We start from the raw sequence: 52,681 nt of genomic DNA on the forward strand, positions 1-52,681 counted from the left end.
CGTACCTATTTATTTTATTCCTTTACTTTTACTTTTCTTATCAGGGGTATTTTAGGTTCTGGAATTTTGTATTTTCATGTAATTTCAATGTCAGGACAGATAACAATACTTACAGTAAGGCTGCATTAAAACTGTATTTAGATAAATATTACTTTTGCTCAATGACATGATTTTGGCATCCATAATAAAAATCCTGGTGTTTTACTTAACAAAGTTAATGTCTAATCTGCTATTTATTATTGCTGCTGGGTCTTTCTTCCACACAACTTTCTAGGTGTTTTTTTCTGTTTATATTTTGGTGACTTGTGGAAATACTCTAGCTATTCTCATCTTGTTTTATTCTCTAGTTTTCGTGTCCATAGGTGCTCAAAACACCATAATGTGGTTATTATCTTCCTCTGTCTAAGCTTTGTGGTATTCTCTTTCTCTCAGTGAAGACTCACTGTAGAGCTACTACCAGAGCACGTCTAAAGGAAAAGCTGGAAAGCTTATTTTTGCTGCAGCACTTATTTATGACTGTACACAGAAAGACTGCATTTCATTAATTTGGCTGTTGTTTTACACTGGAAGACTTACCTCTGGAATAGAAACTTTTAAAATAAACTAAAATGCAGTTCTTCATATAACAAATTAGTGCAAAACCCCAAATGACCCTCCTGGAAAAGGTGTATGAGAACATAGTATGGAATAGGTAAGCAAACCCAAATTTAGAAAGTACAAACAAACCCGGTGCTAATGGCTTAACTGCCACTTAAATTGTGGTTTTGTCTACAGAAAATGATGAATCATCCAAGACGGCTCTGCACAGGCCAAAGCCAATGCAGGAGAAAGTAATATCACTGACTAAAGCAGGTGAGAGGATCCTTCGGTGTTCGGGTTTTTCCTCTATCCCAATATACACCACCATTACCATCAAGTAAGGTATTGTAAGGATGTAAGGACATCGTGTATTTACTCCTCCTTGAAAAATTCAGTTTACTCACAGAACCGCGGCGGCTTACTACTTTTAACTGAAATTTATTCTCAAAAGAACAGACAAATACTTATTTTTCAAGGCAACAACCGACCAAAACAGCTCGGTTGTGTTACCCAAACGTCGGTCAACACCGGCCTGACGCTGGCTGGGGACGAAGGGAAGGAAACGTGGCGGTGCTCCCGCCTTTGAGGGCCCTCCCCCGCTCGCTGCGCCTCTCGTTCCGTCCCGGCTGCGGGCCCGCTCCGTCTCCCACCCCCAGACACAGGCGCAGCCCCGGCAACGCTCGGCAGCCCCCGGCCATCGACCCCGGCAGCCCCCCACGCCAGGCAGGCGGCGGGCAGGGCCCTTAAGTAGCCATCGCCATTGCCTGAAGGCGCCGCGCGGAGCCCGGCGAGGCTGAGGGGCGGCGCAGGATTCAGGCGCTGCCCGGGGCAGCCCCGTCTGACCGTTGTGCGGCTGGGGCCTGATTTCGAACGGCAGAGCGGCCCAATCAGGGGCGCGGGCGGGGAAGGGCGCTGGGTTTGAGCCAGGCGGTAACCGGCGGCGGGGTAGCGCGGCAGGGCCTGGTCCGGTGGCGGGAGGTGACGATGTCGCCGGGCAGAGTCTGAGAGGCGGCGGGGGGCTAGGGAGAGAGGTGGGGGTAGGCGGCGGGCGGCTAGGGAGAGAGGTGGGGGTAGGCGGCGGGCGCTGGGATGGCGGAGCAGAGGCGGCGGCTGGTGCGGCTGGCGGTGCTGGAGGAGCTCCGGGCCTCCTACGGGATTAAGGTGAAGAGCGGGAGCTGCCTAGCGCCGGCGGCCAAGCAGCCCGGAGCGGCGGCCGCGGAGGTAAGGGGTTGGGGGGGCGGTAACGCTGCGGTGCTCACGGAGGGCAGCCGGGTTCCGTCGGGCCGGGGTAGCGCGGCGGCGGCCGCTGCGGGAGCAAGGGTTGCACAGGCCCCGGGAGCTGCTCTTCCACCCCCGGCCAGGCCGGGTGGCCACCGGCTCCGGCAGCAGTGCCGTTACCGCAACGCTGTTCCCCTGCCAGCCCCTGGGGGAAACGTCTTAATCCCCACAATGGGGAAAGTCGGTGTTTTTCCCCCTTTTTCCTCAGAAAGCGAATGGTGCAGGCGGCCGTCAGGACAGCCGTGTTGTGATTTAGTGAGATAATGGTTCAGTGATGCTGCCTTTCCCCCCCGCCCGTTTAGGACCTGAATGTTGCCAGCCAGAGCAGATGGTGAAGGAGGCGTCTTCCTCTTTTTGTTAGTGTAGTTGATACTCTCTCTAACGCGTACCTCTGGTCTATGTGAGAGCTTTTTACGCTTTACTGTGCTTAATGTCACTCTCTATGGAATTTAAGTCTTAGTCATTGTATTATTTCTTGGAATGTGTAGCTAGCTTGTAGTTTCTAAAAGCTTTATGTCTTTTATTTTACTTGATTCCTTAGACTTTTGGTTTGAAGAGCATTATTTACGTGCTTTCTTAGTGTAAGACATGACTATGGGTATTTTGGTACAGATAGATCTGGCCTTGATTTGCCTGTGCTATGAGGAATTAAATCTGTACTGTTATCTTAAATACCTACTGTGCATTTACTGAAGGAAAAGTGCGTTTTCTGTCCCAGGACTTTAAATTAAAACTAAAGTATCATAATAGATGCTAGTTTATACATCACTGAAATCTATTTCTGGACACTGATCTTCTGGTAGACTCTAATATATAAAGCATGGAACACTTTCAAGTCCTAAACAAGATCCCTGTGCAACTGATACGGCACAGAACTGAGCATTCTCAGAATGAGCTTTCTGTAAGGCTGAGAATATATTACAAAATGCTGCAGTAACCCTTGGTCAATATAAGCCAAAGAAGTTTTGAAAACTCATGCTTGAGTTGGGTTGTTTGCAAAGGGAGGGAACAAAAGTAAAGTCAGAATTAGTTTCTTCCCCCTTGTCAATATCAAGCATCTTGTTCTAGACTTTTTTTTTTTTCCATTTGAAGGGAAAGTAATAAGAACTGTGAATAATAGATGTATGTCATAATAAAAGATGTTTATATAGCTGTCTAGTGCTTAAATTTTATACAAGGGAGAAAACGTGTATTTAATTAACAACTGAGCAAGGTAGGAAAAGGTATAGAATAACATTATTTTTTTTATGCTGGGGGAATTCTGTTTCTATTTTAAGGGACCAGACATAACTTTATTTTAAGAACTTAAATCACGACTTCTGATATTTCAAACAAAACCTAGTTAAGCGAGGATATTGGTTATGAATTTTAAATGTTGAATTGCAAGCCACTGGAATTCTCTATTACATAATCTTGTAAATACAGAAAAATATTATATCTTGGTGTTAATTTTCTTTTTGTACTTTTAGTAGCACCTGGAATACAATGACAAATATGTGTTGCTTCTCTTTTCTTATCATGTTATGCTTGTTTTCTGTAGGACAGATAGGCCGAAGGTGGCCAAATGGCTTAGTTATTGATTAACTATTTTATCAACATGGTCAGCACTTTGAATTTCAGGTATAAATGACCAAGAGTTTGCATTCGCCTCTGATAACAAGCCAGTCCCTCCCCCAGTCCTCTTGTGATTGGGGGAGGGCCTGGCTTGCATGTTCTGTAAATATAAATAGAAAAGCGGTGGAGCAAAGAAATGAAAGTGCAAGTTGTTACATGGAAATAGGGGCTTTTATAACTGAAACAACTGTGCAGTAACCTCAGATAAACAATTTAGAAAAAACGCTGTTGGTGAGCATCAGTAGTAATGACTGAAGAAATTGCTTGTTTTCTAATATGTAACAGATGCTCTGATGCCTTGCTATAAGGCAATGGATTTATAACAGTTTCCTAGATAGAAATGCTAAATATGAGAGTTCAGAACAGTTTTCCAGACTATTCTGTTGAGTCTAATCCTCCCTGAAACAGCAATCTTGAGTGCCTCAGATGAAGAAAACACTTTAAAAAAGCAAACAAACAAAAAAAACCAACCCAAAAGTTACTTCACGTATGTTGTGTTGATTTTAAGAAAAACTTAAGGGTGACTTAGTCAATTTGAAAAGGTAAGATGAGATTCCAGAGCAGTGTGTTTAATATCCTTACTGATTTGGTGGCCTTACGGGAAAGCTGACTCCTTGTAAAATAGGTGCAAAAACATAGTGCAGAAAATTCTATTCTTTAACAGTAATCTAGGGTGTTACCTGTAACTAGAATCAGCAGAGGCTCAGATATCTAGAGTTGATAATGCTTTTCCTGGCAATACCTCTTATCTGAAAGACTTTGTTTTTTGTCTTAACTACCCTTCTGTTTGTGCTTTGTGGACTACGTGCTTTTCTGTAATATGTAGTTGGTAATCCTATCAACTTTTGTATAATATTAACTGAATTTTGTATTTTAGGGTAAAATCTTTGGAGTATCTTTTCACGCATTGCCACAATCACTTGTGCCAGAATATGGTTATATTCCAAGGTAAATTACACTGTATATTTAGTTTTACTCTTACTTTGTTCTTTTTATAGTATTAAACTCTTGTCAGAAGAGGGAACGTAATATTTGTTCCAGGTCTGCTAAAGCTTCTGGAGGATATAAGAATAGTTTCAGTTGGGGAAGGAGGTATGCAGAAGTGAGATGGGGAATTCAGAGCCACAGCTATCGTTCAGTTGTATTTCTTTATACTACTTGTAATCTTGGAGAACTATCCTATATATTATCTATTTATAATGAAATAGTTTTTCTGGAAAAAACGAGCTTTATTCTGAATGTCAGAATTATGTTGCTGTTCTTTCCTCAGCTTTCTTGTTGATACTTGTGAATATTTGGAAGAACATGTTCATACAGAGGGACTCTTCAGAAAGTCTGGATCTCTTGTTCGTTTAAAAGCCTTAAAGGTATTCTCTAAACCCCCTTTTTTTTTTTTAATGAGCTGCATTTCACTTGATCATCTGCACGTTTTAGGTTTTGGACTCTTTTCAGTCATATTTGAGTTCCAATATTGGACATAGACTGGTAACGTTACCTACTGTAGAAATGAGAGGAGATCTAGTCCAGAAACTGGCCTTGTGGTGGTGGTGGTGTTTTGGTTTTGTCTTTTTTTTTTTCTAGGAAATTTTTCAGCTTTCCAGATGGTGAGAATACACTTGTGACTGAACAAACTTGTTAGCAGTTATGCACACTGGATACTGTGAGGACTTTTGTTTAGCAGTGTTTTCCCAGAAGGATGTGTACCTGGGAAACATGTAGATCAACACGTGGCCTGACAACATCGCCTGTGTCTTTTTGTGTATACTGTAGTTACGTAAAACATGACAAGGCTGAAACTAAAAATGGGGAAGATATGACTGTCTTTTCTGATACAGGCCAGAGGATTAATGCCTAAACTTAGAAATCCGATGGCATGTTGAAGACTTCAGATCATGTTTCTTATCAACAGAGTAAACTGGATCAAGGTGAAAACTGCCTCTCAACTGCACTGCCGTGTGATGTTGCAGGGCTGCTTAAACAGTTCTTTAGAGAGCTGCCAGAGCCCATCCTTCCACTCCACCTGCAGGAAGGCCTTCTCAAAGCTCAGCAGCTAGGAAATGAGAAGAAAACTGCAACTGTGTTGCTGTCGTGTTTGATGGCCGACAGAACAATTGAAGCTTTGAGATACTTTTTCAACTTTCTGAGAACTGTGTCCCTAAGGTCAGTGTAAAGAGAGTGCTTGTGAACAGCTCCCAATTCCTTAACAACTTCTCTTTCCAGGCAACTGCTGTAACTTTCTGTGAGTGGCTTGTGACTTTCTTATCTGCAGTTGTTCACTAGAATTCAGTCACAGTCTTTTTTTTCACGAATTCGAAGTGTTTTCTTTATGAAACCTTATTTTGCTGGAGACTTGACTGTGTTCCATTCTTTCATAGCTGTATTCCTTGTTCTTCTTTTTTGGAAAGCAAAAGGAGTGACTGGTAAAATAATCTAACTGATACCTTGCATTCCCCAAAACTGTACAGGGTCTATAACCTCTTGATTTCAATAACGTAGTTGTGAGGTTATCTAGCCTGGGGTGCATGTCTACATATTAATCTCGCTGTGTGAGCACTCAAGTGAATGACTGTGTTTTATTTTTTTTCCAACTGCATTTGTCTTATTCGGTCTTTTCTCTCTCCACTGTTTATGTCCTGATATTTTGCGTAAAAAACCAACAAATAAACCCCTTTCTTGTTAAGATCCAATGAAAACAGAATGGATAGCAGTAATCTGGCAGTGATTTTTGCTCCCAACCTCTTGCACTCGAGTGAAAATGAAAAGATGTCAGCCAGTACAGAAAAAAAAATTCGCTTGCAAGCCGCTGTTGTGCAAACACTTATTGATCAAGCAGCAGAAATCGGTAAGGTGATAAATGTTTATCAAAATGCCTTGTTGTACATATTTGTCTATAGCTTTTCTTTTCAACTTTTTAAGTAACTAAAAAAAAAAAATATTTCTCAACTAATTCAGGACAAGTACCAGCATTTATCTTGGAAAAGATTCCTGCAATGTTAGGTGTTGATACCTTTCAATCTACTCCCTCACTGTGGGGCCACGAAGACAGTGAAAATGAGTCTCCCAGTGAATGTAAGAAGAGGAGGCACCGAAGTGTTGGGGGTAGGTATGTTGTGTGAAAGTTTCAGTAACTAAAATAGAATTATTTTGAGACTTCAGATATGCTGATCCTAAGCACTTTTTTCTTCCACAAGCAGAATAGATGCCTTTGAAATTTGTTGTGTTGATTTGCGAAATCTATATAAGATTTCAGCGATCACATCACTTTGTTGTGTATTACTCTGAGTTTATTCTAATGTGTCTCTTGTCTGCTGAAGAAGCTATTTTGCTCATGTTCGGATTTGTGAAGCCAGATTAATGTTCCAGCTTTTTGTTGAGTCAACTTCAGATCACTGATAAAGTAAAGATTTATATTTTTTTTGCTAGTTTTGAAATTGTACTTGGACCCTCAAAGATATCGTATACTTTGACAGGTCAGATCACGAGAACGCAAGGATATAAATGGCATGTGTGTTTTGAATTAGAGTAACTAATTTGTATGTTAAAGTGTAACTCTGAATTGGATATTATTGGATAACATGTGCTCTGATCATGGATCTGTTTGGGTTAGGTTTTTTCAGTTCCTATTCAATAGGGTGGTTTGGGGTTTTTTTGCCAAATGTGGGCAATCAAATGGTATATTCTCTGTTCTTCTGCATTGTCTTTGAGGAAATACTATGGAATACGTATACTTGACTTGATTCAAATCCACTATAACATTCAGATTGTATGCATTGCTATAAAAGTATGAGTATGTATTTAGCTCATGGACTCGGCATGTTAAACCTAACACAACTGAATTTAAGGCTTTATTATTGCATATGTTTAGCTAAGGCATGGGGCTTTTTTGTGTAATATACTTTTTCACTCTGAAGAAGGGAGATCATCCTGGAATTGCAAAGTGATAAATGTTTATGAAAGTTAAAATTTTGAGGAGAAACAGTTAGAATTTGTTAATTCTGTGAAATAGGTTCTAGTAGTAGGCAGCTTCTACTCTTTCTCCAGATAGAGTAAAATATAGTATTACTACACTTTATCTATTTTCAAAGATGAGTTTTTAAAAACTACCTGATACCTACCAGACACCATAAAAGAAGTACCATAGGCTTGTAGTTTGCTAAGCTTTGTTATCAACACATGGAAATACAACTGTAGGTTGCAATAGCACTTAAAAATACTTCCATTTTACACCTTCAAAAGTAAGAAAACGAGTAAAACTTCATGCATATACTCTGCTGGGTTTAATTTTGACTTTTAAAAAAAACACAAACCAAAACACCACCCCAAAACAAAAGCACATAGTTAACAGAAAAGTTGTACGTTATTTCTTTGTAAGACCAAAATTTCATACTTCTATTCAGGCCTAACTTCAAAGCTCTAAGAGCTTTTTCAGCTTCAAGACGACTGTCCAGCAAAGTGAGAATGTCTGTGAGACTTTCTGTGAGAAAGACTTCAATGGATCCCTTGTAGGTTTGCCTACAAGAAACCAGAAGGCATTTAATTTTATAATGACCAGTAGAATTTTCTACAAGAAACTTCTGTTGTCTGTGCATGGATTTTTTTATTATTTTTTTTGGTAAGGAAAATAGAATTTTTCAGTTGTTTTGGAAGCAACAAAAACTATGTTGGTGAGAAGATCTGCACTATAGTTTTCTTCACATAAAGCATATCAGTTTAAATGGTTTATTTCTCTCTGAAAGAATACAAATTAAACTTGAATTGAAAAAGGAGCAAGACAAACTTCATATTTAAACTTGATTGCTCGGTGTGTCTTGCATTTCAGATATTGTTAGTGGAGCATTGAATAAATTTAAATCTAACAGAACACCCTCCACTACACCTCAACAAGACAGAAGCGGTAGGTATTGGTGTATTTGTACTAAATAAAGCCCATGCAGTATCTTCTGGATTTGTGAACTATATTCCACGTTTTTTTTAACTGAAGAAAAAAACTTAGTTGAAGATAAGTCATTATGCTGAAGTTGTTTAAAATTTTGAATATAGATACATATTTATTGAGGATACTGCATTTACTGTAGTTCTTGGAGCAGCTACAGTCACCGCAGCCATGGGCTGTGCGATTCTAGGATTGCACAACTGAACTTGCGCTTTTTATCTAATGCACACTAAGGCTTCCGTGCAGTAGTGCAGCGTTTTATCTTGGGAATGAATTTGCCAGGACTGAAATTCTATCACTCTTACTCTGTCCCTTAAACTTACAGGAGATTACTATACTTTTTTGTTTCCTCCTAATGCCTATATTTTATTTATGTGTGGTTTGGGATTTTACTTTCTGTTACTCTAACTTGTAAAAAAACCCCAGCAAAATAGAAAAACAAACCCTACGCTATACTGACTGCTTTGCCTGTTCAAAGTGCATGTACTTTTGCTAAGCTTTTACAACAACTTTCTTTCAGAGTTTAAAAAACAAAACTGTTTATTTTAGTAAAACTCTCAACTTTTTAAGCTGTTACTGCAAATTTGGTTTTCTTAATTTCAGTCCTTTCATCAGTGACTCCAGTGGTTCTTACTCCAACCACCAAGCGTAAACTTCCAATTGATTGCTCTCAGGGCTTGTCCAGCAAGAAGAGAAGATCTTTTAAGCATAGTTTTGCTTTTGAATTGTTACCTAGTAGTATTTTTAATAGCAGCTCGACACCAGCATCAGGTACAGTGCCTTCATTTTTTCCTTGCTACTTGAAGCGGTTTGTTTATGGCTTTTAATTTAAATGTACAGACTTTTGTTTATGTTAGGCAGTCATTGATAATCTTCACTTAACAGTGTTCCTTGCACTGCTTTCCTGTTTTGATAAATCCTGTTTATGTTCATCAGTGACTGTCATGTTACATGGACTGAGCAAGAGTAAAATTCTGTTTCTTGTTTTCTGTTACATTAATCTCTCAAATCTGCAATCCTGATGTCTCTCTTATGTTTTTCAGTCCCTCTGTATCACCTAGGTTATGCTCACATTTCTGTTTTAGCATGCAAATCCATGAAGACTGCCTATACTTCCAACCTCTTAAAACTTGTAGCTGCCTTCTGTCTCCTAAATACATAAATAGCTGGTCTTAGCTCTATGTAAAATGTAATTGTTGCTGTTATAAAGGTTCTTTCTTGAATCCAATCACCTCTTGTTTTCTCTAGATGCTAATTAATCTCAAAATTCTATATAAAAAGTTTTATTTTTGTTTGACAATGTTTTAATACTACTTCATTCCACTAAAGTGCTTCCAACTGTCAGGCTCTTCTACAAATCCTAGTTTATTTTTGTTTGGTTCCTTAATGTGCTGCCAACTGAAGTTAGCCAATTTAGAAATTTCTTTTTACTCTATATCTGTTTTGCCTGAAGATGATTTCTGCCCCCCCCTCCCCCCCTCAGTCGAGTGGTATAAAACTTCTTGCTTTTGTTTATTAAATCACAGAATGGTTTGGGTTGGAAGGGACCTTAAAGATCAGCTAGTTCCAACCCCCCTGCCATGGGCAGGGACACCTCCCCATGAAATTCTTGTTTGTATGGATAAGCAAACCAAAGCCGTGACATTTTCTAAAGACAGTAGTAATGCATCTGTTTCATAAAAAATTTTAGTAGTAGAATAACAACTCTTTCATTTATTGCTGCTTTAACTGTTCTGGCTAGGTATATAAAAAAGCACACTGCAAATAAATTAGATTCAGTCTTAATATTTTCTTACTAAGCTCTTAAATTTGAGGAACTGATCTGATGATAGCAATGGGAAAAATTAATTGAGGTAGTAATATAAGTAGCATGCAATTGATTACAATCCAGACACTTCTATGGATGCTACAAGCAACAGCTTAATGTTAAATGAAAGTGGAAGTCAAAGTAACTTCAAGCCAGCACTCCACAAAATATACAAACAAATCTGTGCTGTTTAAAAGCCTATTCTTGATTGTATTAACTGTTAAGTCTTTATCTGAAAAAATTTGACTGTTTTAAGATTGTGTAAACATCATTTTGTTCCTGTAGTTCAGTTTGAAGCAAGCCCTTGTGTGTCTCTTGAGTCATCGCAAACCTCACTGTCTCCTTCAACTGGTGGTGAAAATCATCTGTCTAGTACAGGGAACAGAAGAAGTAAAAGACATGCAAGCAAAAAATTATACAGGTAATCTGCCTTACCTCTCAAAAACTAATTTGAAAAGGTCGGTCTAGACCCCTTAATGAATGACGTGTAAAATCTCAACCTGTCTTTAAAATGATCTTTTTTGCTGTTCAAAATATACCAAAATTTTATAGTAACCTTAAAATCATCGGATCTTCCAATGTGGCAAGATGGAGCTCAAAACAAAATTAGATCTGGTGTAGTGGTCTCCTGTGCCTATTAAAAAAGCTTGGCAAGAAGGCAATAGAAGAAGTAAAAGTACAGGAAATAACTATAAATAAATGTCAGGATGCTTTCATTGCCCTCCTAAAGAGTTTTTTATGTGTCACTTCTTCCCTTCTGTCCTCCCAGGGCTGAATCAGGAAAGACAGGCTGTTTTTCTCCAAAGATTAGCCGAAAAGAAATGGTTCGTCGGTCATTACGTTTGAAATTTGGTTTGGGGAAAAGCAACAGAGAAATGGTAAGTATTCTGCCTCTAAACCAGTCTTCTTGTTACCGTGCAAACTTTAATCCTAAATTTTGTGTGTTGCCTTTCAGTGGCAGGAAAGACTTGGTATATAGTGGAGGGATCACAGCGTAACTGGAACTGCTATCAAGTACAAGAAGCCCTAGGTTTATTTTCATAGCAGTAACTGATCAGTTTGTACTGGGTTCGCCTGGGATGGGGCAAGAGGCTGGGGAAGGGGACAGCTGACCTGAATTGACCAAGGAACTATTCCATGCAATATAATGTCATGCTCATCAATAAAACTGGGATGAGGGGAGTTTTTGCAAAGTAGCCACTGCTCAGGGGCTGGCTGGGCATCCATCTGTTTGCTGTGACTACGCATCGCTTTTGCATCCCTTGTGAGTTAGAGTTGTGTGTTTGTGGGTTTGCTTGTTGTGGTGTGTTCCCCCCGCCCCCCCCCCCTCCTTTTGCCTCTTCAGTTCTCTCTTATCCTGCTGGGGAGTGAGTAAGCATCTGGACAGGAGCTTACCTGCCAGCTGGGGTCAAAACACCACACTTGTGATCAGTAGGTCTCACAGTTCCTGAAATTCAGATATGATAGAGCCTATGCGCAGAATCACTATGTTCAGAACGTGGTTAAGCCCACCTTACTGCAGGTGGGTTTTTTCCCTACCTAGGTCTACAGAGAATTGAGAGTAGTGGCTGATTTGCATAGCCTTTTCCTGCAGGTTCCTCTGTGAATAAGATTCCAGATTAAAAGTTTATATGAAAGCAATTAACACCTTTTGTTTGTTCAAGAATATTGTATCAGGATGTGCGGCTGGCAATAGATCTGCAAATATTGGAAGGCGTCTTGCGAGTCAACAAGGTTTGGAAAGCAGAACTGAATGTGTGAAGAGAGATGTACTCTTCAGCCCATGTGTCAATGAAAAATTCCCTAAGAAAGGTAAGTATCTAACAACATAATAGATGGGGAAAACTTTTGCTTTTGTAAAGCAAAAGTAACTTTATGGATAAAGGTATAAAAGCAATTGGATTAAAAGTGCTTCTAGATAGTATGAGTAAAGTTACTTGAAAGTTAATGGCTCCTGGGGAAAAAGAATTGGTTTAGGAGAGGCTTGTTGTGTTTCTAGCATATTTTAGTAGTTCTCTTTTGTTAGTTAAACAACATGAGATGCGTGATTTCAGTTCCTAATATTATGACTTTTCACATCTCTGAAACTTAAGGGAGTAACGGCATCTTTAAATTCAGTGCTGCTTTGATAATTAGGGGGGGGTTAGCAAGAATTTTGCCTATAATGATCACTAAAATTCGCAAGATATTATTCTTAAACACTGTGATGTTTATTTTAAGGTTCAAAGAACGTGAGCAAGTCAGAAGAAAACTTGCTAACTCCAAAATGTCAGGATAAAGTAGTACACCGAATGTCATGGTATAGTCCTACTGTTACACATTCTCAGGCGATCAGCAGGAATGAGGGAATTCTGCCAGGACACCCTGAAACAGGAATCGGTTCTTCAGAATCTGTTTTGATATTTGGAAAGCCACCTGTTGTTCCGGATGAATTCAAATCCACAACTGTAAGCAAACAGGACAAGAGTTTAGAACTTTTGCTTTGCGAAGAGGGAAATAATTCAACTGCAGAAACATTACTGAGAGTTAAGCAAGCCTTCTCTGCATCTGGAAGTAATCTTCACAATTTGATAGGTGATACAAAATCTTCCTTCTCAGATGTAGCAGGCGAAACATTAAATGAAACTCTGTGTCTCAAAGGGCTAAGCCCAGAGAAAGAATTGTCAGCTGAAGAAGTTTCTGAAAATCTAGCAAATACAAAATCCGGAGAGCCGCACCAATTTAGTCAATCTTACGCTATTGATAAACAGCAATCAAAAAAAGATGAAATTAAAATTGTGGAGAAAAAAAACTTCAAAACTTCTATTAAGATTGAACTTCAGGTCCCAAAACCAGATATAAAAAATGTAACAGAACTTCCTGTGCCTCAAGTACTGCCCAGGGAAGACAAGTTGAGTGTTCAGAACAGTTCATCAAAAGATGACTTATACAAATCGGATTCCTTCGGAAGAAAAGAGGAAATAGAATTAACACACTCGAAACCAGCTGAAAACTGCACGGTACAATGCTGTAATTTGGAAGAAGATACCGTTAAACTTTCTGCGGCAGGACAGCTTCCTACTTTGCAGTTGCCTAAATCACAAAATGAAGTAGGCAACCAATACTTGCAAGCTGAAAATTCTGATAAAACTTTATCTACAACATCAACTGTTTCTGAACATGGGAAGGTTTCTGACCACATACAATGGTTCAACAAGCTTTCATTAAATGATCCAAGTTCTGCAAGCAAAACTAAACTACCTCTTAAGTTTCAACGTACTCCTGTTAGACAGTCTGTAAGAAGAATTAATTCCTTGTTGGAGGCTAACAGACGATCTGTAAGCTCTCAGCTCCTTAAAGCAAGTGATGTTGGTTCACCACTTGTTAAATCTTCGAGCTACGATTCTGCACTATTCTCCTGCACAGAAAAGCCCTCAAAGAATTCCATGGCTTTGCCACTCAGGAGTGAAAGTGCATGTGACCAAGTTTCTATATCTCGCAAGCAGCTAGAATTAACATCCAAATCATGTTGCAGGCCGTTAAATCCACCAGAGAAGCCTGATGTTTCTGTCAGAACTGCTGGAATCCATGAACAGAAAGCAACTGTTCCTCCATCAAAGTCTGTTCTAGAAGATCTAACCAATCATGAAACACTGAAATCCGGCGTAAAAGTTAATGCACATATAAATATCCCAGGTGCTGCCCCAGAAAAATCTTCAATCACAAGAAGTGCTTCAGGAAAAGAAAGAATTCGTTATAGAGGCTCTCCAAAGAATCCAATAGCTACAGTGAAACTGCTACGAACTGCAAAACCAGTAGACTTATAAGATCAAATATGATGGCTAAATGGGCTTATTGTAACTTGGTTAACCTTCGGAAAATCTAAATTCGTATTTTTTTTTAGCTCTAATTATTTTTGTGTTTTGATTTATTTTTTTTAGCTGTATGAGACATGGACTTGTACAAATAACAATTTATGTTGAGGTTTTCTTCATTTACCGAAACTTTTGTAAATGCTAGTCAGTTCATCCAAATTAATTTGACTTCTAAAACAAAAATAACCCGTTTTTAGAAATGTTTGTGTTAGATCTCATATTTGATTATCTCAGCTTCTAAAAACACGCTGTGTTCTCCCAAAACAGTTTTTGCAGTATTTAGACTAAGTACCAAGGGTTTTTTTTAAATAATAAAAATCTCAGACATTTAGAAGTAACAGCCATTTGAAAGAAAATATCTTGATGCTGAGTATTGATAGTTAAATTTATTTACTACTTAGTTTTAAGTGTATTTTAGCACTACTTTGATATTTAAGTTGGACCTTACACCAGCTGTACTTCTTTTGAGACTATGGTTTTTATTTCTATTGGAGTAAATTGGGAGCGTATTTTCCTTGTTGAGTAGGTAAATTAATTAGATTTTGACATGTACGCACACGCTGGACAGCTATTAGAACACATAGAAGGCAAATGTGCAGTTTATTCAAGAAGTGAAAAGTCTTAAAACTTAGTCCAGTGATGTGTTCTGTAATAGGTACCAAGTATTTTAAGTTGTAAGCAGTAAAATGTTTTATCTTAATATGAAAGGATGGGTTTAACTTATTTTTAGAGCAATAGTATAGCGTTAACTAGATGGTGCGGAAGCAGGTTTTAGATGCTGATAATGTTGCAAGAGATGAATGTGAGAAGCCATAGTTTGTTAAAAGTTGATTTGCACAAGCAAATGTTTACAGCTTTTGGAATTAAAACTGTTTGTCTGTCATCAGTTGTAAAACTATTTAAGAGTAAACACTTGAAACTCTTCATTAGCTTTCTGTATGTGCGAATTGCTTATTGGCAAAATGTAAGACCTGAAAGCACTGGTTACTTTTGGTTTTAATAAAACCATTGGTTTTGTCCCCTTTCTGAGCCCATTCTTCTATACTGACTTAGAAATTTAGATTATGTTGTCATATGCAAACTGTGGACATCAAAAATGAGTAAGTCTGAAGCCGGAAGTGATTCTCTTCTAGTTCTCCCTTTTGTTCATCTTAGATACATGTTGGTGATTCTTACGAGTAGCAAAAGGTGTGGTGCAACATAATTTAGCAGCAGTAGAATTCTAAAGCTCTTGAGTGATATGTTACTGAAAGGAATAGCTCTGCTTGCTTTCTGGTGGAGGCCTCCTGCCCTCATCAGCCCAGCTCAGCTGCCTCGCTCTTGCTATGTTATTGTTAAGATCTAACATTAGGGAAACAGCCTGGAGAGGATCTTAACAGCAAGCAATCCTTTGGTGTTGTGGTTAAGTATTGGAAGCTTCAGTTTCATGAAATAAGGGAACCAACATAACAGTTCACCACCATCCAAAGAGGAGGCTGCTTCTCCTCTCAGCTACGTGCTGCTGCCATAGGCTGAACGTGGGCACCAGAGCACCACGTTTTGTATCATTTCACCGAGGGTAAGTATGGCTCAGCAAAGCAACTGCCAGCTGTCATAGCTGATGCAAGGAGGTGGGAGATGGAAATAGGACAGAAGGAGGAAAAAGGGAATGTCACAAGGAAGAAAATGGGATGACTCCTGTAACAGTGAGCTGTCACATCAATTCGTGTTTGAAAGAGCAACACTTAAGACTTTTTTTCTGCTAACATGTACAAAATATTTTGAATGCTAAGGTAGCTTTGACAATGTGTCATGGCTGGAGCAGTAAACTATTTTTGATCATCAATGCAAGCTGGTCTTGAACCAGCAGACTCAAGTGTTGGAAAAAGATAGTTTGGTAGGGGCCTGACAAACCAACCCCTGAACACCAGGAAAGATTGTCAAAGTTGTAGGCTCAGTTTTTAGAGGTTTTACAGAACAATTTAAGCATGCATCCGTTTATGTGAAATTGGTGATGTTTTGGAGAAGGATTAGAAACACTAGGTGCCAACAGAGGTCCTTACTGGTTACTCCTGCAAGACCAGCAAAAGGACAGTAATCTACATTTGAAAGCATAGTTCATGGATCTGTGGTTTATGGGGCATAATCTCAGGGCTTTTCTGTAGACAGCTATCCTAAAACGGAACATCTCACGTTCACGTCAGTAGCAGTGAAGATGTTACAAAAAACAGCTTTCAGAAATGACCGTTTGGCCAAGTGCTATTAAATCACGGAATCACGGAATCTTCAGAGTTGGAAGGGACCTCTAGAGATCATCTAGTCCAACTCCCCTGCTAGAGCAGGATTGCCTAAAGCACATCCCTCAGGGCTGCATCCAGGCGGGTCTTGAAAATCTCCAGAGAAGGGGACTCCACAACCTCCCTGGGCAGCCTGTTCCAGTGCTCTGTCACCCTCACTGTAAAGAAGTTTTTCCGTGTATTTGAACGGAACTTCCTATGTTCTAGCTTGTGCCCAAATGACAGGCTTCGTTTAGCAGGATCCTTCCATAGCTGTCTTTTTGTTAACATCTGCTACAGATGATGTCCACAGATTTGCTTAACCTGGAGCCCTTTGCCTGCAAGAGCCTGGAGACAGTTGCCACGTTGTTACCTTGCAACCCCGCAGCTGGCTGATACTGTCGCTCCCTAAGTAAACCGCTGATCGTATTCCGGGGAGAGAAATTGCAGCGGGAAAACGGACGGAATCTCATTTCTGTCACCGCTAATCCGTCAGCAACCTTCAGTTCATTTTTAGACCGTTGTGTTTAGCTGAAAAGCCAAATATCGAATATCCTTCCCCCCACCGAGCTTCGTGTCATCGCAACGGGACAAACCCGCGCAGGAAGCGCAGGGCCGCGGCAGGCACCTGCGAGAAGCTGCGGTGGGGGGGGGGGGGCGAAGGGCCGCGGCTGCGCACGGAGGATGCGCGGCCGCGGAGCCGCCGCAGCCGGGAGCGGGAGGTGAGCGCTGGGGGGCGGGGTGGGGTGTCTCGGTGGGGCGGTGGAACTGCCCTGGCCGCCGGGGGAAGGGACGGGGGGGTCACGGTCCAGCTTTGCGGGGATGCGGGCGGCGGGCCCCGCTCGTCTGCAGGTTAACGGGGAGTATTTTGTAGAAAGCGGGTTCTTTTTTTGGGTTTTTTTTTTTTGTTGTTTTGTTTTGTTTTGTGGTTTTTTTTTTTCGTTTTTCCCCTCTTAAACGGGAAAAATGTGGCTGGCGTCATGCGCAGCTCTCTCCTGAGGAGGCTGATGGAGCGGAGGTGGGGGTGGGGGGCGGCGGAGCCGGGGGCGGGGAATGTTTCCGGCATTGGGGGGGGTTGGGGGGCGGATTTCAGCCATTTTTGCCTCAAAGCCGTTCTCAGGTGCCTTGCGCGGGGCGGCTGCAGCATCTTTAAACGCCTGGCGTGGAGGAATCGGGCAGCTGCCTGTGTTTTAAGGAAGACAAGGGGGATTTGAGGGTTTTTTATTTATTTATCCAAGGGATCGGAAGGTATTTTAGTTATTCTGTGATGTGAGGGGGGAAGAAGCTTTCAGAAACGAGCGTTCTGGTTAAAATTCAGCATCTTAAAGAGGACAGTAAGTGGTGTTTGTTGGGGTTTTTTTGGTTTGTTTGTTGGTTTTTTTTCTTCTTTTTCCTAATTAAACTGCCCCGTGCAGCCGTTTAGCGGAAGGTATTCAAGGAAGCAAATGAAACCTCTTTGCTTCAGGTGGGGAAGATGATGCGTGTAGAATAGGAAGCCTCTTGTCTTAAGCTACATATAAAATACGCAGGTTGTTCGGCAGTTCCTAATGATTCATTTTTCAGGCAGTGGCAAGAACAGAGCTTGGAAATACAGTTCTTGGCTAAATAATGCTTTGCTGTTATCCCAGAGCTTTATAAATTAGCATCATAAATGTACGGGGGGAGGGGAAACATATTCTCATTAATTTAAGCAGTGGGGCCATTTTGTTTGCAGTGACTGTGAATGGATGTTATGGACAAATGCAAATCAGAAAATTGATTTCTGCAGTTTGCTACTTTTTTTTTTATTTTTTTTTAAGAGAACAGTCTATCCACCCTATTTCCCCTGCTTCCCCTCCCTCCCTCCCTCCCCCCCCCCCCCAAATTCTCAGCTGCCCCCAGAAGCTGTGGTAGTAACCTGTGATATGCAGTAGTAAGAGCAGAGATTATTTCTAGCATGCGTGCTGGACTTTTTTTCCCCACTCTCATTTATAATCAAATTCTTTTCTTTTTTCACAGGATACAAGCAGCTGCCAGAATGATGACGACTTTGCTTTATAACATGCTATTTCTGCTGGCGTTTGGATTGGCTTCAGCTTTTAGCCACAGCCCTAGGACCCCTGACAGGGTTTCTGAAGCAGATATTCAGAGGCTCCTCCATGGGGTTATGGAGCAATTGGGCATTGCCAGACCCCGGGTAGAATATCCAGCGCACCAGGCTATGAATCTAGTTGGTCCACAGAGCATTGAAGGTAGCTAATCTCTACTTTGGGTTATGATGAATTTATTAGTACCCTTTGGTAATAATTATTGTTCTGCATATACGTGCAGAATATCCTGAGCTTAAAATCGTGGACTTCTTCACCATGTTGTTACCTGATTTTTGTTTTAAAATCATCATCCATCTCATACCTTCCATAACGTAATTATTTTGACTTAAGTAGCGTTTTGTTTTGTTTTTTTTAATGTACAGGCTTTGTAGAAAAAGTCATGTTGTCTTAGAAGTGTCTGGTCTCTAGTACCTCAAAACAACGGGTTTACTAAATTCTCCCCAATAGTGTGCATAAATATATCGCATATATTTTTCACATGAGACAAATGTGAGCTATAGAGCCCAAATCTCATGGGTTTTTTGAAACGTTTGTGGACCAGAAGAGATCAAACGTTTGCAGTGTCATGTGAGATAAAGAGAGAAGCGTTATTTAGGGGGTTCTTCCTGCGTGCTGCAGCCCCCCGTGCAGCCCTCGCTGGGGCAGGATCAGTGCTGGGCGCGCAGGGGTGGAAGGGACATGGGTGCTCCTCTACCCCCATCCACAAGTAGCACCTCAGCACTGGGCCGCTGTGATGAATGATCTGGGCTCAGGTTCAGTTTTTTGGCCAGTACTTCTGGTGTCGCTCTGTGTGAGATTTTTGCTTGGAATCAGTCTTTCATAACTGTGCAAACAACCCGAAAAATCTGGCTCAAATGGATGATGTTGCAATGTATTGCTATTTGAATTGTAATAAACTAACTTTTATTTTGGGGCTACAGCAAAAGGTTGAAGGACTGCAACTCCAAATATTATAGTTTATGTGCAAACATCGAAACGGGGCACAAACTCTCAAACCTCTCAGAATTAAACCAACTTGACACAGCGTAGCAAGTCTTCCCAGTTCATAAGTCTGTGCCCTTTATTTTGCCCCCATTTGGATCTACAGGCTGTCTTGGCCAGAGAAATACAATTGCCTCAATGGAGGATAAGGAGAGGTTTAAAGCTGAACAGGCATTTCTACCAGGTAACTGCAGACCTAAGTTTATATATTTGCTAAAGAAACTTTGATGGACATATACTTTTCTGCAAACTTAAATGTCAGAGATTGGGCTTAAGGAGTAAAACTTTGTGTGTGTCCTTTCCTCCTCCTTTATTGGTCTTTTTATGTAGAGAAACTGTGACAGACTGGTAGAAGCGAGTAAGTTTACTCTCCATCTCCCTCTTTTCCCCGGAATATAGTTCTTTTAAACCTTAGAAAAGATAAGCAAATCTGGATCTATGACAAATATTTCTTCTCAGCTGTTTGCCATTAGATTCTAATTACAATGTTAGCAAAACCAGATTAAGAATCTCTTCTTTTAAGTGACTTTTTTTGGTGTGTTTTGGGTTTTTTTTGGGGAGAGAGTGGGGCCGGGATCTTACACCCATATTTTATGAAATTCCATCATGGGATGTAGAAACAGAATTTCCTCAGAGGAGGAAGCTCCAACCTCTGCTCTGCTAAACAGACCCGCAGGACTTTCTGGAAGAAGAAATGTTTCTGATGGTGGTGAGCTCTTACAGCTCGCTTGTGTCTCAGATACTTCTCGGCCAGCGTGCAAGGAGGTGAATTGAGCGGCGCAAGAAATGGTGTCGCAGGGTGTCATATTTAAGCAAAAAAAACCCCTGTGCCTGTAGCACAGGTGTCAGCTGACAGGAGTATTGAGGAGGATGGAGAGAGGACTGGTGATTGATGTCCCTGGTGGTATCCACATGAACAATAGGTAATTTATGGTTGAGCTATAGGAAAAATAACTGCATGTAGTTTTAGAGTGCATCCATACAAGGTTTCAGATTCTGAAGGATTCACCTATGGGCTTTCCACAACATAGTTACCCTGTTATCACTTGCCAGTGATTCTGTGTGCAAGTGCTCAAAAAAAATCCCGCAAGGTAATAGAGGGGAAAACTAAGGGGGAAGGGAAGAAAGAGGTTTAACAATAATTGGAATATGTCACAGAAAAATAGGGTTTTCATCCTAAATACCGTCATGGAAAAGTGGTAATTGACTAATTACTCTCCTGAGGCACTCTCTTCATTGGGATTTTTTGCCTGAAAGTAGTGGAGAGCAGAATTGAGTATGAAACTCTTATTATTTATGAGAAAATCTGAACTGCCAGGAGTGTGGACTTCCAGCCATTTTTCAGAGCGTAGGTTGCAGTGACCGGTGTAGACAGTATAAAACCTGGGTCATCCTATGCCACCATCCTCATCATCAACGCACTGACTGTTCTGGAGTGCATCTCTTTCTCATTTTGACCAAATAACGCATCTCAGCATAAAAAAAAACCCAACAAACAAACAAAAAAAAACCCCAAAAAACCCCTTTATCAAAAAGAGCTTAATAAATTTAGTATGTTCCTACAGAAAATTGTTTTACTTCACAAAATGTTTTTGTCAGAAATTGCCCCAGCAGCATAGACCTGCAGCAGTGTCGGTAGCTGTGGATGCCATCACCTTCACCCGAGCCAGGATTTCAGAAGTACCACTGATTTTCAAAAGGCCAGATTTCACCCATTACATGTGTACACTTGCAAATGAGGTGCTGTCAGGAAAAATTAATTTCTGTGGCTTTGGAATTTGGAAACGAATTTAGGCTGCCATAATATAGACAAGTTTATACTAGCAGCCTGATTATGATGAAATGTTTGCGAATTTGAGTGATTATTATAATAACTTTTTCCAGCTGAATAAGATCTTAATAATTTTATATGTAACAAAAATACTATTGCTGTTAGTTCGTAAGCAGATTTCCTAATTATGCCCATTTTCCATCTCAGCTATCTACATTTTTTCCAGTGTTAATCATCATATTTTGACTTTAAAATGCTAGAAACCAGAGGGAGGATGTGTTGCAAGGAGCTATACATGGTCTTTCTCCCCTGGTCCTTTCTTAAACAAAGCTTAAGGCTGCCTTGGCTGGGGTAAGCGAAGTCACAAACTTGTCCACTAAAAGATGGACACTTTTCAGAAAATACATTCACCAGCGTGTGTTCTCTTTCCTGAGTGACCAGATAGTTTTCTTGTTGATGGATAGGAAAAAAAAAAAAAAAAAGTGCAGCTTGTTAATTGAAAGTTACTGCCTTTTCTTATGTTGAAATCTATAAATACGTGGGGTTTGTTTTCCTTCGTCCCTTTGCGTTTATGAATTTACCTGTTACCTCAGGTCAAGCTGCTAAAACAGGAGCAGAGTCTAGAAAACGCCTGACAGAGAGTTTAACGTACCAAGAGATTACTGTGAAGATGGAGCTGTGTGTAATCCAAGGAGAGCTGGGAGGTCCAGGGGCCTGGGATCGTGGTGGGAGCCTCCTGGGGAGGGTGGCTTCTCCTCCGCCCCGACCCGCAGGGAGGTGGGGAGGCGGCGTCAGCTCTGCTCCTTTGCTAGGGCTCTGCTAGCTGAGTGGGAGCCGTTCACAAGATAAATAATGTCCCAAAAAAATGGAAGCGCGTTGGCTGATCCCCTGTACTTGTGTAGCGCGGATGGTGCGTGGCGTGTCAGCAGCCAAACGGGTCCCGCGTCATGAGTGTCAAGTGAAGACGTTTTTAACACCTGAGGTGGTACCTCAGGAGCAGCTGGTTTTTGCTGACCGCTGAATAGGTTTTCTTTCTGCACACCCCGCAATTCCTACAAGTAATAAACCCATATTGACTGCTTTAATGTCTCTAACAATATTCACTCTCCTTCATAATTTTTCTTTTCAGAAAGCTCTATTGGAGTCACTTAGCAGTATCTATAAAAAGAGGGGAAAAAACACAGAAAAGCAAAATAGGAGTTTTTAATAAGTAGCTGTGTTTCTGTAGTTACTGTTCAGGTTTCTCACTAGAATACTGTACAGGCACTGACGGGCTATATTCAAGTTTTCTATAGACAAGAAGGGGGCTTTATCTACATTAATAGAGGACAAAAGAGTAACATAAAGAAATGCCTTCAGCATTTCCAAAACATGAAGTTATTTTTTCTGCCGGTCAGGGAGTTTATGAAGTAAGAGACCACATGCTTTTTTTTTTTTTTTTTCCCTTTCCTTGCATGCTTACAAGTTTGTGCCAATATTTAAGGGTTTTTTTTGGGGGGGCGAGGGGAAGGCAATGTGTATAATGCAGATTTTAGGACTGTTATACCATACATAGGAGAGAGTAAAATCTCACTGAAACACACGGGGGCACCAGTAGCCCAGCTCGGGCAGTTTATAGCACTTAACTTCGTCATGGGAAATGTGAAGTCCTGTTTTCATTTTGCAAATATCATCTCCTTGCATTTTCATTGCCGCCTGTACAATTCAGTACAACAAAAATTCTGTTTGTTGGGGTTGTTTGTGGTTTGTTTGTTTGTGTTTGATTCTGCTGGTTTGGTTTTTTTCCTTAAAAACACTTCAAACAAGATGATGGTTGATAAAGGTGCTGGCATGACAGCCCAGTCTGAAGCTTTCAATCTGCAAAAGAGGCATCATGCTGTCAACCTCAGTGACAACATTAAGTGATGTCTCTTAAATCCCAGTTGTTTGTAGGAATAAGAAAATAGGATGTCTCTTTGGGAGGCTTTTGAGTCTTCTGCAGAGACTGCGTACAGCTACTGAGAAAAGGCTGGGGTTTATTTGTTTATTTTGAAAGGAAATAAATACTTGTTTATTGTTTTAGAAAAAGGTAGTTGCTGTTTGCCTGATTGAGATGGTAAAACTCAAGTCTGGAGCACTATGCTAATATTTCTACTAAAAACTGGTAGTTAATGACTTGTTAGCAGAGACTCTGTACAAATAGCACTTTGCATGAGATCTACTGTCTGCAAAATTGTGCAGATTACTCATGCATGTTAATAATATCTATTTTGTTTACATTTTCCTAATAAGAAAACTAAGACAGACCGTGCTGGATTACCTTGCTGTCTGGCCTGTAACATATCTGCAAGACCACTACTTATTTCCTGCAAGGACAGTAAAATCTTCTCATTAGTAAGTTGCCAAAACTTTTGCTTAGGAATGCGCCCAGTGAAACCAGCGCAGAAACGACCTTCGCACTGGTTTGCTTTTAGGCTAGTGTGTGCTTATACCCAAATATATTTGGACTTCCTTGGGCGACTAGAAGCGATAACCGTTGACACAGAGGAGTATGATATCTGGGGATCAGCAAACATGGCAATGCGATGGCCGCGTCCTCTTTGCTCCAGTTGACATCCCCTGGGCCAGCATCTGGTGGTAGCAGTGCAGGCGTCCCTGGGCTGGCAGCGTGCCACTGGGCCGGCCACAGCCAATTCTGCTTCGGGGCCACTTTGTAGTGTGAATTTAGTGCAAAGAGACCACACAATCATTTGGGATTTGGATTATTGTATCTGCTGCATAGAGAAAGTCCTGCTGCAGTTGAGACATCATAAAGTTACACTCACATTGGAACTGCTTTTGCTTGAAGCACACATGACTTTAATCAAACGCTGCGTTATGGGCCTGACATTTAACAAACAAATCAAATCCCAACATCACTCTGCTAGTCTCTGCTTTCAGGGTGGGTTTTTTTTGGTTTGTTGTTTTTTTTTTTTTTAAATTGCTGAAATAGCCCAGGAAATATGATTTTAAAATTTAATACGGACATCTCAAATTTGTAACATAAAATGAAAATAGTAAAGCTACACTTTTTTATACATTAATATGCTAGACATCTGGATTTGTATAGATCTGACTAAAAATACCTATAATTTTCTTTGTATTTTATTCCCCAAATTGTAATGTCAAACGTAACCAGAATTTGAGTATCAGGCAGTGGTGCATGTCATAAGAGAGGCGATTTAGAATGCTAATTCCTGAATTTAAAAGCTAATGACAGTGCCAAGTGACACTGCCAAATAACAGCAGTAGTTTACAGTGGATTTTCTTTAAGTGATATGGCACAGCTCGGTGAAGAAATAGGAGGTAAAACAATTATACATGTAACTCCACAAACAAGAAAATAATGAGGTGGTATGACTTTATTTGTTCTTTAATAAAGACCAACGTTTGAATATTTGGCCCATAATATCCTTGCTTCTGTATAGATTTATAAGCCATGTCAACCAGTGAATAATACAACAGCAAAGTTGTGTTTGTATTGCTACGTGGAGGTGGTATTGAGGTATTTGAGGGTGGTGAGGCACTGGCACAGGTTGCCCAGGGAAGCTGTGAATGCCCCATCCCTGGAAGTGTTCAAGGCCAGGCTGGATGGGGCTTTGAGCAACCTGGTCTAGTGGGAGGTGTCCCTGCCCAGGGCAGGGGGGTTGGAACTAGATGATCTTTAAGGTCACTTCCAACCCAAACCATTCTGTGATTGTGTTACCTCAATGTGTTTGACAACTTTCCCCCTTGAGGAGCAAGGGCAGGATCTGGCGAAGGCTGTGGGTCTTACCACTGTGGGCTCTGCCACTTTGGAGTTTCGGGACCTGCCCTTCCTTGCCCCCTGTGCCGCAGGAGGTGTGCAGGCACTGCTCCTGTCTACTTGCTGAGTCTGGGGAGAGGCAGGGAAAATTCTCAGAACTAGTCCATTCAGCAGAGAAGTCAGCCAATGGGGAGCACAAGGAGAAAAGTGTGTTAATCCCTGTTTCTCTCTAGATCTTTGTTATTTGCCTGTGGGTCAGACTACGGGACCTGTTTAGATTTGAGGCTTTGAACCTTTTATTGAAACAATGTGCATACAGCAGTCCTCTTCTCATGGCTGCAGGAGGGAGTGCAGGTGTCACATCCCTCTTCTGAGCAACAAAGAGGATAACGTGACTCTATCTCTTAAAACCTCCCACTAACCACTGTTACGTGGCATAGACTACTGCTGCTGTTCCTAAAGTCATCTTTAAAAGATGCCACCAAAGGACAAAGCAGTTTGAGATGGGACTCTTTCAGGGAAGAAAGGTGGCAAGTCTGTAAGGATTTAGAATTATGAAGATTGTCACATACCTAGAGGCAATTAATCAATTAGAATGGGATTTGTACCCACAATTATTTTTTCGTACATGGTACTAGAGGGAAGTAATCCAAAAAGAGAGGTAAGAAACCTGAGGAGGAGAGGGAATATGATAGTTTCTGTGTTGTCTGATGCTTTATAGTACTTCTGTTTTCTAATGTTGGCAGATGGTTTATAGAAATTTAATATGAAACTGTAAAATTTTATCTAGCAATGGAATATGGTCCATTAGTATTTAAAAATCTGCCAGTGAAGATTGACCAAATTTTGGTGAGCTCTTGTTTTCAAAGATTTTTTTCCCTGCTTGTCTTTCACATGTATAAAATAAATCCTTGGGCACATTAATTTGGATTTATACCTTTTTGTAATTGTTCTCAAAATCGTGTTTCCCCTGCTCCCATCTGAATTTTAAATTAACTTGCAGTAAGAAAAGCTTTTTAAATTTATTTGATTCTATGAAAAGATATTTTAGAAGTCTAGACAAAGAGGAGATTCTTGCTTTTCTTGATCGTGGTGTCATGTGCAGGAGATAGGATCTCTGGCACGCTCTGAAGGTTTCCAGAGCTATTCTCTGAGCTATACTCTGTGCTTCCCATGGTGCGTGCTTTCAGCAGTGCTCTCACAGCTGCTGCAGGCATGAATGAGAAGAGGAATGTTCTCAGCTGCTGAACAGGAGGGAGGAAGAAGCTGGTTTCTCCCCTTGGGGTCCTTCAGTACCTCAGGTTACCTGGCCTGAGTCCCTCTTGCAGCACCAAAGAGCAGTGTTGGGCCTGGCCTTGCCTGGCAGGGCTCTTCATCTCACCGCTCTATTGCATCTTCATCATGTGCCAACACTTTTATTCAAGTGCAAAAGAAACCTCATCTTGACTCAGGCCGTGTTGGCAGAAGAATAGGAAGGCCTCTGCTTTTGGAGCTGTGAGGCTACACCGCCTCACCAAAGCAGAGACCTGGGAGCCTTGTCGCCCCACACGGGTATTGTCCACAATGAGGTCGCCTGGGGGACTTAGAAAATCTACCCTAGTGACAGCTGTCAGACAGGGACACGAAACTTTGAAATGCTTCTGTTGAAGAACCACCTGGGACTTTGAGCCATCTGGAAATGGAAAATGGAATTGAATGAATATGAGCAGGGAAATGAACAGGAAAACTTTGTGAAGGTCAGTGGAGCAGTAGACAGAAAACATGGTCCCATTCTGGACAACTCTGGGGCCTCCATGCTTCACGTTACAGGAGCGAAAGGAGGAGTTTTCTCTGAGTGTGTTGGTATTGATGGAGGATCTGGGCTTCTCATGCAGCTGGTGTCAATGCAGGCGGATAAAGTGCTCCAGTCTTTTATAGGGTTGAAATAGTGTCCCATCCATCATGGGATAAAATAGGTCATCAGCTTTCTCTTGTTGCCCTGTTTCATAGAGCCATGGGCTGTGCGTGTGGCCATTAACAAGGCAATGTTGTGGCAGCTACAGGTGTGTGGTGTTTGCTGGACGTGCTTTCCCCTGATGCGTGGTGGCTGGCATGGTGAAGTGTGAAAGCTTTCTGTTCAGACCAAAGGGCAAATTAATATAGCTCATTAGGGGACTGCTCAACCAAGGGAGGCATAAGAGATTGCTCTTGCGCTCTGTCAGCAAGTGAGCTGCTGGATTTTTTTTTTTATTGTTTCTGCAATTTGGATAATGAATAATAACGGCATATAAGCTAATGTTATAAATTTCTTGTGAGGGGGGCATGGGTGTGACTTCGGTCCTAACCATTTCACAATAAAAGCATTTCATATCTTAAATATTTGTACTGTTTGTAATTAAAATATGGGATAAGATGGAATTATTCACTGAAAGCAAGGTCAGTAATTGTGTGATGTGTGTGCTAGAAGCTTGAGAAAACATATTGAAAGGAATTTGTCCCTCTGCAGAGAAAAAGAAAATTAATCTTTATAGTTTTAAGAAACTTTGTGTCATTAAGGAGAAGACAAGCTGACTCTGGAATCTGGGATGGTTAAGTATGTATAGCTGTAGTTTTCTTGGGTTTCCTGAGGCATGCTCTTGAATGGTTAAGGAAGTTAGCTATATTTGCATTTTTCCGTTCTTGGTTCTCCTATGCTCTTTCTCCTTCCCTATTCTCTTATTTAGCAGTTTCTGTGGAATAGTGAAAATGTGATAATTTATAATTTTTTCAGTGCCTCCCATTTCCTGATCTTGATCAATCTCAGCAACCAGGATGGGACTCTCTAGGATGAAGCTACCTGAAGACACGCAGGGGAAATGGCATTGGGACTGTAAAGCTTTTAGTGGTGTTAGAAAGGGTAAGGAAAATGAAAATGCATTTTTTGCGTTCAGGATTTTTTTGACAGTTTGAATCAATCAAATTACATGGTGGGGAATCTTGCAGATAACAAAGGAAAGGAAAAAGGAAGTTAGTGGATGGTCTCCCATTTTAAGGTACAAGAGCACCGGAAAGCATTCTGCTAAACTTGCAGAGTTTGATTAGGGGTGAGATGTCGCTTTTGAATGTGACAATGACACAGCAAAGGTAGATGCCGCAAGATGACTGGGGACGGAAGTGCACAATAGCATGGAAAGCTGTCACAGTGAAAGGAAAAAGAGCTGTCTCTGTATCAGAGAGGACACACTGGAAATAATTTTGAAGATTTTTCCCAGGGGTAAAAACTGATAGTCTAGATTAACAAAAGATTTTGCAAAGTAACAAAGATAGTATTGCATCACTGATTAATATCTATTTACCTGCTCAGGAATCTTACACAAATGGGATAAGGTATACCAGGCTTCCCTTGCAGCTTGTATTTGCTTGGAGTTTGTACAGCTCAAGATCCTAACAGGTGCAGTTCTTAGGGGGAGTATTCCTCTGTGCATCTGGGAAGGGCTCGGACACTTCAAGAATCTGCTTCATGACATTTAAGAGCAAAAATACGAAAACTAGGGCATCTAGCATGACTCTCTGAGTAAAGGGCTTTAATTTGGGATCTGGGATTTATTTACTCACAACAGATCCTCGTGATCCGTTCCAGTTCATACCTCCTTGCTGAGATTGGCCAAACCACCTCTTTTCTGAATTTGGAAGTGGGGTAACCTGATCTACACTGTGACGTGGGAAACTGTTCCAATCAGACTGGAAGGCAAATTTGTCCCATTATTTGTCTTTTAAATGTTCTGCAATCGTTTCACACTTTTGAAAATCCATTCTCACTGATTTTCTCGAAATGATTCTCCTGGGGCGCAGCATTGCCTGTTTGCATTCGATGTGGAGGATTGCTTCTGAGAGCAGATTTGTTTCAGTTGTGCTTTATACTGCCAGTAGATGGGTAGCAGTAACTAGAACTTTAGTGGACCAACAGCATTTCCATTGGATGTGTTTGATCAGGGGAATATTCAATACTGGTAGGGAAACAGTTGTTTGTGTTTTATTTTCCTGGGAGTTTTTTTGGTTGGTTTTTTTTTTTTTCTCTCCAAGAACAGAGCGGTTGTGTTGTCCTCTCACCCATAGAGACACTATTGCTCCTACAAAGAAATGAGCTAAAATGTGTGCCCTTTAAACTTTCAGTCGTTCCAAGTATCTCTAATTGAGATGATACCAGCCGTTGGTGAGATGATTGAAGACTTCTTTTCAGAATTATAGGAAGGGGAGAGGCATTGTTCCATTTTTGTTTTCAACCCTGCAACAGTTCGAGACCAGTGCCAGAAGAGGGTTGCATATATGCATATATTTTAAATGAAATCCAAATTTTACTTATGACAATACTGACCTCAGTCCAAAAGACTTAAACTTCTAGTTTATCCTGCAGGGATGTAAAATAACTACATGCTCACACGGACACAGGAATTCTGCACATGAAAGGGAGCTGATTTTTTTGGAGGTTGGTTTTGTTTTGGTGGGTTTGGGGGTTTTTTTGCTAGTATGTGGCACACAAAAGCCAATTCATATAAGAAGTTAGGAGAGATGGGAAAAACACAGATTTATCTAGCCCATCCTTTCTCACTACAGGGGTGTTCTCTAGACTATTCTTTTGGATTTTTGCTAGTCCAGTTTCAAATAATTTAACAACGGTGCTCGTGCTTCCTTGGATAGAAAATTATGAAAAGTTTCTCGATGTTTAGTAGTCTTGTCTTTTTCTTTCAGTCTCTGCCTCAAGGCTCAAGAGACCCATCTCATGCTATTTTTGTAGCTGACTGTGTATGTTTGTATTACAGTATTTTGACTTGGTAGCTGCAGCGTATTTAATCCTAATACGTTTCTTCAAATCAGTAACATTACAATACCAAAACTAATGCAGCTTGTGAATTACTGTACATAATACCCCTATTTGGTATATTTATAGCATTTGATTTTTATTATTGCAGTCTTTGCGGAGTGCACTATTTGTCAGAGTTTATAAGGAATGAGCTTTGCTAACACTATTAAATCACTCAAGTGTGCTAAATTATGGAATCAGAGCAGGTGCTATTGTCTCCAGCTCTTTTAGAAAGAAAGGTAAAACCCTTAAACGATCCTGGACATTTAAACCTAAAGGAAACAATCCTTTATATTAATATAAAAAGATTGTTTTGTACTCAGTCAAGGGAATTCTTGGCAGTCGGTTTAAACTTACATGTATATATAGCACACTGGAGCCTGCTAAGTACCTCTGTTTTCTTTATGGATGGAGCTTTGGTGCCAAGAGGTCTGCACCACATACAAGCGTAGATATGCTTCTATCTGATGGATTATCCCATAGTGAACCACATTGTATACAGGATGTTCAAACACGTATTGATTATGTGGTTCTATAGTTTACAGCAGAATCATAACCTGATGCTTTTAAGTACATATATGCAATCAATCTTCATGTGAAGGAGCTCAGTACAAAAGAAATATTTTATGCTGCACACTAGATGTTAGATTGAATGGCATTAGATTAAATGTGTGTTGTACGGGGTTTTTTTTAACCTCATCACCATAGCATTATTGTGAATCTATATAGTTCTTACAAGCATCACCTTTCTGGTGCCTATGGACTGTAAAGGGGTAATAAAGTTCATAGTTTGTATAATGCTGTTCTGGTTTTAGGACCAGGTCTCATGGTCAGCTACAAGGGAAAACCTCATACAACACAGATGCAAAATTTTTATAGGGCTACTTTTATGTTCATTACATATCTGTAAAAGTTTCCTTCAACATTGCATTACAGAATAAGAAACTTGTACTTGAGGGGGGAAAATTAGCATGTTGATTAGATTTTAGTCCATCATGCAAATAAAACTGAAATATAGGTTGTTATAGACTAACTTTCTTCTGGTACTATAATGCCAGGTTCCAAGTGATTATTTGCAAAATATAGAGAATTTGACTCAACTGCCACTTCTTAATGTAAAAATGAATACAAAATTTGTCAAGACTGCCTTATGTTAGCAATTTTTGAAAGTGATTATGTTAGCTCACAATGCCTACCTGTATAAAAGATGATTTACAGAATCAGAGAATGGTAGGGGTTGGAAGGGACCTTTAGAGATCATCTAGAACAACCCCCCTGCCAGAGCAGGGTCACCCAGAGCAGGCTGGACAGGAACACATCCAGGGGGGTTTTGAATGTCTCCAGAGACGGAGACTCCACCACCTCTCTGGGCAGCCTGTCCCAGTGCTCTGCCATCCTCAAAGTAAAGAAGTTTTTCCTCCTGTTCTTATGGAATTTCCTGTGTTCTGGTTTGTGCCCGTTGCCCCTTGTCCTGTCGCTGGGTACCACTGAGAAGAGTCTGGCCCCATCCTCCTGACACCCACCCTTTAGATATTTATAAGCATTGATAAAATCCCCTCTCCGTCTTCTCTTCTCCAGGTTAAACAGGCCATTTAGGCTGGTAGTATTTATTTGTGAGCTGGGACAGGAGTACTTCTGAAGCAGCTTTCAAGTTCAGAATTTTATTCCAATCTTTTGGATGTATTAAAATTATAGAAATTGAAAACAAGACTATTCGGTGATAAGGTGGTCATGTTAATTTACCCAAACAGTTGTGTCTGTGTTCACTCTTTAACTCACATTTTCCAATCATTCAAATCCCTTCCTCTGTCATTCATTGTTAGTGAAATTTATATGTTGACTCTTATGTTGTTATCCCTCGTTACATAGGGTTTTACAAAAATATTGGTCTGCTGTCACAGTACCCAATAACTACATTAGCTGTTGCTGCAGCGTGTGCGGTGGCTGTCTTATGGCAGGGAAAAAGAGCATGCTTGAAACTAAGTTTTGATTGTGTGAAATTCAAAATAATACTGTACAATAGTATTTAGAAAACTCTGCAAACAGCTAGGTTTTAGCCCGTAGATACATTTGTCCAGTAATGTGTGCAGAAAAGATCTGGAGCAGATAAATATTTGTGGAGAGGCGTATTGAGAGAATGGCCTGAGCTTGGTTCCCGAACCTTCAGTGGAAGACCCTACTTGTCAAAAGCAAGGTGCCCAAGCTGAGATGCGTGGAAGAAGTCTGTAGCACACCCCTTCTGCGTGTGTTTGCCCAAGAACAGAAAGCCCGTCATCGTGTTATAAACCTTGCGGCACGCTGCTGTTGTAACCCTGCAGTGATGGTGCTCTGAGTCCCGCAGGGCAAATATAAAAGCCTGCCTCTAGAGCTGATCTATTAAGTAAAGGTGTAAAAGTCACGGAATGTGATGTTTCATACCGTAATGACTACTGTGTAGGTGTACATGCACAAGAATTCCCATCAACAATAAGGACTCTTAGTCACTTTTTTACCATTATTGCAGGAAACTCAAATTTGCCCTTAAGAAGTGGTTTGATTTAAAAATGATTTTCCTAGCTGTATACAACCAAATTTGCTGCATCTTGGGTCCTCTCGCATGACTTAATTTATGAATGTATTTCTAGGCTGTACATATTTCTTCCTACAGTGTCATTAACTTTGTCTTCTTGCCATGATGCTGTCTTGCCATATCAATTATTAGTTGCTACAATGAACAGTAACAATGACTGAAGATGATTGTGCAGTAAATATATTAAGTTCCATTACTGTCTCATGTTTCTTTTTCTTTGCGTTTTCTTACCTATAACATATAGTTAAGGAAAAAAAACAACCCTAAGATTAATAATAAGTGGCTGATCTTGTTTCCTAGTTTCATTTTTCATTACCCAAGTTATCTGATTTAGGTCACAGGGTTATGTTTCTAAACCAGGCGTTTGAAATCTAAACTTGGATCTGTCTCTGTAGCAATTATACATATATTTTAAACCTAAGCCTGGATTACTTGAAGCAACTAAAGCACTTACACTTTTAATCTTGTAAAAAGACAGTGTATGTAAATCGTCTTTGCTAGGTGGTGCGCATGAGGGTCTCCAGCACTTGGGTCCTTACGGCAACATCCCAAACATCGTGGCTGAGCTGACAGGAGATAATGTACCAAAGGATTTCAGTGAAGATCAAGGATATCCTGACCCTCCAAATCCCTGCCCTATTGGAAAAACAGGTAATGATGCTGTAGCCTTCGCACCTCTGTCTCCACTGTACATCTTTCAGTGCTGCACTAGGCAGTACGACGCCTGATCAGCAATGGGTGTTTTCTTTCATTCTCTACCCAGCAGCAGAACTGCTGAGCAATCAGGTGTTTTAGATGAGAGAGAGAGAGAGAGATATTTTTTTTTAATATGTGCACCTTCTGTATTGCTATATGACTGCTAGAGAAGGTCAGGTGGAAGAAATCATCTTGACCTCAGAGTAGAAGATAGTGAGATTTATGATAGTGCCTTGTTCCTAAGGGAAGTTCATTTTTAGGCTGGCCCCTGAAAAAAGTTATCATTCTGTACAGATGAGATTTACCCTTATTTTAGAGACTTTCATTGTGCCAAGAGGAATGAAACTGTCTGCCCTGATCTCCAACCCAGACCATGAGTCAATATTTAAGATACCTTGGCTCCAATCCATGTGGCTTTATAGCTCACTGAGGGTGCATCTGTGCCAAGAAATGGAGAACTACGTGGATGTACCCCAACGCGTCGCACGCAGGCTCGCTCTGGTGGAGGACCAGTGCAGCCTCGGAGTGCCAGACCAGTACGGTGCCCAAGATGCCCGGTACACCCCTCGGCTCACAGCTGTGCATAGACCAAGCCATGCGGGTGGCTAGTGCTGAAGGGTCTCTAAAGCAGCACTGCATGTGCATGATATAGACATAACCTAAGGGAATTGATCTTTTTCCTGTTATTTGAGCCAAGGAATGACTTCCAGGACTGAAAGTAGTAGTAAAACACCCATTGGCTGCCTTGGGAGCTGGAACTGGGAATGAGCACTCTATTTTTCTCTCATTTTTTATTCGTGAGCTAAGAGACCCTTTCAAAATCTTTTCTGTTTAGTCTTCTTTTATGTTATTTGGATAATGCAAACCAGTTGTCTGTATTCTTATTAAAAATGTTCTAACTAGCTTCGAATTGATCAAAAAATATAAATATTTGTCACAAAAAAGTTTTGCAAACAGTGTTTTTACGTTTCATTCAAAAATATGACAAAATTTTGAATCGTCCTCCCTTACTGTTTTCTATCACAGCCCATTTGGGGATGGTGCCTGCCTCTCTTCTGAAATAATATCTAATCTTCCATTTTGTTCGATAGAGCTGTTGTTTGACAGGTTGCAAATGACGGGTTTAGGTTTTCTCACACACACAGACTTTCTATCTTCTGTGCTTGCCCATTAGAGTTCTGTTAGTGATTAGATAAATAAATTTAAAACCTGGCATCCAGAGAAACGCCTGTGAAAATCCCTTCAATTTTTCTTTCTTAGGTGAAATAAAAGTTGTTAGCTAAGGTAATACAGTCAGATCTGAACACAGGGGGATTTCTTAGGGAAGTGCTGCCTGCTCAGATAAATGGCTCTGTCGTAGGTACGCTGTGAGTGAAGATAGTATCTACTAGGATTAGAGTAAAATGTTTTTCAGAGCCTTAAATGGAAATTCAAGTGGTGACTGTATTATGCATACAAATTACTGGAGGCCTTCCTCAATCAGGTCTGTGGACTTGCTTAATGGAAAACAATTTTTCCAGTCACTGTCTACATATGCACATTCCACAGCGGGAATACATAAGCCTGGAGCATTTGAGCTTGAAGACTTTTGGATTAGCAGTCGCAGAGGGCACGCATATGTCCAACTGCCCTTTGTGTTTTCTGCCAAAAGGCACAGACACTCTGAGGAGGTCTACCACATTTCTGTTGTCACCTGCTTCTCTCTTGAGATGACCCTGTCCCTGCTGAGACTGAAATAATTTTTAAGTGCTTGTAGTTAACTTTAATGGTTTCTGAGTTACTTAGCCAGTATGGTTAGTTTTCCCTTGTTTCCTATTGGCAACTTCATTTTTTTCCCCATTCTAAGGAGAGAAGAGAGAAAGCAGGATCTGTTGGATGACCTCCTCAGGTCATTGAATTAACTCATTTTTAAGTCAAGACTTTACTGTTTCCCACATCTAAGGGAAAAAGATAATCCATCTGCAAATCTTTTTACACGATGATCACACAAGGACAGAAGGGAAAGTCCACAGGTGTATCCCCTGGAGTTGCCTGCCTTCTGGCAGACGTAGCTGCTTGGATGCCCGGCATCGTGCCCCGGGTGGTAGGATCTCCTTGGCTATGTCTGAGAGGAACTTGGACTGCAAGTTCCATGTGCTGACAAAGCAGAGGGAGCTCCACAAGCAGACTCTATCCAAAGAGCTACTCTGGCCTCAAGTTGCTGAATCTCTGTTTAATCTAAAGATGGCATATTTTGGTAAAAAGTTCATAAGCTGATTTTTAAAAGGGTATTATCCTTGATGTGACACTGTCTGCAAAAACATCCATTGTGATTAAAGGAGGTTTCTGGACCCATCAGATCAGTTACCAATCCGCAAAAATGTCTTCAGCATAAAACTTCTGCCACACCACCTTTTTATGAAATCTTATGATGCGTAAATGATTTTCAGCCATTTTGAACAAAATAGCAAACCAGAAATGGAGTTCTATGAAGAGCTACCCATTGAAGGAAATTCTGTCTTTGCTCACAGCATCGTTTCTACCATGAGCTTCAAAAGTATTGCCTGAACAATTTCTACAACTTCCTGTGGACGTTTAAAAATGAAAAGAGGATCCCTTCTGAATCAGAATGACATGCAGTTCTATGTAAAATCAAGCTCAATCACTAGATTAAAAGAAAAACGAGAAGGAGAGGGAGAGCTAGCAAAATAAATCTGTCTAGGTTTGAAATTTCATGAAGTTGTGGGATTTTGCCTTTTTTAAATTTTGAATATATCCTGAAAAACTCCCTTCAAAAGTAAAAAAAAAACAAACTGATATTTTCCAGTCATCCAGTTCTTTAAATTTTTTTTTTAATTGCATAATTGTATTTAAGAAGTTTGCTGATTAATGTGGCACATATTGCGTGTTTCAAAGCTACTAAGCAGTCATTGCTTTGTAACATACTTTTGCAGTTGATGATGGGTGTCTAGAAAACACCCCAGACACAGCAGAGTTCAGCAGGGAATACCAGCTGCACCAACACCTTTTTGATCCAGAGCACGACTATCCCAACATGGGCAAGTGGGTGAGTACGTGCTTCTTGCTGATTTTTGTTGCATGTGAAACTGGGTATTCTCTGCTGCATGGGGGATACTATGAAACCACAAGGAGAATACTGTGCATATTGCTGGAAAGATTATCACCCGAAGGGGAACTTCTCCAAAAGGTGAACTTGCCCTTAAAAATATGGAAATAATGCCTGTGATTGATGAAAAATACATAAAAATAGAAAGTAGAAATCCTTGTCCTATTACCTGTCCCAGGGCATGACAACTATGTATGTGCTTGATAACTACAACAAACCGCATTTCAAACTACAGGGGACATGTAACCAAAATTAGTGCAGATTATAGTACAAGATTTCAAAACATAACAGGGCCCTAATTCGAAAGATTATCGAGGTTCAGTGACTATCCATTGTTCAGTTACTTAGACGCTTAAAAAAAAATTTAAATGGAGCACAGCAGTGTCTGAACAACTTAAAAAAAATCATCTAGGTCCAGACAACTTGCTTTAAGGAATCCTGTCTGGTTTAAGGATTTTGGAGGACTTGATGCTGCTTCTTCCTCTATTCAGGTTGTGCACTATATTATATTGAAAACCTATTTTACACATTGCATATAATAAATATAGCGAGCTACACTAAGGGCAAAAATCTTGCTCTGAGCATACAAGGACTTTAATAACTCCAGCTAGACTATTTCTGCAGGCTAGAGGCTCCAAAGAGAGCTCTGCCGCTTAATCTTACATTACATCAGTTAAATGTCCAATCCCAAATCCATCTTCAGGCGCCAGGAAAACAATAACAATGATCATAATTTATGCTTCTAGAGCAAATCATGAAATCTCATTTTACATTGTTATAACACTTTACTTAAGATTGCCCTAAACCAGCGTTCTGTAAGCATATATCGATAAATGGACATGTTTGGCAGCCTCTTCTCCTGCTGTAATTGTGAGACAATGATTCATCGTTCATAATCAAACCAGTGTAAGATTTATAGTCTTAATTACTTGTTTGAGTGCTAAATTTCTGGAGAGAATCATGCCAAAAATCCATATTTTGGAAACTCTTGTTGCATTCTAAGTAATTACCATCAAAGGTTTTCATTTTAAAAACACCAGATGGTGAACTTTCTTATTTATGCCAGATAATGCTGTTAGTTTTCTTATTATTCATAAGTTATTTACTTTCATAATACCATTTTTGAAGACCATAAAAGCACTTCTGTAAATCTTTGGCCTATAGCAATATTTCAGAATCAAGCGTATATACTGTGTTGTCATCAGCAACATATATACTTAACAAATGGTAGGTAATCATTAGTGAATACTGGCCTTTTTTCATTTCTCCATCCATCACTACTAATTCAGGGGAAAAACCTGCTCATGCATGGATTAAAACAGACTGTTAGGTACTAAACAGTAATCATATCTAGCTGCAGCGTGGCCAACTCCAGATCTTTTTAATTAGAGATGAAACAGCTGGTAATGTGCATGAGCAAATGTTCTGCCGAGATCCAGGAGAATTGCCCCGATTGCCTCCTCACTGTGTATTACTACACATTAAAAAGATAAATACGACGATACCTGGTTTTGTGGTGGGTTTTGTTATTTTTGTCTCTCTGGAAAAATAAGAGCAGAAAAGCACTCTAAAAATTAGCTGCCTGAGACTTTATGAGGGAGAGAGAAAGTAGATCCGATCTTCTGGGTCGCTCACTGTCATTTGGATTAGGTCGTAAATGACCAGCACAGCCGATGGGGGCTGCCCAGCGGGTGACCCCACGTCCTCATCCTCCCACCGCCCCCAGCCACCAAACCCCCTCTGCCCGCCGCAGCCCCTTCTCCCGCAGAAGAGCCTGGGACCGAACGCCCCAGGGGCTGTGTCGGCTGTGCGTTTACAGACCGCGTTTCCCCGAACTCCTGCGTGCCGTGCAGGCGCTAGGCTGTCACCACCGTCTGAAGCCCTCGGAGCCAGCGTGTCTCCTGGACCTGTGCGAGCTGGCGTGGGCTCGCAGCTCTCAGGGCAGCGTCTCCCCTGCCTTTTCCTGCCACAGAGCCGCTGAGGCGGCGTTACAGTTCCCACTGACTTGTCCTTTCAAGGAGCCAGCACGCATTCCTTAGCGTAACCACAGTAAAACCCAAATTACATTAGCAGGTCAGGAAAAAAAAAAAACAAACCCAAAAAGACCTGCTTGTTCATGAATAATGGGAGAGAAACAGGTTGGTTGGTTTGTTTTGGTGACAGACTCTAGCGCTCACAAAGCTGTGGGACCTCTGCAGTACCCTGTGCATAGCAGACACGTTTTATAAGGGTTAAACAAGTCTAGAAACTGTCTCATATAGCAAAGTGTACGATTCTGTGTAGAGGCTAAATATTATGTGTAACTACTGCTAATGCATATGAAGATACGAATATATAAATCACGTCTATTGGGTTAGGAGAGGGAAGAAAGAGGAAGAATTTTCCCGTCTTTGGGAGAACTCTCCATATATCAATATGCTGACATGCGGGAAGTCTTGGGAACAGGCTCTGTTTATAGGGCAAGATACAGAGTTTATACTCTCCTCCCCAGCCCCGAAGACTCTTCTCCTCATATGTGGAAAATGTAGAGGGGACCATGGGAATAGTAAGATAAGGGACTTTGGAAGGTTTCTACCTTAGTGTGCCACTATAGTTTCTATGATTTTGGGGTAGAAGTTTTGGGATGGTTTTTTTTTCCCCCCCCTCAGCTCAGACTTTTCCTTGCAGGAGACAGGTACTTTCCATTTGAGTCTGCCTTTTCCACATCTTGCAACTCGACTCTTCAGATGGTCTGAAGAAGCGGTGTTGGCATCCAGAAAGTCTTGCACAAAGATAGTTTACAATACACAATTTACAATACAAATCTAAAAACCACTTATATGTAAGTTGTATATTTACTGAAACCCAAAGCATTAAAAAGAGGAGGGAAGTTCAGCTGTGTTTTCTGACACCAGTATCAGTACAAATGGAAAACGAAAAGCAACTATGTTTATCAGCAACACTTCGTTTTACTGAAGCGGTGGATAATATTTCACTCTCAGGGTAGAAATAGGGCCAGTTTTGATTGTCAGCTACAGTGGAGGGATCCAAGACAGTACAAAGAAAGGCAAATGGGAAGCAGGGATAAAAGTATTCCACTCCTTGTCACAGAACTTGCTATCTATGGCTTCCTAATTTTAAGGAAATCCTGAAGCTAGTCCCTCATAAATTTCTTTTCCCTTCAGTTATTGCGAGCAACATTAAGTGCATAATTCTTTGACAACTGACATTTTTAAATATCTGGATGGCAATGGTGATTATTAGGATGGGTTATGATAGGCCTGGTACCCCTCTCCAGTTTCAGGCAGTAAATACAGACAGTTCGATTCAGCGTAGTATGTCCAGTGTAGTAGAAACTGTCATGTTCGATATTCCTGATAAGGCTGTAAATTGACTGAAGAAAAAGAAAAAAAAAAGCCCTCCCGAGAGGATGCAACCTTGCTCATGCAATTTTTCTTTTCAGTTTTGCTTTCAGTGTGCAGGTCCAAATTACAGAGCTGCTGATTTTTACTGACTTCAACAAATTTCGGTAAACTCTGAAAGATCTAAGGGTAAATTTCTCTGGCATTAGTTAGTTGGTTTGTAAGCATTTTAACTTCTGAGTTTTCTCCACCCAAATCCCAACCTGTAGTACCTTAATCCAAGCAGCCGTGAGGGTGCAAAGGAAGCTCAGGGAGTGAGGGGAAAGTAGCAATTGCTGTGCAGCACGTCTCCAGAAGAGGTGTATTTTAACTGGATAAACTCTGGACCTTCATTCCTAACAACTCCTAGGTGAGGGATGAGAATGGTGAGCCCTTCAAATTTTGGTGGCTGATGAGTTCAGGCCCTTACGCAGTGGAACATATTTTCAGGATTGCTATTACCGCACAAGCACACTCTTAGCTCGTGCTCCGTAACCTCATTTGCTTTGCACTCCACGTAACACTTAAGTAGTAGCTACTGTCTTAAAACATTCCCAAACAGACTAAACAAAATACGATCTTCCTGAGCAGGAACAGTTCAATTGTAAGGAATTTTCCCGAGTGACAGAAATGTTAGCGCCAGTAGTCATCAAATTCTTTTTATTTCAGAAACACTATTTTTCCTCTTGTGAAAAGTATAAGGTCAAATACTTTACAAAGAGAGACTTCGGCGGTGCTTTGTTTCCTGAAGAGAATAATTTATGCATCCGTGGGTTTCTTTAAAATGTTAAATTTAAGTTTTCCCGAAGTGAGTTTGCATAAATGACTAGCCAAGAATGTCTCCCTTGGCCAGCTTCATCTCTGTTCCCTTTTGGCACAGCTCAGACAAAATAACTGAGGTTGGGCAAGAGATAGGCCTTGTGAATTTGGGGTTTAATGAACATGAGAAGTACAAAACAGACAATTTTGGCAGATTTCATTGTAACACTTGAAAATGTTTGTTTTTTCTCATATCAAGGCTGCGGAGAGGGTAGAAGTGTTTGGTGAATTTGTCTTGCGCTAGAATTACACTTTCTATTTATATAATCAACATTAGGTCAGTTGTTTATAGCAGAATTAATGGCCTTGTTTATACAGTGTTCTGCTTTTATACATGTAATTCTTCTCTCCTTCCATTTTCAGGTTAGGGTTTGGTTTTGTTTTTCTTCATAATACACAATTGAAACAAAATGTGTTGAGCATGTGTGTGTTATTCCAGACTTTATTAGAATTCACTACTTGTATGAAATACAACAATATGTGGATGCACTTATGTAAACTATGGTCAGAGGGGTTTTTTTGTGTTGGCTTTTTTTTTTTTTTTTTTTTTTTTACTCATCATCCTAACTTTCTCTTCTGCCAAGACGTTTTTGGCAGTTTTTAAAAGGTTTGCCATTAAAAATGTTATAGACCAAATGGTTTTTAGAAACTTCATTGAGGGCACTACTTAAACAAAGGAAAAGTTGGCGCTGAACTCCTTTCAGCAGAACTTTGCACTGGGAAGTGTTGATATCTGGAAGGGAACAAGCAAAGACAACAAAACAGTAGGAACGACACTGATTGCTGTTTTTAAAAGGAATTAGAAAATGCCTTGTAAAGCAAATATTTTTTTGCTGCAGTTCTTTTGTCACCTCAAATGTATAGAAAGAGGTACCACAGGCAGGATTCCTTCTTCCTTAAATATGTATTTATACCATGTATCATGTGACGGGGAACATCCAGTCGATATTACTATGCCAGCATGTACTCGAAACACTTATTGCCTGAACACAGATGATAATATAGCAACATAGTGGGAAATTACTGGCTTTTTAATTTTTGATAAGACTGTGACTGCTCCCGAAGAATTTCAAAACATTAGCAGGAATATCCAAATATTTATTTGTGGTTTATCTTTCCACTAAAACTACACACCCCTCTAAACTTGCTAGTATTTAACAGCAAAAACGGTGTTTTAAAAGAAGAATGTAATTAATTTGATGGCTGCGTTTTTTTCCCCTTCCAGAGCAAGAATTTACTCTTTGAGAAGATTAATGGTGGTCCAAAAAGAAGAAAGAGGGTAACTATCGGAATACTTTATAGCCCCTGTCTCATCTAGAGAGCTAATAAGAATTAAAATCATACTGTTGAAATGAAGAGTTAGTCTAATGCATCTGTGTTACACCTTAGATAATGCGTGAAGTCAGGGAATCTCTGTGATAAACTACTACAGCAGGCTTCGGGGCTGTCCACCGAGTACAAGTAGTTCTCTAAATAGCCTGTTGCTTTCAGAAGATACGCTTCAATGCAGAGCGTTAATTTAAAAACTTTATACTATTTGCTGTTTTAAATTGATCCTATATGCATAAAACCATTTAAAATGACGTAAATGTCTTTAAGACGGAATTTAAAAGTTTCCTACTAAAAATATGGGTAAAATTAATTACCACTATACAGGCATGTGAATATATTCTTGGGTGTACATGACAGTAGAACCAGTCCTCTAGCTGATGTAATTTGATTCACTTACATACTTGGATTTACCTCAGATTAGATTCCTGTCTCTGTGTCCCACTTGCTGGAAAGACAGAGATGAACGGGTTCTCATCTTTCTGCCCCTGAAACAAGGAAGGCAATCCACATATCACAGAGAACCTCTGCACAGTCCACCTCACTGTCGTCTTTTTTTTGGTAGTGTCAGCCTTTCTTTTATCAAAAAAATCACTTTCAGGCAGAGAAGAAGTCTTTAACTTTGCTGCTGGTGTATTTGTTTTTTTTTTACAAGAAGAAAAAGTCTAGCGCTCTGCCAGAAAGTAGCTTTTCAAAATATGACAGCATGGTTTATATTGTAAATTAAGTAAACTTGGTTTAAAATAACGGAAGCGTGAGTGAAGATGATTTATTTATTTATTTAACACTTAAACATAAAGTCTTTGCTAGAAAGGGAGAGGACAAGTTGATTTCTTACCAATTCACACACCATTGGTAATAAACACTGTTCAACCGTAAGTTAATGATCTATGTGGAGCTTAATATCTGCCTCCCACTTACATTTGATTTTTGAGTTTGGTAGTGGAAAAGGAAAAAGGGTAGGCACCTGATTTTGACTCTAAAGTAAGTAGAATTTACTCTGGAAATAGTTATGTGGAATATTTCTTAATAGCTACAACAGGATATTAAAGTCGGATTAGTGCAATATATACGTGATAAAAAAAGAAAAACATAGATACATTTTCTGCCTGTGTGCTGACTGACTCGCTGGATCCGAAGGAATAATGGCTGGAGAGACGTGGCAGCCATGTGGCGGGGGTAGCCCAGAATTTTGGAGGTGAAGCTTCAGTTTCTCACTTTGCACCAGATTTATTTTCTTAGCACTGACATGTCACTTAATAGTAAATTCAGTAAGATTTAATGTATTTTAGTGTTTTGAGAGTAATACTGTAATGATTACTAATGCTTTAACAAACCATTCCGAATTTTCACTTTATCATCAGAAGGGTAACCTAGAGCTTTCGGCAGCGAAGTGTATTTTTCCAGAAACCAAAAAGCCCACTGGATTCCCCTCCTGCCTTCTGCGGTCCCTGCCGCTCCTCCATGCCCTTCTGCACAGGCAGAGAGTTTAGGGAGGGCAGCTTCTGGCGGCAGATTGGTCTTTTGGATCGGAATATCCCGATTTTAGCTTATAGCAAGTCTGATGTAACTGCATGCATGGTAACTGTGTTGTGTCTATACGATGCTGTAGTGTAACAGTCACAGAGGAGTGACTGGAGTCTACAAAACTACATATTCTAAGTACATGTATGTATATTTATATATTTATACGTAGGTACATAAACACACGTACAAGCGTATATACAATAGTCAGTATATATAGCAAAGGTTTGTATTTACCATTTGCGTTATTTTGTGCAGTGTTTGCAGTGCAAGACAAGGAAGCCTACAGTGACCTCTGATTTAACTAGCAATTATCCCTTTTTTTTTTAATTTCTATGCATGAGCATAGCCCTGTCCAGAATCTAATACCCCGAACACGACAGGAGCGTTCTGTAATCACTGACTCACGTTGCCGTGGGCTTGGAGCTGTGCACAAAGGTACTCAGGAACTGCATTACTTTGAATTGAGCACAGCTGTATAGGATTAAACATTTTTCTGGTTAAATCAGCCAAAAAATTTGCGTTATATTTGGAGTTTTCTTTTGTCAGTTGAGAAGGATTCAAATTTTTATGTATTCTCATTCTCTTCTACTTTATTTCAAAAAGTAGCAAGTACCATTCCAAAAAAAAGACTAAAAAAGTTAATCTTCCTAAGAATCTTCAATTAATTCCTAGAAGTTTATGCAACAGCCGAATTTCACTAAATTAACATTAAACAGAACTCCTTTAAACAAACACAAAAAAAAATCATTTACATGTGTCTTATTTTTAAGAATTTAATGCATTAAATTAGTGTTAGTTTTGTTTTCAAAGATTTTTCCACATTCCTTTCTGGTTCTTCATATTTTTATGTTTTCACTTGCAGCAGGCAAAGCACTCAAAAAACACCAGAAGTAAGCGAAAGGGCTGCTCTACGCTGTGATTAAGTATTAATTATAACATCTACAAATCTGGAGAAACCCAAGGGCTTAAATTCGAAGACAGACAAACCCCACATATTTTCCAGGAATTTGACAAGTACCTGAGATACCTGAAAATAAATATCTCATGTCTATTTTAAAAGCTTTTTTTTTTGTTTGTTTGTGGCGTGGTGTGGGGAGTGTAGTTTTCAATTCCTACATTTTGGTGAAAGAAGCGTAGAAGTATCTCAAGAACAAGTGATTTCTGTGCTACAGCCAGCCTGACAAGAATCAGGAGATACTGGAAAATTTGCATTCCTCCAAAGTTTGTCCTTAGGCAAACAATTTTTGTTGGCATCAAAACCCAGCACACTAGAATTTTTGTCTATATCTATGAAGGAGAAAGTATGTACTTGAATTTTGTTTACGCTGACACTGAAACAGGCCAGAAAGTGGGTGTAAATAGTATTTGTTAATTCTGAAGGTCCACTAAACTGCCTGATACTTGCAATTACAGTAAATACATTTTATTCCATTGGTATAGATAAAATTCAAGCCTAGGCTTCCTACATTTCTATGATCTCCAAACAGTTTTGAGACCGGATCTGTTCTTCTTCAGTCTCACGTTGTGCTGCTTACATGGCACAAAGTGAAGTTAAAACCCCCTCCGGGGATCTTCTTTCCAGCATTCCCTTGTTCTGGCAGTGGTAGGAGAGCCATTTCCTATGCCAAAACCTTGCTTGGCTCTGCTTCTGTGCCAGCAGTTTTTTATCTCGGCATCAAGAGAGGAAGCAAGGAGGGGTTTCCTGGAGAGGAGATGGGCTGAAGAAGAGACTTTGGTCAAAAATGGTATCGTGGTATCTAACTTGTCTCCCAGCGTAAGGTCCGTCAGAGGTTAGTGATTTAAGCTAAAGCTTACCTGGACTTCTCCAACAAGTTCTGTCCTGCCTCAAGAATAGAGGGAGTTAGATCTGCTGCCGCTTCTCTGCTGAGCTGAGGAAAGGAGGAGTGGAGCAAAACGACAGTGTTTAATTCAGACTGGCCTATGTTCTCAATAGTCCTCCTTCACTTGTATTCTTTTTAGTGGGTTGGATTAAATTCTTGCACGCAAAAATTATTAGCAAACAAATCATTGACTGACTTTTAGATTTACTCCCTGGAAGCATTTTTTGCCCCCCCCCAGTCAGCAAATATTTGACAGATAAGAAATATATATCCACTAATGCTGGTTACCTTGTATATGTTTCCCTGTTTCTAATAAGCATAAATAATTTTAAACTTTTTCAGAGTGTGAACCCGTATCTGCAAGGACAGCGACTGGATAATGTTGTAGCAAAGAAGTCTGTTCCACATTTTTCAGATGAAGACAAGGGTCCTGAATAAGTACAATAAAAATGAATTATGAAAACTCATGCCATCCTCTGCTAGATCATAGTATTGCTTATATATAATCATCTATTAAAACCCTTGTGAATGGCAGCATGTTTATTATTTATATAATTGTAGATGAAAAACAGCTGTATTTATAACAGTATGTTCTCCTAGATAACAAAAATATGGCTCTGCTTTTTGTTAAGTTATGGTAAAAGGACATTTCTGTTGGTTTTATTTTAGTCATGGAGCAAACTTTAAAAATGTTAGTCATTTTAATAGCTAACGTGAGGTAAATGGTCTTAATGAGCAGCTTGTAAATAGGAAGATGTAAAAAAAAATACCCGGTCTGACTCCAACGTTTAATCTTAAATGTTACTATGTTTGACACATGAAAATTATAGTTTTATGGTTTGTTCACAAATATTGTTACTTAGCAAAGACAAAGTATTTATTTTACCCAGAGAATTTTGGCTTTTGGTCCATTTTAATAAACATTTAAGCAATCTACAAGGTTTGCAAAGTGACATTTTCCAAAATATTTCAGAGGCTCACTTGTCTCAGTTATTGCTGTGCAAATTTAAAAATTAAAGCACTGCTTTTTGACTCTTATCCACTGGAATATTTTTCTGTTAGTTTTAATCGTTCCCTGTCCATAACTTTTGTGAACACTTGCACATCTTTCTTCCTTATCAATGGTACTGTTGTGAGGAAATAAATCTCCCCCGGTGTTTTTTGTCTTAGTAAGACCAGCATTTGTGCATTATAACGTTCTTAAATTATGTGTCCCTGGGACATTATGAGTGAAGATGGAGACATTTGTCTGTGTTAATAAGGTTGTGTCAACATCCTCTGAGTCTAAATCCAGGATATGAAGGTCATTACAGTTGATGAGCTTCTGAAAAACTATGATACTCTAATAACACTGGGAGCTATCGTGGCTCTTGGAGTTGCTCTGCGAAGCTTACATTGCCTTTTTTTCCTGAGGAGACTGAAGAATTTTATATTCCAGAAAGCTGGGTTATCCGTTTCTGAAAGATGAGAATATAAAATTACCTAAAAAATTGTTATTTTCAGGGTGCATCTGAAATGTTTCAAGCCATGTGCATGGGGCATTGGAATTATGGAAAACAGCATTACTTTACAGCTTTGGACTTCGAATTTATGGAAAAAAAAATAATTGTAGTTTCCTTCCCTGTCCTACAGAAAGACACAGTAAAATAACGATGACCCCTTAGAAAAAACAGATAAACTAACAGAAACTAAGGGTCCTAACTACGTAAGATTAAAGCTAATATGATGGCACAAATGTGACTGTGTGTGGCATTTGCTTTTTCTATCCCAGCACTTAATAATTTCTAATAAATTATGTATGCAGAGAGTTGGTCCTCTCACGTCATTTATGAGTAGATTGCAAAAAGCTGTAACATTCTAGGCTGAACTACCACATCTTTCTTCATATTTCTTCTTTAAGAAAAAAAAAACTGGAAGAGAAAACTAAATAGTATGCAATGCGGTAGGGTCTATACTCACATGTGACACAAAATTGAGGAGTTTGTGTGAAGAGCTCCTTCCACTTCCAGTGCCTGGAACAGGATGGGAGTAATCCAGCCCTTCACATGAGAGAACTTGTATTCTCTGCTTCTTAAGCTTACTCTTTTTATCTGCACTTCTGCTTAGTCTTCACACAGGTACTGAGAGTTGCAGAGTTGCAAAGGTTGTCTCCAAAACCAGAAAAGGACTATCATGGCGTGACTCTGAAACTGGAATGCACTGGTGCTCAGTGGTCCAGAGTGTGTGAAATGGTGATTCCTCCCACCTAACCCCACAGCCAGCCGCTGGTGCTGCCACAAGGCTTCCAGTTGGTCAGAGGCTAGATTTCCATTCCTCGGAAAATGGTATTTCTTCAGGTACTCAACTTTCCTATCAATTCTTTTAAACTAATCTGAGCTACATTCTGTTCTTACGAGCTTCAGTAAAATACATTTCAATCACAAAGACGAAGCAACCATGAAGGCAATTTATTTCGGTTTTTTAAGGTCTTAGTAAGGACCAGCATATAATAAAAGGCAGCGTGTACAGTAAATGGGGGGATTAAAAAGAGAGGGGCAAAGAAGTAGCATTTGCCTGATAGTATCAGGGATCACCAGTGGCCGCCTGTGACCCTGGTGGGGCCTGAGGACCTGCCCTTCTGTCTATGATAGCTCTGCACAGAACAGGCAAAGGAAAAATTACACAATTTAGAGATGTTTTTGTCTTTAAATGCAAGCAAAAAAAACCCCTTTACACTGCACAATAAAATGATGCATCTTACAGGAACTGTCTGCTGGAAGAAATCAAACGCATGGTGGTGAGCAGCCATCTGCTGAGTCCATCAGGCAGCTTGAGTGTTTCACCAGGAAGACTCAACAGCGCTATTGTGAAATTTTAATAAAATATAGCTATTACACCATGATGATAAGATTAATTAATTTCAGTTTCATAGTAGTACTGGGATTGGTAGTCCCATATTAATTTTAAAAAAAAACCAAACAAACAAAAACCAAGCAAAGTTGTCCCTCCTGCTGCTCCAACAACAGTCCGAATGTGTATATGTAGTTTTTTAGAAAGAATCGTCACAGTGCCAGTCTTTCAGAATCAATAAATAAAGACAGCAGCTACCCCCCTCACTAAGAGCTCACGCCACCAAACCAGTACTTACAAGAAAGAATGTAAACAGCTGCTCAGGTGCAATCACCCTTTTACATTTGTGACGCATGTGAATTAAGGCGCATGTATATATTACTATTGTTGTTTAGCATTTTCATGAAATTAAATCCTTTTTAGATTATTTTAAAATCTGCAAGTGTGTTAATTACCTCTAACGTATTTGAGACACAATGTGCTTGAAAGAAGCTATACAAAATAAAGTGTATTGCCATGCAACATTGGTTTTGTCTGGTACAGAAGTATTTACGGCTCTAGTTTTAAAAAGGCACTGTGTAACCGAGCAGATTATAGTATTTGATTTGTGACCCAAAACTTACTCTGGGGGTGCATGTGTACATATACATATATGCACACACTAACTAATAGTCTTACAGTAAACTAATAGTCTTATAGTAAACTCAGTAGTAGAGACTATAAAGATGTCAACCCACAGAAGAAAGTAATATAAAAATGCCTAGTGAATCATTTAGGAGGGGAAACAGTGATATGCTTCTTTTTATTGGCACATTTGCATTCACCTAACAAAACCACACCACTAATCTGTTCAGCAACTCACAAGCAAACCAAAGAAGAAACGTGGCACTAGTTCCGAGAATATGATGACAGAATCCCGAGAGTCACTTACACAACTGGAAGTAAAGCTGATCTGAAACTTATTTTATAAAAATACGATGAAGCGTATCTTCATCTGTTAAACTGAGAAAGGACACAGGCAGAAAGATGACTACCATGTCAACTAAGTTTTTGGCTTCATTGTGGACAAGGTAACACTCAAGCCCCTTTGCTTCCAAATGTCAGGAGCTGGGGATGAAGACAAGTATTTTTCTGACGACGAAGAGGAGACTTGAGTCCATGCCCTCAAATCAGGCCTCTAACCAGTAGCTCTGTGAAAGTGTTGAAAAGGCTTTGTTTTCATTTTCATGCTGTACAAAAACTAATTTTTGAACATTTAAATTTGTTGGAAAAAGCCCTTAACGACACCAACCCAAAACAAACTTGGAATCTTTTGTCCGCCTTGCTGGCAAGCTCACTAAGCCTACCCTTACCTCATTTGTAATGCTGTAACACTTGTCCTGTGAATTAATTTTTATGCAAGTACTTCTTTTTGATATGCAAGTCTGGAACGTTTAGATCATTAGGACAGAGAGTTCAAAGACAGCTTTTCAATCAGTCACAGCCTCACATTTATGGAAGGAGAAGGGGAAGGTAGGCAAATTCAGAAGATGCTACCATGACCACATAAAAATTTAAAATGTACAAGGAAAGTACAGTTTCACATAACCCATAGGGGAGATAGATGGGTGTGTTCACTGTTTTGTTAGCTAAGCGTGCTATAGGTAAGAGTTAAGGTACCTCTCCATCCAAGTCAGCACCTATTAAGGCCATCAGGGAGTTAGAGGACATTATCTCCAATTTGAGACACCCGCATCCAAGGTTTCAGACTAGTGGAGTTGCCAATTAGCTTGAATTATATTTCCACCATGTTTGATATAAATAGGATGGCAGTCTGATATGCCTTAAAGAAAAGACAACAGCAACAAAAAACATACAGAACATATCCAGTCCATTGCCACATGTATACATATGCATACACTTAAAAATACAGCTTTGTTTGAAGTCATGCGATTACCTTCAATACTCTTAAAAAAGTATCATGTTCAGCAATAATCTCAAATAATTAGTCTTCTTTTAAATTTAAGAATTAGTGTGTCCTTAAGGGTCACCTGTTTGTGGTGCCTGGAGCCAAAAGCAGAGTCCAACCATGAGCAAAGACAACAAGCTCCCTTAAAGTTCTCAGCCACAGACAATGACCTACTTAGATCAAAACTAGATAAAAACTAAAAGGAAACGTAGAAGAAGAGGGTGTGACTGCTATCGTGAAAGGCTCCAAGAACCACAAATATGGCTGATTGGCACAGGACTGGGTCCTAAGCCAGCATCCCCAAATACAAGACAATGAAAGGGTTAAATGAATTATTTCCCAGGTACATACATGGTCCAGGTCGAACATACTCAAGCCTTTTGCTGTTAGATGAAGAATGGTGTTGAATTCCAGTTCATCATCCTAATTCACCATGAGAAGGAAGTATGTAGTATCAGTTCATGTTCGCTTTATTTATGATGCTAACTGCTTTGCTGCGATTACATGGATCCTGGTGGTTGGAAGAGCTGCTAGCCATGTGTTCAACACATGGGAGCATAACAAACTTTAAATGATGTGAGTGTCATGGCAGCAGCATTACCAATTGGAACTAAAAGAGCTTAAAAAAAATTCTGTTTCACTAACAAGGTCTATTTTTGTATGTGGGGCCGAGGTGGGGAAGGGATCAGAAATGGTAGGAATTGAGAATGGCTTCAGACTTTAAGGATTAGGTAGGCCTGAGTCACCTCTTTTTATTTTTTCATACAGTTCCTGTTACCAAAACACATGGAACGCAGCTCCTATTGCAATGCATGGGTATCTTTTACGTTTGATTGCTGTGTTTCTTCATCCTACTCTGCTCTCCAAGAAAAACAGTGGCGGGAGTCGGAGGGTAAATTTCATTCTAAACTGAGTGAGGCAAAGGAGAACGCGCAAAGAAAAATAATGTTCCATTTGCTACTAGCCTCAAACTCTCCCACGTTCCCTAACTGGTGTCATTCATTTACAGCCCATTAAGCCCTGATTTTGTATGTATAAGCGCTAACTACTTTTATTCCAGATCTTTGTTCCGAACCTAACCACCACAGAACAATGTAACTTTCCTGGGAGTCACCAAGGATCTCTGTTACGAATGATAGGGGTTTTTAGGACTGGGCATCTGAGTATTTGTTAGATCATAGATGGCACATATGGCTTTGATGCTGAATTCAGTCGTAGCCTCTTTCAATTAATTCTTTATTCTGAGAAACAAACAAACAGACAAAAAAAAACCAAAACCCCTGGCAGTTCTTCAGTGCATTTTCTACATTCTAATGTCCCAAAGTCCTCTAAAAGTGGCTGAAATTCAAGTGGGATAGCCCCTATGAGGAAATGTGGTCCTGATTCCTCATTCTAACGTAGAGCACCTTTCTAAGTTGGGAAATAAAGCACCACGTTGTGGCATTTTATACTTCCAAATGGACAAAACAGACTCATGAAAGAATGAGTCAGGTCATCCAGAGAAGCACTCATAATTCACCATTGGTTAATTTTTCCTTTTTTTTTTTTTTTAACAACACTGCAACCAGTGACTAACTCAATTGCAAAACTTCAAGTGACTCTAACAGCCAGTGCAATGGCTATAAGATTTATGGGCATTAAAGCTGCGTGACTGCAACTGAAGTAAAAAAACCTATTTTTAAGGCTGCATAAACCATTTATCAATTTAAAAAATAGTCATAACTGATTTAAATAAGTTCCTTAAAAGTCATTTTTGTAACAGATAGCCATTGCTGTCGTAGTTTATGCATAGGCCCTGGCTATTGGTTAAATTTCCAAACAACCCTGCCACAGGGGTTTGTGCACGCGCAGGTAATGTGTTCCCACAGTTAAAAAAGCAGAAAAGTTTGCCCTGCTTCTGATTCCTTATAGTGTTCTCCTGCTATTCCCACAGTGTCTCCAGCTTTGCTGCAGCCTTTCTGGTCGTTATGGGTTTGAAGTTATGGGGTATCAGAAGACTTTTTTTCAGGGGCTTTCATGACTGCAAGTTATCCAGCATGCAAGCAATAATGTACATTTCTTTGAATTTAAAATACATTATTTATTTTCTGCTTTAGTAGCTCAGGCTATATTCTAATTTCTGGGGCTCACCAACAGTATTGACTAGTTCCTGCTGTGGTATTGTGTTCTCAGCAGCAACCTATGAGGCATTAAAAGGATAAGAATTATGCACAAACTTGAAGACAAGACCTTCACAGAATGCCCCTAAAATATCAGTTGCTTGTTAAAAAAACTTTGGTTTTATGCTGTTGTGTATCTGGAGGTTTACAAATCTGGGAATGGTTGGGTGAACGGTTGCAAAGAGGTTGAGGGCTGGCTCCGCTGAAGGCTTAAGTGCCCACAGTGAGCCTCGTGTAGAATACAGATATCAAAGCCCAAGCACATGATCCTCAAACCCTGCCTCCCTTGCCCGATTCCTTAGGCAACTGAAGTCTATATGCAATTATGTTTTCTTGTCAACTAAGTACCTCAGGCACCTAAACTTCTACTTCTGTGCATGCCTAGGACTGTTTGAAACTTGGCGATCCTGCATAGCTCTACACGTATCTCAGTCCTAAACCCAGCCTGAATCCATAAACTTGGCAATTCGTCCCCTATATTCCCTGGGGAAGCAGCCTGGTAAGGACCCACCTCACACATGTCTACAGCACCAGGCATTGCACAAAATACCACAGCACAAGTAGACAGTTTAATTTAAAAAAAAACCAAAACAAAAAAACAGCCAAAAAACCCAACAAAAGGTGTCTGGAAGAGGTATGGTAAAAGAATCAAAGTGCTAACAGCGCCAGAGAAGGGGATCAAGAATAAACACAAATTTGTCGTCTAGTGGTTGGTAGGGCAGGGTGAACATGAG

The 52,681-nt window shown here is 40.0% G+C and overlaps 2 protein-coding genes across 6 annotated transcripts; both read left to right on the forward strand.

Annotated features, from left to right (window-relative positions):
• The first annotated feature begins 1,653 nt into the window (after positions 1–1,653).
• On the forward strand, positions 1,654–15,083 carry ARHGAP11A (Rho GTPase activating protein 11A). Of its 2 annotated transcripts, XM_054197844.1 has the most exons (12): positions 1,654–1,800; positions 4,349–4,419; positions 4,742–4,838; positions 5,381–5,631; positions 6,153–6,313; positions 6,424–6,570; positions 8,291–8,365; positions 9,008–9,175; positions 10,497–10,632; positions 10,981–11,089; positions 11,876–12,023; positions 12,432–15,083. In XM_054197844.1, exons 1-12 carry the CDS (start codon positions 1,669–1,671, stop codon positions 14,015–14,017), a joined length of 3,081 nt encoding a protein of 1,026 aa, XP_054053819.1. In that variant the 5' UTR covers positions 1,654–1,668; the 3' UTR covers positions 14,018–15,083. The 2 variants fall into 2 exon arrangements, with proteins under 2 accessions (XP_054053819.1, XP_054053820.1); XM_054197845.1 differs by lacking the exon at positions 8,291–8,365.
• Positions 15,084–16,913: 1,830 nt separating this feature from the next.
• Positions 16,914–46,833, forward strand: SCG5 (secretogranin V). Of its 4 annotated transcripts, none has more exons than XM_054197850.1 (6): positions 16,914–17,042; positions 18,319–18,551; positions 32,815–32,964; positions 35,943–36,055; positions 41,540–41,593; positions 45,354–46,833. In XM_054197850.1, exons 1-6 carry the CDS (start codon positions 17,005–17,007, stop codon positions 45,447–45,449), a joined length of 684 nt encoding a protein of 227 aa, XP_054053825.1. In that variant the 5' UTR covers positions 16,914–17,004; the 3' UTR covers positions 45,450–46,833. The 4 variants fall into 4 exon arrangements, with proteins under 4 accessions (XP_054053825.1, XP_054053828.1, XP_054053829.1 ...); XM_054197853.1 differs by lacking the exon at positions 45,354–46,833 and adding an exon at positions 44,033–44,158; XM_054197854.1 differs by lacking the exon at positions 16,914–17,042 and adding an exon at positions 17,507–17,654.
• The last annotated feature ends 5,848 nt before the right edge of the window (positions 46,834–52,681 follow it).

The sequence above is a fragment of the Rissa tridactyla genome, chromosome 4 (assembly GCF_028500815.1).
Source record: "Rissa tridactyla isolate bRisTri1 chromosome 4, bRisTri1.patW.cur.20221130, whole genome shotgun sequence".
Lineage (NCBI taxonomy): Eukaryota > Metazoa > Chordata > Aves > Charadriiformes > Laridae > Rissa > Rissa tridactyla.

Coding starts and splice junctions, on each gene's coding strand:
- ARHGAP11A (XM_054197844.1), top strand. CDS start 1,669: ATGGCGGAGCAGAGGCGGCGGCTGGTGCGGCTGGCGGTGCTGGAGGAG. Junction 6,314..6,423: donor TGATCAAGCAGCAGAAATCG/GTAAGGTGATAA, acceptor CAACTAATTCAG/GACAAGTACCAGCATTTATC. Junction 10,633..10,980: donor GCAAGCAAAAAATTATACAG/GTAATCTGCCTT, acceptor CTGTCCTCCCAG/GGCTGAATCAGGAAAGACAG.
- SCG5 (XM_054197850.1), top strand. CDS start 17,005: ATGCGCGGCCGCGGAGCCGCCGCAGCCGGGAGCGGGAG. Junction 17,043..18,318: donor GCCGCAGCCGGGAGCGGGAG/GTGAGCGCTGGG, acceptor CTTTTTTCACAG/GATACAAGCAGCTGCCAGAA. Junction 41,594..45,353: donor GTCCAAAAAGAAGAAAGAGG/GTAACTATCGGA, acceptor AAACTTTTTCAG/AGTGTGAACCCGTATCTGCA.